Source organism: Paramacrobiotus metropolitanus, unplaced genomic scaffold, assembly GCF_019649055.1.
Source record: "Paramacrobiotus metropolitanus isolate TYO unplaced genomic scaffold, Prichtersi_v1.0 Parri_scaffold0000115, whole genome shotgun sequence".
NCBI classification, from domain to species: Eukaryota; Metazoa; Tardigrada; class Eutardigrada; order Parachela; family Macrobiotidae; genus Paramacrobiotus; species Paramacrobiotus metropolitanus.
Window position 1 is genome coordinate 388,990 of NW_026570335.1, and position 60,948 is coordinate 449,937.

At 43.4% G+C, this 60,948-nt stretch overlaps 2 protein-coding genes across 2 annotated transcripts; one reads left to right on the forward strand and one right to left on the reverse strand.

Moving 5' to 3' along the window:
- Positions 1 to 29,907: 29,907 nt before the first annotated feature.
- Positions 29,908 to 44,089, reverse strand: LOC129598137 (alpha-1-antiproteinase F-like). The gene is made up of 6 exons (XM_055495901.1): positions 43,553 to 44,089; positions 42,606 to 43,361; positions 36,265 to 36,383; positions 32,146 to 32,319; positions 30,729 to 30,887; positions 29,908 to 30,081 (listed from the first exon to the last, which is right to left on the reverse strand). The coding sequence occupies exons 1-6, from the start codon at positions 43,926 to 43,928 to the stop codon at positions 29,908 to 29,910; spliced, it is 1,758 nt and encodes a 585-aa protein (XP_055351876.1). The 5' UTR covers positions 43,929 to 44,089.
- A 10,184-nt stretch (positions 44,090 to 54,273) lies between these two features.
- On the forward strand, positions 54,274 to 59,570 carry LOC129598138 (kelch-like protein 2). Its single transcript, XM_055495902.1, has 4 exons — positions 54,274 to 54,552; positions 54,742 to 54,892; positions 58,023 to 58,305; positions 58,942 to 59,570. The coding sequence occupies exons 1-4, from the start codon at positions 54,311 to 54,313 to the stop codon at positions 59,568 to 59,570; spliced, it is 1,305 nt and encodes a 434-aa protein (XP_055351877.1). The 5' UTR covers positions 54,274 to 54,310.
- The last annotated feature ends 1,378 nt before the right edge of the window (positions 59,571 to 60,948 follow it).

Here is a 60,948-nt window from a genome sequence, read left to right on the forward strand (position 1 = left end):
AGGATTGTGGGCTTTTGCGCTCAGTCCGCTGGATTAAATGATATTTAGACAAACTGTTCCAGATAGATATGCATCCGTTGTTTCCTTCCAATAGCCGGCGTATTAGTCAATCAAAGGAGCTCAAGCGGAATCGACGGCAGATGCCGCGGAAGAACCAAAAGGGACGCATTCCTTGGATACTAATTGGTCGTACTGCTGGACACGATCCGTTCAACATGACCAGAAGCGAAAGTCTCTGTAACACTGGAGAAATACGGTCGAGGTGTGAAAAATGTCGTCTTATGTGCGTAGTTAAACAATTATATCGGTGAAATTTTCGCAGACTTACTAACGATCACACAACGCCTGGGTAAAGTACTGAGCCCTTTTTCATGCACATTTCTACGTGTGGACTACACGTAGACTTGGTCTGCGCCTGTGAACCTTTGTTTTACCGTATAATGGATAATTCTTAATACGTATCAAGCTTTCGTTCTGCCGACAGCTTTAAGCCGAACGCGGCATGTATCTACACGCCCTACGCCGGTAAGCGTATACTTACTGCTTAAGTAAATTAAGCTCCTGATTAATTTGTTTGTCAGCATCCTCAAGCACACCCCGCCGGCCAGCCGCACCGTTCGAATCCGACACCGATATCCTTTCGCTCGAAAATATGATCGCTGCCGACGAGGTGAAGTTTACGAAGCTCGCCTCGGTAGACGCCGGCATCCGCATCCACCGTCTGATCTACCCAGGACGTTTATTAGGAATGATTCGAATTGTCCGATCGGGTGTCGTGCTGTGACCAGGTGCTTCTAGAAGGTTATGTTCTCACACTGGATAGCATGAGTGATGTGCTTTTTGAACTGCGCATTCCCGTTGCCGTCCTTAGACCGGGATACGTGGAGAAAGCACACATGGCGAGACTCTAGGAGAGGCTTCTGTAGTGAGAGGGGCAGCCGATGAATGCGCAGCGCACTGACATTTTCGCTGGCAATCGGATCGACTGCTGAGTGAAGGACAGGAAGGAGATCCAGGTATTGAGGCAACACTAACGACAACATGTCTATTTCTATCGCCAGCAGCAGGCGGTCGTGAGACAATTTGCCATCCACAGTTGAGAAAGGACTAGTGGTAGTGAGATAGCTAACGGCAGGATACTTGGCCATACCGGGCTGTATAGATATTTTTACGAGGATAACTCGTTTTTGTGGCAAATGGCATAAACTAGACTATCAAACAAACGTCCACTTTGCAATTCACAATTTCGGCACTTGCACGGTTTTTTTGCCGGAATAGCTTAACGTACGAATTGACTATGGTTTCCTGCAGTTGACTGTCAATCATGGGCGGTGTTCGAACAACAAGTAACTCGTTTCCGCTTTATCAGTTCAAATATGCGACCTTTTTCCACAGAACCTACCGCACAGTTCGTATCAAGACGCCTGGCTATCTTTCACTAAATCCAAAGCGTAAAGCACGTAAATGCGTGACAGCGAGCGGACCGACGATGTGGTTAATGTTAGGTGCTACCGTGCTACTATTTCCGACTGACTGTTACGCAACAGCTGGTCAGGTCATCCAGCTGTGCACTGCGCAGTTGCATTGTGCTCAGTGCGTCTGCCGAAGCGATTGCTCATTGCCCAGTGTGACAGGAATCATATGCACAACAAATCCTGCAGTTCACCAGTTTTTTTTGTGATTTCAAAAACAGAACAACAACTTGCAACTTTCGAAATTCAAATCAGACATCGTAATTCTCTTAATCAATTCCAGCTTTTCCAGCTCGAAAAACAAACAAAATGGCCAAAATCCGCTCGAAAACAGAAGATACAGCTCGTTGCCCACACTTCGCATCATAAGGCGCGCATAACGCCAACAACAACACGAAAACAATTAACAGAAGAGGCCAAATTTATCAGTTTTCTTTCTAGAAAACGAAAAGGATACTGGCAAAAGTATACTACAACGATACTTCAAACGATACTCACAATACTACAAAAATACCTTCGACACAACAGAGGTGCTCAAACGTTTCGGTGGTCCTTCATTCGGGGACAGTCTTTCAAACTCTTGTCCTTCCGGCGACAAAACCTTCCAATTATTTTGTTCCGATGGAGTCCTGCAATCATACAAAACACCATGAAATTTGTGTTGGAAAAAAAAGAATAATTGAATATAACCTTCCACCTAGCAAAAGGATGCACCTGAATGTACATTTTATCAGAAAAATTCGAAACATAACTGTATGCAGTGTTGTTCGCCAGATAAAATCAAGAAAATAATCAATACAGGAAAATGACATTGGACATGCTCATACTGCATACCCGTATTTCTGATAGAAGTCGTTCACCGCAAGCCGGAAGCTGGTAAACGTATAACCTTTTGTCCACCTGCAGTCCTTGATAGGGACGCCCCGACACTTCACGAGGAACTGGAGCTGCTTGTCCTCTCCCATTCTCGCTCCCACTACACGCTCCATAATGTTCGGCTTTTCTGGGACGGCTTTGTCCGCGTCCTTCGCCACGTTGTTCCCAGGCTTGGAGGTAGATGCCGACTCTTCAAAATAGGAATATAAATCTTCGTCAACAAATTTCCAGAAATAGTTGAATTTAAAATACCTTTCTTTGCAGACGCTGTTGTTTTCTTCGGCGGTGGCGGTAAGGAGGGCACTTGACCAGCTCGCCCTTTGGGCTCTTCCTCCCCGGTTTCCTCATCTACGACACAATGCGGGTGATTCGCACTATTGCGGTCGCTACTTTTGACGTACCCGAATCCTTCATCTGGCTTGAGCAAATGGATGTTCCGCTGCGCTTAGGAGACGGTGCTTTGCCAACTAGAGCCTTTATGCTGCTTGATGCAGTGGGCGCATTAGTTCCTAGCAGCATTGGAAAGAAGCTTGAATTCGACGTAAATACATACACGTGAGAATAAGCTCATGTTGAACCAATTACGATTTTAAACAGTTCATTTATAGTGAAACACAACTCCCGTTCTAGTAAGGCAGGTGGACAAAGGTGGAGAAAAACTCCGATAACGTATTAGTATACCAGAGAGTTAGGCTAACGGTTAGTAAACAGCGGTTGCAGATACCGTACATGTATTCGTATTTTCAATTTTGATATAACGAATGTACCGGTAGATTTTCTTGAGCGCAAGAACAGCTGCTTTGACAAATTTGAAACTGTAGGAGCTGCTTTTGCTCGTTTAGGTCCGCTACGATCATCATCAGATGCAGACGGGCTACGTCGGCTGCTTCGTGGAACTTTCTCTTTATCTGCTTTCCCTACAAACAAACACTCACTCGAACAACTCAGAGAGAAACTCCAACTATACCCGATCGCAAGCACAGCGACTAATACTACAACAGTGTTATCGTACCATCCGATTCCGGACACTCCAATAATGCAGGAAGTCGTTTAACGGGAAGTGCAGCTTTCCCCGCTTTACCTATTAACAAAATTCAACAACTGCATTTGAGTTCTACGGTTTATTTTTTGAACAGTTCTTTGCGTTTTCTTAATAGTCCTATGCTGGTAACGTCAAAAATCAGAGAAGAGCGGGAATTCAGATTGGAAGTTGGTAGTCCTTTAGAAGTAATTCAATTAGGAGACCATAATTTTTGCGCAAATTTAGCGACCACAGGTCACGCAGGGACGAACCATGCCAAACTCGCGCGTATGGCGGCATGGCAACCATGTTGACTCGAAATGATATTCAATGAACTTCGTTGTAATAATTGGCAATTACAACAACAACGTACAAAGAAAACACTTCGGGACGTTTCTTACGCGGAAACCGTATTACGTAAGTGCGGGAATCGGACTGATTACGAGCAAATGAGGAAACATTTTTTGAAAATATAAATTTGCTTGTTTCTGTGCAGAGGATGTAGGCGTAGGAAAATACGAACGCTCCCTTCGTACGGCTTCCTAGTTGCCCTAGACTGTTGCAATACCGTCTACGAGTACATTTGCGATATCCCGCATCTCTAAGTGATCTCTTCACTTCCATCTTTTTCGTTAGAGGATAGACGGACGCAAAGCCTCAGAACAGACAGTTCTGAAACGGGCTAGTTTTTATTATTTAGGTAGTTAATTATTACTAGTTTAGGCAGCTAATTTTTATTTATGTTTACAGACAGATCTGTACTTCGATTTTCGAGCTAGTGCTAAAACTGATAGTGCGCACATTTAATACATTTAATACCAAACACAAGCTAGTCGACCGGAGCGTAGCGAAGGTCCTCTATATTCAAAACTAATGCATTAATTGATTTCTGTCCGTTACGCAAACCCGTTACGGAAGTTCGTTACGGAAGTTCGTTACGAAAGTCTGTTACGGAAGTGCGTTACGGAATTTGTTTAACGAAGTAACCCTATGAGGTCACGCTGCAGACCATTACGACGTCACTTCCGCCAGTGCCTGTAACGTCACTGCTGGCTTTATACAGCGGTCCTGTATTGCTGGATTTATGCCCGTTACGCTGGCAACACTCGATGCACAAATAAATCCCATGCTACTGCGTAAATGTACACGAGTGAAAGGCAATAATGGCCTCCGGCAAACGTATCCTCTTGGAATATTTTTCTGCATCCCCTCCACCGCCATCGGCAGGATAGTAATGTATTTCTGCAAAAATTAGCCAACGGTTACGTAGCCCGATGGTACGTATCCACTGATGATTATATTTCAGCAAAATCAAAGAACCGGTTTTGGAGCCCGCACTTTTGGTTCGGCGATTGCGTCCAACACGGTTCAGTCAACAACTAAAAGCTCGAAATTTAAATTTTTAGGAGTACATCGGCTCATCGACATCTGAACCGTACTCAACGTAACTGCCGACCCGCAGTCAACCGTTACCACTGGTCTCCAAAACCGGTTCTCTAATTCTGCTGAAATTTGATTATCAACGGCTACATAACAACTGCTCCATTAGTCACCCTTCATAAGCCCCACCAGCGTTAATCAAAAGCGTTACCAAGATAAAAAGCCAAACAGTCACAGTTTCGGCAAACGGTAACCGTGTACAGAAACAATACGAAACTACTACCATCGGAGGTAGTAGATGGCTGTGGTGATTTTTGCCGGTCATGCACGCCAAAACACCTGTTTTCTTATTGCATTCTGTCAACCCCAGTCTACCATGAAACATTTCACTTTTAGCGACACCTTATATACGTTATCTTCGCAAAATTGATCCCACTATAAGACTCGTAGCTTTTTTTGTGAATTCGGAGGTGAAATATGTACAAGTAACTTGGTCTGGTGAGTGTGAAAACTTTATTTTCATCAAAATTATTATTAAAAAAGCGCTTCCATAACTACCTCGCTTTTTCTCATATTCCGGAGATAAGTGAGAGATTGCTGAATGAGATAGCCACTCACTTACTGCGCATGCGTACAACTGAGTGACCGGAAGATGAAACCATACATTCAAAGTGACCGGAATACCTATGAGAAATAACGAAGTGTAAAAGTCGCTGATCGTTTTTGAACAATTCGAACACTAGCTTTTCCGCTCCTCCATCTTCGCAGTTCCCCGTATGCAAATAAAGTATCCCTACCACTACCAGTAGGGTTTAATATTTTACGGTACGTAGCGTACACGTAAATTATGTCTTAACGCGGAATTGATTTCTCTCCCTTTTTGCCCATATCTTTCAGAACGATACTTTTGAGTGAAATGTAATTTGCAACAAATTTTAAAGATAACATTGCAAGAAAATAAACTACTTGTAAGTTGTAGTACACTGTACAGTAACTTTGAAGCATGTATTTATCAGATGTGCTTTTTCCGTCAGCACATTGTGTGGTACATCTTGTGCAAGGGGGGCTATATAGCCACCGCAGCGGGAATTGCGTTCAAGCTTCGCTCCGGTCTGCCAATGCACGCCAATGTGCATTTTTCTAGTAATAATTAACTACCTGAATAATAAAAGCTAGCCCGTTTCAGAAACAGAGAATACTACTGAGCACGCATAAGCCTCGTACGACAGGGTACGAAGTACTTTAAGTACGAAGCAATGCATTGGCTATGGGCTATAACATAGCAAATCTTTAACTTTTAAATTTAAGGGCCTAAGCATGCGCTGAGTACGAATCTGAAGTCGCTTTGCAAAAAAAATTTGACCGTGAAAAGTTATGCAAATGTCACCTTTTTGCTAATTTGAAGCCGGACTTTTTGTTTGGCCACGCCCTACTGACCATAGCAGATGAAACTATTTTCTTAGGCATACCGTTTGGTACTCTGTCATCCTACAAAAAAATGAAATTTTTCTGAGAGGGGAGCCGGTGACGGTGCCCTGGTTAGGTATTCTTCGCTGCTGCTCTTTCTTAGGTTGTTTTTTAGCTTTTCTTGAGAAATAACAAAAAATTAAGAAAACCGAAGAATAACCTAAGAAGCAAACCTAAGAAAACCTAAGAAACAAGTAAGAGGTAAGCCTAAGAAACATCCGAAAACGGAAAAACACATGAGAAAATCAAAAGAATTAAGAAAATTGTGTTTTTACCTTACTACTACCATAGCGGCTAAATTTTGGATTATCTCTCAAGAAAAACTAAGAAATAACCTAAGAAAGAGCAGAAGAAACCATAAAAAACCTAAGAAAACTAATGAAACTAAGTAAAAGAATAACTTAGAAATACCCGGCTTTTTACTTCTTTCTGAATTTTTTAGATGATTTATATAGAGATTATCGCTGTATGCACAACCATCTCATTTCTAGATTCCGGCATTTGCCACGTTTTATCGCTTGCCAGAACGCGAGTGGCAACAGTTGCCAGTGGCAAGTGCCACTGCCACCTTCTATCCCCTGCCGTTTTATTCTTAGGTTTCTGTAGATCGCCTCGTTCATTACTGATGCTAACACCGACGTCGTTTTTCTAGAATCAGTTTTCCGAATTGTGATTTGTCACATTCACTACATGCACTGAGGACATTATGACATATCAAATCTTTCGAGCGAGTCTAGCTTACTGCAAGATCAATGTTACGTATAATGCAGGGCGCTGACTGTGGCTTGTCTTTCACCGGCTTAGCCACGTTAGCATCAGTAAGAACCTGGGAGATCTGCCGGTGTTGTTAACTCGTTACCGCACCTTTCAGTTAAAAACACAAGGAGTATGCATCGTGTAAAAGTGCTGTGTACACTAAGGTTGCCGCACATGACTATATTACTGTACCAAATGCTGTCTGTTTAGGTTCTTCTCAGACAATCTCCGTGTAGCACCGAACCTCAGGTCAAGGTGATTTCAAAAATACTGGGACCAATCACTACAAAATTTGTTTGTTTCACTAACACTCGCAGGCAAAACTTGTGATCTCATTCTTGGTTCAGTATGTAGAAATGTGGTGAAAAATACAGAGCGCTTACTTGACCGCTAGAGAGCGCAGCACCAATAATAATCAATAGTATTCGTCAAATTTTGCTACCTAATAAATCTGTCCACTTATAGCTTTGATACACGTACTTCAAATTTTTAGCATGATTATTATTTTTCTAAGCTTAGTAACTAGGCACTAAGCACTAACTGCCAGCCCGCAACCAATCAGCGGTAACTGCTACATGATGCACGAGTATTACACAAACCTTTCGCACTCTTCGCCACACTCGACGCTATGGACATCTTAGAGGGCCGTTTCGGTGCAACCGGCTTTGGTGTTGGCTCTGCATCAGATTCCGCGCTGTCCGATCCATCCATTGCCGTATAACTCATTACTTTCTTGGCTACAACTTGTGCCTGTCGCTGGGAAGCCGTCAGTTTCTGTGAACGTCTGCGAACGTCCTCGTCTTCCTCTTCAGACTCCAGATTCTCCTCACTTCCACGTCGATCCTTACGTTTACCACGAGCAGACGTCTTCTTCGCTAAAAGAACGAGTTCAGGAGATTTTAGTTATCTGCCCTGCTCGTTTCAGTGCGTCAACTGACCATTTTCGGCTGTCTTCCCCGCTCCTGGTGGGCGACCTCGTCCTCGTTTTACTGCCGCTGGAGCATCTGTCAGATTTACAGCAATGTTTGTGAATTCGGTGAGTATCACTATCTACTGTACAATCTGGATAAATGATGCTAAAAACATGCCTTGTTTTTCCTGCGCTAATTCCTTTCTCACTTTGATTCGAATGATTTCATGCTCTACAAACGAATGCCAGTCTGGGGTGAACCCAGTGCGAAATAACTTGACGAGAGCCGGGCACCATTGTTGCTCTTTCATTTTAGTTTCATCGCAGAATCCGTGCAGCTTGTAAAACGACCCGCTCTCTGTACAGCATCAAGCACCAAAAACTTTGAAAGCCAGACAAATATGCACAAGCAACTATACAGCTTAGGCATCGCTAATAAATCTAGGTTTATACAATCACAGCACTTACCAGTCATCACAAGTAGGTTGGTCACTCTTTCCTTAACTCGCCCTATTATGACTTCCTCGCTGGTTTCAACGTTCAATCCACGTAGACGAGGCAGTTTGTTGTAATCCGTGATTTCAAGGTACCAGTTGCGAATAGCCGCCTTATGCGGAATGTCGCCCTCGATTTTCTCGGAGTTAAATATGGAATAGAAGTCGTATTCATGCTTCGGCATAAACGTCCGTTTTCCTGCACCCGTGAGCCGAGATCTCCGCGATGGCTTAGTGACCTTGCGTGCCGGTTTTCCGCGGTGAACTGCTTTCTCCTCCAATGAGCTTGTTGAGCGGGACACCGATGCACCCGGGTCGCCGTCTTCGTCATCACTGTCCCCAGGGATCGGGGTCATCGGTCGCGGTGGTGGCTTTTCTCCCAGAAACTCTGGCGTAACCATACGCTCGCAAACACTGCTGACGTGGCTGGGCGAGCGCTCTGGTGTAGAATACGTTTCCGGGGACATAGAACGCTGCCGGTTCCTCATCGCACTAAAACAAGGCCCCATGTAGTCCGCTGCCGTACGTCGCACACCTGTGCAACCAAAAAAGGAACGTAGAAAAAGTGACATACAACGCAGCGAAAGATCCTTGATTTGCGCACTGCTTGTCATTGCAATCAAAGTCAGAATTACCCTATATGCGCAATATTTCATACGCAAAGAGTCGGCTGTTGCAATTAATCTGGCAGTCGGACTCAACCAGATCAACTGTATCAACCTTGCATGCAGAAGAGCATAAGGAACCTTCTCATTTCGTCTTCCTGTGTTTGCTTCATACCGCATAGGGTTTCTTATTACTTTTAGTACAAGCACTTTAACTTGATCAAATCTTAGCCTTCACAAATACGTTGAAGCAGCGGCAAAAACTGCCTATTTTGAGAACTCTGTATTTAGTATGCCTCGTAATTCGTTTCTTCATTTGATAGCTTCCTCTGTTTAGGCCTAAAGTCCGGTTTGCCAATCAAAACGTTTGCCTGCTTACGCGCCCTGTTATTTAAAAACCGGTTTTTTCTGCAATTAGATGTTACCGGCCGATTAACGTTTCGCAAATCAGCACGATATGTTTAGCGCTACAAGCGCGATAATTTTGCCGCAATGGATGCACAATGCACTGTAAATACACTCGCTGGATTGAAAACTGATAATTACCTCATAACAAAGCTAACGTTTTCCAAACACCGGCGTAACTGCGAAAGTGTCTGTGCGGAATCTGTTTTGCCGATTAAATCTCTCATCAAATTTGCCGTCCCATTGCAAAAATCAAGTAGTTACGGTATAGGAATTTAATTTACAAATACACAGAATTTCTATGGAATTCCCACAAGTTAGTGCTAATTATGGTTGATACATAACAGACACTAGTCTAATTTCGTTCGAAAAACAATTATTGATCGATTCTAATGTACCACATTTTTTCGTGCTTCCGGAATAGCGTAGCGCGTATTTTTGCCTCCTTAGTCAAAGAGAACCGCTGACAGGGACAACGAGCAGCTGGCTCCGTTTTTCGCTTTTTATCAAAAATTCTTCAGTGGATTCGATTGGCCAGTTTTAACGGCCGTTTATTAACACTGGAAAATTTAGCAGAAAGCAGTGACTGCGGAATGCGCAGGCGGCGTCGTAACTATCCTAGCTTGAACATCATTATGCACATTGTGCTGCACACGTAGAATTTCTAACTGCTAATATAGTTCTTTATTCAGGCAATAGCCAATTAAACGTAACAAAAAGCCTGCGCCGAAAGACACTAATTAAAAAGTTTGAATTTACACATTGAAAAAACAACCAAAGTCATTACTGTCACATCCAACTTTCGGTCGCGCGTTTAATGTACCCAAGACAGCAGCCGCATTTCCTTTTAACAACAGCGAGACTAAAACGTTGTCTAAGGAAAGCCGTAGATCGAGATTCCCCGGTCACATCGCGAATCTTCCTCCCGACAAAACGTATCATCTCAGCAAATTCCGAACCGAAAGTTCCAAGGGTTTCGACTGCGAGGGTGTAGAACAGATACCCCATATCCTCCAAAAATCCGTACTTCCCGCGCTTAAAGTCTTCCGCCAGCCGTGCCACGTTACCTGACTTCTTTGAGCTGGCTTTTACGTGCGAGGTAGCCACGGTGTCCCAGCAGGTGGCGTCCCACACTACCGCCTTTCCGTCACGCACGGGTATCAGTGTCATGCCGTCCGGTCGCTTGTTATCCTTGTCTGACAATCCCGATGGCTCATTCTGACAGGGAAAGCCCGCCGTTTCCCAGCTGCGTTTAGCAATGTTGTTCAGTTCGAGATGCCGGGACCATCGTCCTTTGCTACTGGAACATGACAGCCCGTGGTGGCCGTTAGTTTCCACGTGGCTAGCACAATTGACACAGTCGTGCTCTTCAACCACAGGAAGTCCGAACCGTAATGCGACGCCAATTCTTACTTCATCGTCACGCAAGAATGTATGGAGACTTGGTGCAGGGAGAGCGTTGAGCCATGCCCCGGAATCACGATTCAAGGCGGCTAGCAGTACTGCTTTGTCCGTTTCATTGGTAGCGGCTAAACGCAGTGATGACACCACGTAATCGATTGCCGGACGGTCCCATGCAGTCTGAAACTTTCTGGCGCCGTCAATCGGAGGCTCACTTCTTGTTAGCGTTACCCATTGCTGAACGACAGGTGCTAGGTGTGCTTCGTTCGTTGACGGGTAGATGGAGGAGACCAGGCTGACCACTGAATACGCCGATGCCAGGAAGGCAGGAAAATGCTAATATTGCAGTTCTATCTTTCAGTTTGCCTTTTACCAAAGCAAAGCATGACAAATTGTCGATTTTCAGTAGTTACATCATTGTACGAACAGCTCATCGCCGATTTTAACTGAAAGTAAACCAACGCAGCTGGGCGATGCGATTAAATGCCATCGATCATTAATAGCGGCTAACAACACAACTATCAAAATATCACATAACATAACACAACTGTCGAATTTTTCAAAATGAAAGCAACGCGAAAACATGTATTACACGGGCGCTGTTGGTCGTGGTCAAGGTACCGTCGTGCCATAGACTGGACCGTCACTGGAGCGATGCCAGGCGCGAGCAGACGCAACGCGCATCTACTACTTTGTACTCTGTAGATATTAGCGGCTGTGAGCACCTGTTCATTCGCAGAATCTGTTTCTCCGTGTTACGTGTACAGGTGCGGTAGTGTTGTCACATCGCGCACACACTGCACTCTGTAACTCTCTGCTGGACTAAAAGTTCTCAACGAGCAACTCACGATCATCTGATTCCGCTAGCGGTAGGTGATTACGCTAGATATTGATTACCTTTGCCTAGTTCAGCATTGCTTGCTGACTAAATCGTGGGCGTAGCGAATATTCAACCGTCTGACCACACGCATCACCATAATTATACTGACAGTATCGTTTCCGAGGATATCTATGTACATTCTACACTGACTTACACCCATTTCTTCAGCGTATATGTTTGGTAGAACGCTTTATCCGTTTGCGTATTTAACCAACACAGCGAATGCTATGCCATGCTGAGCAATACTTCTGTCTATGACGACTGTTCAATCAGTCATATACACAAAGTATTCTCGTTACAAACGGCTTCAGACTTTCAGTGTATGAAATTATCAATGTGACCGGTTCGATGACACAACATGCGGAACACTGGAACGGCCTCTACTCTATCGAATCAATCCAAAAGACCTTGGATTGATTCGAGAGTTCTTGTATCGCGTGGCGATTGATTCTTGCATCGCGTGGCGTTCCGCTTTGCGCAACACGCTAGTCTAATTGTCGAGCCCTGAACGAGCCACCTTAAAGCACTTCCTTTCGCCTTCTGTTAGGTCAAGGAACACTGCGCCGCGTCAGAGGTACTTCAAAGGACGCAACCAGACCTCGTTAAATAGTTGCCAAAATCAAATTGTTTCCGGCTTCTCGCTAGTCGCTACTCTCACTCCATTTATTCTCAAAATTTTACGCTCATTACAGATCAAATGCCACAGCAATACTTTCACAATAATACTTAAAGAAATTCACGCTAATGAAATATGTCAAATTAATGAAAAATAGCTAACCATAAAAATATTTGGTGAAAATATTCATTTCAGACAATTTTCAGTAGATAACAGATAAATCTCACCATGCCGAAATAACTAACTAATAGCCAATAAATAAATGTTTGGGCTTTTCAGGATTTACTGAAGTCACTGAGTGCGGAACCGACACTTAGTCATGCAGCTAGTTAACGCAAAAAGTGCGTGAAGAGGTAGCGAAATGCATGCATTTGTGGTTGAAGGTCGCAGCACACAATTAACAAGGTGAACTTTGCTTAACGTCCTTTCTTCAGTCTCTTTTACGAGCTCTACATATAATTACCGAACGTTGGTTTCGCAACCGAGTGGGTGGCTGGCAATCTGGACAGCTCTTTGAATCTTCCTGGACCTTCTTGACGCCCTCCGCCCGGCTGCAGACCGACAGAATTCGAAGGGGCGGCGGGGTCGGAGGTTCCCCGGGCGACGGCGGCTCCGGAATTTTTTTCCGGCGACTCTTCCACTGCGTCAACAGCCGATTCCTCGTCTCCACTCGGGGTACGATCCTTATCGGACGGTTCCGAATGGCTACTGACTTCCACGCTATCGTTTCCAGCGTTTGTTACCGGGACAGGCACTTGTTCCGGAATTTCAGGTGATGGTTCGTGTGCTGGTATTGCGGCTAACGAGAACAAAATCGTTCGTAGTATTTAAACTCGAATAGCAGAAACAAGCATGCTAAATCACACAAGTAAAACAATAAGTACTGTATTCACCTGCTTGTGGACCAGCAATTGCGAACTGCGCCGGTGCCGCTGCAGCATCATCCGGCACATTTGCGGCGGGCGGCGGGGAAACACTGGGTGCAGGTGATCTGAGTTTGTGCCCTTTTGGTATGTATCCCTTTATGCTCCAGAGGCGCAGGTTTTCTTGGTGCCGCTTCCTGTTATCCTTGTAATTCGCTCTTGACTTTTTTTTCATCACGGTCAACCTCCGTCCGTTTGGTATCCACATTTTCTATAAGAAAACCAAGCACACTAGAACCCGAAGTGGTTTAGCCATCTCGAAGGGAGCATTCTGACGTCGCATGATTATATATTTTATGTTTACCAATTCCGCACGTCACCATTACGAGATTACATTTCATTACGATAACGTTACAATAATATCCCTCAATAATCGAGCGCGGTCGCTGTTTTCGCTCATATATCGCGCATAATTAACAGCCACGCACTCCGCGACGACAGCTTCTTGCCTTGTTTTCGTTTAAAGAGAAACGTCAACCGGACACTACTGCCGAGTTTTGTTTTCGTAGCACAAACATCCTTCGTTTTTCTGTAATAACTCAAAATATTTACTAAAGGGTCACGTAAGCCCGACCCTGGAATGGGTTGCACGATTCAATTAAAAGCAACAATCACCATATCCGTTTTTTTGCTGCGGTACAGAACTTAAACTAACGAGATGCACGTTGACGTACACTGGAAAACAGGAGCGAAAAATCTTAACGAAATTTCTGTTACGAATACAGTCCAACCTACATCACACTGGGTTCTCCGAAAATAAAACGTCGTATAAATGCTTCAAGTCAAGCGACAATGACCTTAAACATGTTCTGCACTGCATGTGCAGAGCAGTCAATTACCGTTACCGCTATAAAACAAAGCTTCAATGCGTCATTCTTCACTCTCTATGCATTTCTCTTTAACATACCGAACTTCCCGCTAAACAATTCGAGCACATTTTCTCACCAGAAGTTAAACAAAAAACTAGTAACACGAATTCCCGTCTAAATTTGGGCAGGCACGGACAAGTTATTTTAGTGAACAGGCTTGCATGTTTAAAACAAGCGAAGCAAATTTCATAAGAATTGTTTAAATTTACATACACATACTTATTGTATCAGTTAGATACGATACAGTCAAATCGTGTCCTGTATGACAACATGTGAAATACAGCTAATTAACGTTTTGTTTGGTCGAACAGTGTACTCGTACCACTTGACAGATCTGAGATCCCGCATGGATACAATCGTCAACCATGCAGAGTACACTGAGCAGCCAAACCGAGACTCTTTACATATACGGCTATCAATTATACCTAGCTACCACTCTTTAAGTGTCTGCCACTCTGCTGCCTCGAAATGGGCTCTTGCCCTGAATGTGTGCGGACGCAAACCATTAAACCTTTAATCCCCAATTCGATGTCGCACCAACGGAACGGTGGGACGACCTCGAGCAAAGAGAGTATCACAAACAAGCTAACGCATCTAGCGCTTCTTAATCACGCTCTCCGGATTATGAATCTAGCTTGGGTGAGTGGGCCCGTTAAAAGCCCACCCTTTCGCCTTCTTCACACTCAAAGGTTACTGCGCCGCCCTTCACCGTACTCTGTACACGGCAAACAATCCTCCTCAAATAACTGTCATAAACGGGCTGTTTCAGTTTCTTGGCTACTCCTCTCCAGAGTTGACGTCGAACGCAGAACAAAACCCATTAACAAAAGCCGTAAGACAACCAACGCCACCTTTTAAAATTAGTTTAAACCTTTCATAAAGGTGGCTTTCTGAGATGTTCTCGCCAAACTTTACAATGTTACAGTAAACACTGTAACTACTACAAAACACTGCAGAGCAGCACAATGCTGTACGGCAATTCGACGGCAACTTGTTGGTTAAAACTAGGTCGAACAGAAACGACGAACCCATCACAAACTCAAGCCAGCGTTTTACTAGTCCGGCTTTCGTGTTTCTTAGGTATCATTCGGTTTTTTAGATTTTCTTTGGTTTGTTATGCTTTATTAGGATGTCTCGTGTGCTTTCTTTTTTATTTCCTCGTACATTCACAGTTCGACAGTTCCCCTTAGTTTTCTTAGTCGATGTCTTGTGACAATCGACACCATGCGATCGAGTTTATGGTGGTCGACAAAATAATACTCGACATAATTCGCCAAACCAAACTGCATGCCCGTGCATCTGCACGCTGACGTTGCCTGCGACTGTCGTTGTTGCAGCGGATACATATGGTTCGCAGACCATCAGGAGTGCCACATCGCGGCTAACAAACGGCATGTTTCTCAGTCTCGCTTCTTCTTCTTCAGCTGTCCGTAGTAATCGAGCAGGCTTGCGAGAAGCCGTCGTTAAAAATTTAAAACATTGAACAACAAACCACTGCACGACGATCAAAAAGCCTGCTCGACAGTTAGCGCAGCCGCTTTCGCTGACGCCGACTCTTGTCATTGAGATCCGCTAACTAATACTTACAGGTTAAGTAAATTTAGAAAAAAAAATTATCAAAGCAGTTCAGTTGATGATGCGGGTAGAAAACAGACGCTTCATAAAAATGTGAACAACGATAACTGTTCAGCTTACTCTAGAGATTGCTGGTGTGGAAGTAGTGAGAAGTAGATGGATGATCCAGACGTGACAAGAACTCTACTTGTGATACCGTTCTCTGACAAGAGAAGGCGATAAACCGAAGGTGATCAAACAGAAGAGGATGGGATTGCTGAAGATCCGATGTTCCCGATGACAGTGGGATGTGAAGAGCTGCGCAGATCCAGCTGTCTGTGGGTTGCCGTTTTAGTTATTGCGGATTATTAGGGAGCTGAGAACTAGGGAAGAGAACAAGGCTCCTCGTGCGACGCAGAATCAGAGACCGACGACGTACAAACAGACGGAATATGTGTAGCGGTAAAACTAATAAGATTTCAGCGATCTGCCTAGAGAGCGAGCTGGCACTGATGCGGCTCTTTACGGGGGTCCACTGCGAAACTCAGACGCACTGTTTCGCATGTAACGTTTGCGAATTGCGAGGTGATAATATGCATGCAGGATCGGGTGAGTCACGCGATGATGCAAGGCGGAAACTACACGAGTGGGCAAGCGGACTGGCCAGTTGGTGTAGAGCAGCGCAGTGGCAGTAGTACGTACTACGTACAACTGATAAGCATCAGCAACTGGAAGTACTTACGCTGGAGCAGCTGGCGCACTGTACTGATAGATGCTGGCACAGCTGGATACGAGTGGAGCTGACAATCGCACCGAATAAGGCCGTGGACTACACAGTACACAGTACACGATGATGTAATGCGACTGTACCGTATGTACGGATCACGCAGATTCACGCGGCTTATGTTAGTACAAATATTAAAATTAATATGTATCGACGACGCCCGCACGCTTATGTGAATACCTAATAAAATTCAATAGTATGGAAGTGTCTGTTTCTTTTGCAATTTGTAACTGTAGCAAGAACAATATCGGCATGAATGGAAGCAAAATTCAACGATATTTCTCTCTGTAATACCCACGTGCCGGTATGTTCATCATACATACGAGGGTACGTAAGCAGTAAACAGGGCAGTGGGCACGCTGTTATGCAGGTGGAGCGGTAGTTCTTAATTTTCCACATCCTGCAAGATCTTCTTGATGATGTTCGTGTCCCTGGCACAAATAGCGAACAGAAACAGCGAATAATTTGGCGCGAATAGCGAACGAAACCTCCCGGGTAGACACTGCAGTTTCGTTCGCCCCCAATCCTCCACCCGCTGATCGCCGCGCCGCCGCTCGCATGAACCATAAAGCAATTGGCGCTTCTTGTTAGCAAAGTACGTACTGCACCAGAATCATGTTGAATCATGTGTGCTGTGTGCATCCGACGGCATCATCCGCTAACAACATCCGCCAGGCGATTATGGTTAATCTTATTTATCTACATTACGATTAAGCAGTGTGGCGTGGGGCGCCATAGTATCGAGCAAGAGAATTCGTAATTTTCGCTGCCGGAATGCACCGGCAGCCAAAATCACGAATTCGCAATATTCCCTTTAATTTTGCCCATTAACTGCGTTTTTATGCCCATTGATTTTGTTCATCGGGTTCGGGCTGCCCACCAACGGTTGCATAAGGGTATCAAGTTCCAACCGCGTTGCCAGGCCAAAATGGTCACGCCTTCAAGTATTCCCGACCGGTGCGAAGGGTCGTCGGTTGGCCAGCTCCTCCGTCTCGTCGACGAGCCCCACGGTCGCAAGGCAGTGCAGGTTTTCATAAGTCAGTACGATCGCCGCTGATGCGCCTGGAAAGTGTTCGGCACAGCACCTCCACCTGAGTACCGTACGTTAAGAAATTTAAAAGCGTCAAATTGAATGACCATGAACAGCAGCAGCTGCAAAGTGACAAAGGTATTCACATTTTTTTATGGTTTGTGCAACCCTAATGGAAAAGGTGATGTCTTTCTATCGGTCACCACTACCAAATGCGCATGTACTCTTAGGTATTTGGAGCCGAAAGAAACAAATTAACTCTGTGCTTTGACTTAGCGACCAATTGCTCCGGTGAGTACGAACAGCCAGAAGGTGGTGCAAGGTGGTGGGAACAGCCGAGGCCGTAGCGAGGGGGTTGCGCACGGGCGCACGCACCCACTTCTAGGCTTCTTCTAAAATTATTTTGCGCCCGAAACTGGCGCGCGCGCGCGCAAAATTCATTGGGTTTTTTAAGGGCGCAGCGGGCGAAACTACCAGTGCGTACATGGCGCACGTGCGGTGCCGCGTTAAATTTGTGTGAAATTTTTGTAAATTTGGCAGTTCACCTTGACTTGTTGTCGGTCATAGCGAAGTCCGAGGGATGGGGAGGGGTGTGCAACGGGTGCAGGCCGAACTACAAACGGGCGCAGGTGGCGCAGCCAATTTGCGCATCCCCCATCCGCTGGACCTCACTGCGTGCCAGGAAACAGCCACGCCCTTAAAAGTTACGGCAAAGCGTACTGTAGCAGCTAGATAACTTTACCCCGCTGGGTTTTGTGTGTAACTCAGTGAATGCGGATTTCGCACAGGCTGCTCCATGCTTCGTAACGTACACGATGCTCGGCAAAGGACAGGCAGCAGTCGGGGCTGACAGCGATACAAGGTCATATAGCGCCTATTGTGTGTCGGGAAAACGATTTTTCCCCAGTCTGGTGCAATTAGATTTGCGCCTTGCCCGAGTACTTGTTGTAGAAAACCAATTGAATGTTTGTAGAGCGAACAACGAAAGCCGCCTGGCATTCCAGGGATGCGGAGACCTTCTCGCCATACAAGAGGATAACGTTGAATGCCACTCTGAGAGATGCAAACGATCTCATGTTTGATCGTCAAACTGCAAGAACAAATTATTTCGGAGAATTCACGTTGTCCTTGTCAGTGAAAAGCACCTACAGCATAACATTCGAGATGCCGGGGTTCTTTCCGATTTTTCTGCAAGACTTTCATCGCGGTCTCAAGTTGGACGGCAATGGTACAATGGAACCCTTGTTGTGGATCAGAAAAACCCGGACCAGAAATGGCATAGCCGCGGGATATCTCAGATACATGAGAATTGGTAGCTGTGACGATAATACAAATGCCCCTTTGCTTAGTGTCAACATCCGTTCCGGCCTGAACAATGTTTCCGGGCCAGTGCTCGCGACGACTACAACGAAGCCAAATGGTGTCTGGAGTCGAAATCTTCCAGTGGGATATTACACGGCAACTGTCAATGCGACAGGATACGTGCCGCAATCTTTCCCGGTCGTCGTTTGGGGCGGAAACGGCTTACGCACCGTTCATTCACTTATGCCTGACGTGTCTTACGATGACATTCGGGTAATTCTCTTTAATATCAGATAAGCCCGTATGGAGTTGGTGGTCGAAGGGCCAGTTCAAGACAGCACACAGCGTACACGCGTGGAATGTCGTGGAACGCGATTGAGCGCCGATAATCTGATTGATAACGACTATGCTGGAGCGTATGCCGATAGTACCGTCATCAAGAAACAACTGCCCGGCACATACCGCATCAGTGCATACTATCCGCATGACCGCAAAGGTGAACTGAGCTGGTACTTGGCAGACTCCCAATCTGTTGTCGAACTGTATCGTGGTAAGAATCTGTGGGCAAGATATTTTGTCCCCTTTCGTCCTGGGAACACGTGGAATGTAGCGGAGTTTAACGGAGTAAATCTAACGGCCATCAACGAAATTACGACAGTGCACCACAACGCTTGAGCCAAAGTATGCACAAGGGAAAACCCGATCTCCGCATTCGTAGCTCAGAGAAAAGCTACGAATTTCAGCGACCGTTGTGTTTTGCATTTTGCCAGGCTCCATGCAAGTTCGCTTTGCATCAAGCGTTCCGAATTCACTGCTTTCGTAGTTTGAAGAATCACGTATTTTTGCAAGTACGAGTGCATGAGTATGAACTACTGCAAGTGCCGTATACAGTACTGGCAGTACTCGTACAGATGATTGTAAAATTAATGGCAATTGGCAGTCGATTGCCTCAGCCGCGTATGCCTCCTTGGGCGGCTGGCAAAACTGTCTGCAATGTTATAAAACTGTCGCATCCACACTGACTGCCATCCAAACTACCATCGCTTCATAAGCAGCAATATTTTGATAAGATGGAGGAATACGCAAATAAAGACGGTTAGCCGCAGTTTAATAATAAATAAAGTAACGCATCAAAACTATATCTCGGCATATGCTTCTATGGCTACGGACTACGGTTACAGTTGCGAAGACAATAAGCCGGAATGAGTACCGAATACCGCATTCGGTCAAATTGCACATTCCAAAAGCGTGCTGGCTTGCGGTTATGTACGGTATTATGATCAAAGCTATGCGCAGGAGTTTTGTAATAAGAGGAAACTTCAGTACGTCAAAATTTTGTATTTAGAAAAGTTGTACGAACCCGGACTGCACGTACGACGATCGTACATTATAATATTATTATACTTAGTACGATATAAAATAAACTTTACTTTCGCGCCTCATGTTGAAGTCCTTCATACTATGCCCGGATTGTGTGAAGTACTGCACAGTGTGTATTCATCCACATCTACCTAATACCGAGCATGGTGAAAGGTCAGTACTTTATCTAAAGCACTGCCAATACTTTATACCTCCCGCATGCCGTGAATCGATGAAAAGTTAGTACTTTACATAAAGCCAGTACTTTATGTAAAGTACTGCCAGTACTTTTTGCTTCCCCCATGCCGTGAATCCGTGAATCGGGGAAAAGTCAGCACTTTACATAAAGTCAGTACTTTATGTAAAGTTCTGCTAGTGGCCCAGTACTTTATACCTCCCCCATGCCGTGAATCCGTGAATCGGGGAAAAGTCAGTACTTTACATAAAGCCAGTACTTTATGTAAAGTACTGCCAGTACTTTATACTTCCCTCATGCCGTGAATCCGTGAATCGGGGAAAAGTCAGTACTTTACATAAAGTCAGTACTTTATGTGAAGTACTGCCAGTACTTGTTACGGACATACGGCACATAACCGGACGCAGTCATTGCCGGCAAGATAAACAGCCGGCTTACGGCCGCACATATGGCCAGTGTCCATCATCAGCAGCAATTAACGTTTATATTTAGTAACGTGTATCGAGTAAACAGTGGTCTTGTGCCTTATGGATAATGTGCTGGTAATTATCGTGTTGTCTTATCAATCATAAGCATATGGGCTATTAAGGAAGATGTACGTACTGTCCGTTGTCCACTCTGTGTGTTTGTGCGGCTGCAAAATATGGCAATTATGTACTCGTGCACTTGACCTAGAATATTTAAACGCAGTGTGAGTGTGCATTGGAATTGAATTGGTTTTAGTTTTCTCTTAGTCCGTTTCGGAGTTGTTCGGTACTTTTGAATTAAAGTTAAAATACCAACTTTAGCATTGCCGCTTAGCTGCTGCGTGAAGTCTGCAGCGATACGTAGTAGTGGAGCGTGTTATGTATCATACTTTACACCTCCCCCATGCCGTGAATTGGTGAAAAGTCAATACTTTAAATAAAGTCAGTCTGTTTTTTCATGGACATTTTTATAACCTGTTGAGCGACCCTTGACCGACCCTCAATTGCATTAGCGGAATTATTAAAGAAATTTTAAATGGGATATATATCCAGATTCAGATCTATATTGCCACGAATGGGATACACCAGAGCCGGCAAAACAGAAAAGACTGACCAAAACCAATAATATATTCTGAAAGCCCGTAGCCGAAAACCCGGCCTGATAGTATTCATTTCTTTAAAACCTCTCCCGCTTCAAACGCCGAAGCCGAAGAGTTTTGACTACCTTCACCAAATGCAAGTACAGTCAATTATTATTACAATAATTATCATCGTGGTATTTTTAACCATGCAATGTTGCCACGTAAACCAACTAAGATGTAGTAGAAAAATGAAAGCCTTTTCTACTAATTAAATTACCAGATTGAATTTATTTAGCATACCGTAATTACGACAAGAACGGCTACAAATGTAATGTTGTCATCGAAAACAATTTTTGCACGAGTGCAAAAAGCCCGTTAGCGAACGAGTGACCAAGTTAGCACTGCTGTCCCGTGCACAGACCCCGGTAGGTGAGTCGGTGCCCGAGCTGTCACTATGTTCCGTTATATGAGGAGGTGACCAAGCTACCACTACTGCCGTACATACATCACCGGGCACACACCACTTTCCAGTGAAAGGATCATGTGAAGTGACTGAGTCATCGAACTAATGTAGTGTCTGGTGCACTCGCACTGTTTCAAATTTAATAACACTTTATAGACAGTAAAAATATCTGTGCAGCCGAAAGGAATGCTTCAGTGGTTGATAGAATCAGTTATGTCTGTAATAGTAATATAGATCAAAATCACCCCCCACGGCATCTTCGTCTATCGCTGAAACCAACTTTTTATTAACATTCATAAAATTCTAAGACTTTTGAGCGTATGTTGTAAATATATGTTTTGAGGAAATTCTCGAGATTTATAAAGGTCACTCTGAAACAAGGATTTTGGTGAACGCAGTGAACGAACAACTGAACCACCTGAACCACTAACCTACCTTGTTGGCCAAGTCGAGTTGAGTAAGACCTTCGAGGTTAAAGGTCATCAAAAGGTCACTCGACATAGTTATAAGCAGAAAACGGTCACGTGACCATTGAAACCATGGCACGGAAAGGTCACAGGACCAAAATTCTTCGTTTTTCAGAATCAGCAAGAAAAACTGAATAAAATTGTCCATAAACAATTTGGTAAAATAGCTTGGTTCACTGGGTTCACTTCCAGACCACGTCTACAATCCGGTGAACTTCAATACCATTACCGCAATGTGTTACCATAGTGAAACTGAATCACACAACTGGAAAAAGTATCGAAAAGTCAGAAATAGCAACCACCGTTACCGTAACCACTGATACCAGTCTTACCAAGCGTTACCACTGTTGCCCGGCGTTACCACTGTTACCTAGCGTTACCTAACCGTAAACACCATGGGCGCCACCGCTACCGTTAACCACGCTACCGCTGTTATAGTGGTAGCATGGACTAAAGTACTGCGCCACTGCGCGCACCGTAGTGGGTTACCATTACGGTTTAATTATCTTAGGATTGTCCGTTGTCTTAGCGAGCGAAGCAGCAAGCTAAACGAAATGACTTTTATCAATATGAATTTCATTTTTACTTCTGCCATTTTCACTGCTAGCATAATGTTCACTGTTACCGGTTACCGTAATGGGTTACCATTACGTAATGAGCTACGTAATGGGTTACGTTACCGTAATGGGTTACCATTATGGGTCACCGTAATGAGTTAGCATTACGGGTTACCATTATGGCGTTTCGTAATGGAATACTCTTACGCTCTACTCTAACGGGACCGAAACAAGTGACCGTTACGATCTATATCGAAGGCGGAGCCGAAGGCGACGCCAAGCTGCGGCGCAAGCGAGCGCAGCGAAGCGAGCGTAGCAGCAAGTTAAACGAAACTACTTAACCATAATGGGTAACGATTACGGATTACCGTATCAAATTACCATTACGGGTTACTGTAATGGGTTAACATTACGGGTTACCGTGGGTTAACATTACGGGTTACCGTAATGGGTTAACATTACGGGTTACCAATGGGTTAACATTACGGGTTACCAATGGGTTAACATTACGGGTTACCGTAATAGTTTACCATTACCTACTACTCAAACGGTACCAAAGCAACTGACCTGATCGAAATCGAAAGCGGAGCCGAAGGCAACGCCAAGCTGCGGCGCGAGCGAGCGCAGCGAAGCGAGCGTAGCAGCAAGTAAAACGAAAGGACTTTTTGTTTTTTTCTTCTTTTTTCAGTTTTTGTGTCGTTTTTTTTAAAACAAAAATTAAAAAGTGAAACTCTGGGAAAGAATTAAGAATTGAGCATTGGTTTTAAATTTGAAACAATCTATTGTATTCGACCAGTTTTTCTGATTGTATCTGAAAACATCAAATATCGACAGCTCATTTAAAAAAAATGATGATAGAAGTTTTATGAACACGGATTTGAAAAATAATAATTATTAGTGATTAACAAAAATAATGAAGCAACAATAGATAAAAGCTCTTCTGGAGATCAATGCGAACGGTCTTTACTATTACAGACACCGGTGTTCACCGAAGGTGAATTACGGGGCCTCGCTCTCACGACGCTTGCATGTAATTGGTTTTTATATAAAATACGTGTTTTTGTGTTTTGCTGAAGTACAGATCATTTTTCGACGAAATATAGATGAAAATACATGCAGACGAAATACTAATTATATATATATATATATATATATAGGGGGAAAAATGTGTCTAGCCGAACCAATCCCTTGTACTTCTGATGTAAGCCAACTGGTGGTTTACGTTGTGGCTTGACAGTGTTTTATGTAAAGCGCTGCTATTAAGATTGCAGGTACTGATAACAGGTAAGCTGCAGTCGTACAACTGCAGGTAAACAGGCTAAAACTGTATTATAGCCCGGACCTGCCTCTCGCGCGCTATGAGCATTGACTACGCGCGAGAGTTTTTCTCGGCAAAATAAAGCTACGAACAAAAAGTTCAAGCGACAAAAAACCGCGCGAGAATATCTCAGGGAATATTTCCGACCACTAGTTTTGGCAAAAACTGGAAATTGTACGTTTCCTGCAGTTCAGTTTTCCAACACACGTCCACATATGTCAAATTTATTATTTTCTTGAGATGAAGTGAAGAAACAGAGCCGAAAGTTATTGTTCGCGTTTATTACGCGTCCTCAAACACTTTTGGCTTTCTTATCTCCGGTCTGGTTTTGTTTTGACCAGGATTATGATTCATAACAATCCGAACCGATCTGCTTTTAACTGGTCGAAGGAAAGATACGGCACGTTTTAGAAATACCCGCGTGAACAGCTCCGTTTTGCAAATACGCATCACGGCATCAGGCAGCAAGCATGAAAACAACAGTCTACTACGCACATACACTGATACACATACATGTAATATATCTATATAAGCGTGTACATCAGCAATTAAAAATTCACCTGTTTTCAGACCATTAGGTAATTTATCTACTTACGTTAATTACAATTACAGTTTACACTGCGTTAATTCATAAATGTACTGTGCCATGTCGGCTAACAGCGGTAAACGTTTCCAGTTTCATTCAGCGGCACAAAATGAACTGACACTTAATTAGCAACTGATCTGCTTAATTAGTTAATTGATCTGCTTAATTAATTAATTTTTGACAAAGGCGAAGTCTTCTTTGCAAAAAATATCCCAGCTGCACATTCTGTAGAAGAGCGGTGCAAAACATTTTGATCCATCGCGCTAATTGTATCCCTCTTATACGCGCAATTAGCAACGTACTACGAAGCTTCTCGGTAGAAAATTTAAAGCGACAATTATTTTGTAAGGAAATTATGAGGTTCTTTTAGTCAAAATTCTTGAAGTATCATTTCCTGTTATTTCTTATTCCTTATCCCTTCGCTGCTCTCCGAGTCTCCGGTGCCGCCCATGCAAATCGTCTTACGATAAGTAAATGCATTTTACGGTGATGCATGACTAGTAAGCGTAGCATTCAAACATCGCTCGCATAAGTCCATCGGTATGTGTTGTTATTGGTTATTGCTTATCTCTTTGGACTTCGAACCAAAAAAATTGTTAAAGCAATACCAGGCTGGGAATGATAAAGCTGGATATGCCTGAGGTCTGCTAATATGTGAGCAATATTCGCAGCGCAACTGATCTGTATCCGCTAGGCAAATGCAACCGCCAGCGTGTTTCCACCGTATCTGCTGCTGTTACTGTGCAGCTATGATCTTTCACCGTGATTTTCGTTCGAGGATTACGGCCCGGCGATCTAGGAGGAGGCGGCAATGTACCAGTGGCGCAGTTCGTCATCCCGGGCATAGTGGGCGTTCAGAATCTGCGTGCCCGAAAACCGGTCATACGCAAAGGCAAACGAGTATATTAGGCCTTTATTTCCTCCGGGTGATTGTCCGTAGACCGGGACGTACTAGATAGTCGATGTTAACCTGACTCTTGCTTTCCGGACGGACAAACAGGAAGTTTTACTGCAGTTTCAGCCAGTCTTAGACTCGTTGTATTGATTGTTGGTTATAAATCGAGGTGGCACCCGACTCTCGATCAGTCGCTCCGCGGTGTTCTTTTCCGTTTCGAACAGTCGTCTTCTTTCTGGAAATATTGGGCGACCTTTTCCGTGACCTCATGGTTATGGTCTTCTAAAGCCGGCAGGTGAATGACCTCCATCATGCCATCCACAGGCTTTAAGCGGACCACTGCTTGGTAGTTACTTTTTAGAGTTGTCGTAATGCTTTTCTTTATGGGAACTGAAGCCCACCGGTGCGGGCGGTAAGCGCCAGCTTTCTTGCAGACCAGCTTCACTGTGCTGTAGGCGAGTGTAGGGGAACGTGTCATGAAGCGAGTGCGTCTTTGACGTATTGGCATTGCCGCCAGGATTTATAAAGACTTGATGTGCTCGTTTCCTCCATTGCCCCGCCGCTCTCAAAAACTTCGCGTCCGATTCATATCTATTTCCCACTTTAAGTTCTGACGCCATTACGGCATAGACTTGTGAAAACTCGAATTATTAGAAATTTTAAACGCCGGTACGGTCAGATTTTGTATTTCTTTCACTAAAATGTGACCTTCCCGTAACTATTAGTTGCCATATCGTAATAAACAGATTCAAGCATTTTGTTAGTAATTTTTTGGGCAGGGAAAAACTCTCGCGCGCAGCCAAAACTCATAGCGCGGGAGGCTCTCGCGCGTAGCCATTTCGAAATAAATTATATTTAAATTATAACTATAATAATAATATAGCTATTGGGGAATAATAAATTTAAGTATTGTTTCCTCCGTTTTATTTCGTTTCGGCTGGCATAGATTTGGTTACAGCATTCCATTTTCGCCAAGGTAGACATTTTGACGTAGACATTCAAAACGTAGACATTCTGACCATGGGAAAAAATCCGGCTCACGCTTCGACATGGGCAGTAGCCAAGCAATCAGTGCTGTTTTCGAATTACAATTATATCGTGTTTCTTATGCTGCCTGATGTTTTCTTATGTTCGGATGGTCGAAATGACAGGACGTCGTTTCTTGTTACTTATCGTTATTACTTGTATCTAAGCTGCACGAGGCTTTGGCTGCCTGAATCTTAGGTTGCCCACCGGCCAGCTGCTTGCACATGTATTGTTTAAGAAGTGTAATAATTAACTGCTGAATGCCCCGGACAGGACAGATTGATGGTGCAAATAAATATTGGTGTTAACATCATTTAATCGGGGAGCCAAATTAAAACAGCTTTGCGGTACATCATTTTTTAGCATGGTTCTTTAATAAACGAGTGCACATACTAAGTTTGTAACATTTGTGGTTACTGTAAAATACGGTAAACCTTCGCCTATGTTTTGAGTGAAGATTTTTAAAACTGGTTAAAAAAGTACAATAACGAGGTTCGTTCGAAAACAGAAAATAGTAAAGTAATTTTTCAGTCTTTTGCAAGACCGGTTACGATTTTAAGCAGTGCTCCCCGTCCAAATTTTTTCAAGTACCCACTTTCCCGGAATTCTAAAAGGGCACGTCTCCCATGTCACCCATCCTACATTCAGTTTCCTATATTTTGGTTCAGAGACGAAAAAAAGATGTTGCTTATTCACAACTTTACAGAGAATGAGGATATTAAATTTTCGGCACTGTGCATTCTTTATATACAGAGAGATCCATTCAGTCTGATTCAGGTTTAAAATCAGTCCACAGCCGTAGTACAGCAAACACACTTAGCACAGTGCGCATACAGAGGTACAACCGCACGCTCTGCAGTAAGTCGGAACCAAAAATTCGCCGTTGTATGTTGTAACAGCGGTGACACAATGAGCATACTGTAGCGCCCGCAGGATGAAGTTTTACCACAGAATCTGGTGTGTTACACATAGAAACGCATTCGCATAATTATGATGCAGTAGAAAAATCCCGATTTGGATGCCTCCTACCATTGCATTTAATTTTTGCCCGTGCCAATATTAGCATCAGGTGCGATGGGAGAACCCCCCGGCCCCCAGGGGCCAAATAAATTTCAGGGAAGGTAAAAAAAAACTATACCATGCAAGCAATGCAATCAATTATCGTACGGTTCGTACCTTCTTATCAACGGTCACAGGTTGCTATGTAACGTACGATGCGCAGTACAGCACTGCAGTACGAAACTCCTGCGCATAGCCACTTCGCTACATCGTTTGCTGTAACCGTTTGAAATTAAGACCCGTTTCTTATACGCTTTCTTACGACTGGCCCTACCGTATACGGTAAGACCGCATATATATAATGCGGTCTGCCACCTAGTAGAATACACAGACATCCACTGCCAGGAACACCCCAGGGGTCCGTACAGTACCACCTGCCTGTATATACAGTACCACCTGCCTATAATTAACTTTTTAATTACTTTTAATTAAATTAAACAATAGAGTACAGTAATTTACATTAATTTCATTAAGTTACGTAATTCATTAGTGGAAACAATAGTTAATTTTCATTTTTTCTAATTAACGAGTTAAAAAATACGAGTATAAATGAAAAGATGCGGCGAGTACAGTAATTTTAATGAAAAATTTGCACTCTTTTATCCTTGTCACCAAAAACATGAAAGATGAACCCCGTACCACTTCCGCAATGGATCATATGCAATAACAATGTTCGCTACATGCAACAATTTTATCCCAAAGTAACATCCCCGTGCCACGCATACAACATTTAACCCCGGTACCGCTCGCATAACTAAAACAACAAATCATCCCTGTCACCACGCGCACAACAAAACACATGACATGACCACAACCGATGCATTAACAAATAGCAATGATGAATCCGCATATCCACGCTCCGACCCACGTATGTACCTGCAAATATACGAGTATTATGTACACATAATAAATACAAGTGTGAACAATATTTCTTTAAAGTACATTGCACTACAGCTTGCGTCTGCCACCACGGTTCTTGTTCGGGTGCATATCCACAATCGGACGCTGCACAACGCATCCATTCGGTGCGACAAAGCCACCCAACAGTTGAGGCGCTGGCTGCTGAACAGGACCGACAGCGACATCACGTCCACGCTCCCGCATAAATGCCATATCAGAACTGTGTCCTCCCAGCGCATCCAGCCATGGGGTTGCACTTCGTGGCGCTCAAATACATAAAATCACAGTTATACAGATAAATGTTTGCTAAGTACTGTAGTTGTGTAGTATGTACCAGGAGCTGTTTGGGCAAGTGCGGAAGCCGGCAGGCTCGGATTCACTCCATTAGGACGTCCCAAGCAAATGCGCTTGGCGCCACCCGTGCCACGACGACGAACTAAACAAAGTCCAAAATTTAACGTTATGTACGAGCACACACCATTACAAGAATTGAAAATACAGTACCTGGTTGAACAGAGCGTGCTGGGATGGACTCGGTGACTGCGCACAGGCTGGTGAAGCTGGTCGTGTACTGTGGGATCCACGCATTCCACGTGGTGCTCGACCACGCCGTCCTCCACGTGAGCATACAGCAGTACCTGGTTGAACAGAGCGTGCTGGGGATGGACTCGGTGACTGCGCACGGGCTGGTGGAGCTGGTCGTGTACTGTGGGATCCACGCATTCCACGTGGTGCTCGACCACGCCGTCCTCCACGTGAGCATACAGCAGTTCCCATGTTCGTAAGGGAGACCGAGTGCTCTGCACCTTCATGCCCGACAATTCGCGCGCTTAACCAGTTGCTTTTGGCAGCAACGGAGCCGCGAGCATTTGCCGCTAAACATAAGGACATGTAGAGATGTACATAATTATTGTAAAATACGTTTCTTACCGGTTGGTCCCGATGCTTCTTCAGGTTCAGCAGTCGCTGGTGCCGGTGGAAGCACTCGTACAGGTACGGCAACACGCTTGCCAAGAATAGCGGTCCCGCGGATGGAGCCGGCGCCACGTTTATCTATAACAGTAACTTCAAAATAACATTAGTACTTAATACAAAACAGTACTTACGTTGAGTCGGGGCCGGTGGTGCCTGCATCGGGTGTCACTCTCATCGTCCGAAGACGATTCCATCACCATGGGACGCTTTCCTGCACGTCGAACCACTACGGGCAGTGCAGCCGACAACGCAGAACGCTCGGGACTGGAACCTGACACGGGAATACGTCCCAACAGTAGTTCCTCCAGGTACTCTAGGAACTGGTCCAACGTGCCATGGGGTTAAATTCCTTAATATTCAGCCAGTTTTCACCCCGCGCATACTGTGCCAGAGCCGTGTCTTCACGCCGCAAAGTTTTCCGCTTGGCATGTGCGGCACACGCTGCTCCTTTCGTCAAGCACTCGATTACGAAGCGCTCGGCCACTTCCTGTAGTAGACCAAGTGCTCCAACTTGCATGCGCATTTCTGGATTCCTCGTCCAGGTGAGCACACGCACAACGCGTTGGAATGCTAGCCGCGGCAAAAACTTCTACAGGGTTCATTTGGCGATACTTGTCACGTAATGCAGCACGACCGAGCCGTTTCGTCACAATGCGCGATGGATCCGGGCGGCGAGTGGAGCGGTCGCGTGGGTCGGCACTAGCACCGATCTGCGGAACAGGGTCCGGGTCTGCGCTTGGTTCAACCCGGATGATCCGTGAAGGCGTCCAACTCGTACTCATCATCGTGCGCCTCCGCTCGGCGCGGCTATCTGCCACGTCTGACTGGTGATCAAGGTGCAGTTCTTCTGCCTCTGGCCCAACGTAAATGCACGCACCCATCAGTCTGATTGCAGCCATCTGGGTACTAAAAGATAAAAATTAAGGTAGTTATCAATATTTGCACCAGATACTGTTAACTTTATAGCACATACTCGTGTGAAAATTCAGCAGCATTAAAACCAATTTTAGGAACACGATCACCCGCTGAAAACTCAACGCGATGCACTGGATCAAACGGCAGCGGAGGTGAAGGCGTGCGCACATGCTGCTCGGGAGGCAGCTGTCGGACTGGGGTCGGTGGTCGAATGCTTACGCTCTCTTCATTGGAAGACGAGTCACTCTCTCCGATATCAGACGTCAACGGTTTACCACTCTTACGATAACGCACACGTTCCGGAGACGATGGGGGTGTGGTACGAGGCAGCCCGGTTGAGACGGGAAGCTGCTCCGGGGTCTCCATGGAATCATCCATCTTCAACAAAACAGAGATTAATGCGTCAATAACAAAGAAAATGCGTCGAATACTGCTCTGAAGTATCCTAGATTATAATTTCTATGTATAAATACAGTACATATGAATAACGTAAAATTTCGATTTTAGTATGCAACTTGAGCTACGAACAGAAGACCAGAACGTAATGCCAACCAAAATCGAATTTTTATTATTTCGTAAAAATCCGGACAGTAACAATGTCTTTACACCTCAGAATACGTCGCTATCGCAGTAAAATGCACCGAATACTGCATCCTACATTACAACCTATGTATAAGTACAGTACATATGAATAATGTAAAATTTCGATTTTAGTATGCAACTTGATCTACGAACACAATACCAGAACGTGATGCCAACCAAAATCGAATTTTTATTATTTCGTAAAAATCCGTACAGTAACAATGTCTTTACACCTCAGAATACGTCGCTATCGCAGTAAAATGCACCGAATACTGCATCCTACATTACAACCTATGTATAAGTACAGTACATATGAATAATGTAAAATTTCGATTTTAGTATGCAACTTGATCTACGAACACTAGACCAGAACGTAATGCCAACCAAAATCGAAGTTTTATTATTTCGTAAAAATCTGTACAGTAATTAGTTTTTTACACCGCAGAACGTAACATATCACAAAACAGAAGATCACATTATCAAAATGGAAGAGCAGACATCAAAGATTCAAACTACAGAATCTGTACAGAAACAAGTATGTACAAAATCAGAATTAATTTGTACAAAAGCATATGTACAGTAATTACAGGTCGGTATGCTCATTAACCACCGACATTTCGGTACTCTCGGTACTGATAGCGTGGGCTACAGGAGCCACGGCGCACCGGCGTCGAAAGAACATTACGGCACTTGAAATTGCCGCCGCTGCAACGATTACACCGATAATGGCGTAGACCACGTTGGGGCGTTGACTGCGGAGTCATGATCCTCGGGTGCTGGCGTTGTCAGTAGCATTGAGGCTTATCCGCTGGGCTCGACGCTGTCCCGGTGGGCGATATACCCGTGCCCATGTCCGTGGTGTTCAGCGGAACCTTTGGCGTGGCTGTGAAGGAACACGGCCGCAGTCTGACAAGACCGTAAAGTTAACGGTCGACGGTTCCGTACACTCTAGAACCGGATTGCCACGTGCGTCGAAAAGGCGGAGTCGCGGAAAATACCGGCTGAGTGCAGCATACGGAACACCGTACAGACGGTTGCTCTGAAACAGGATAACCTGCACCCACTGTTCCGGGCTGCGCGGGGTAGGCACTGTAGTCAAATCCCCCCCCCCACAGTTCATCACGCCTTCGATGCGCTCGCACTGACAGTGATTCAGACAGCGCGACCATACACCGTGCGCGCTACTGACCACTGACAGCAAGAGCAATACTTGCAGTAGGCGTTCCATCTGCAACAAAACATTCAGTCAGCAGTAAAGTAACTTTGAATGCACATTCAGACAAAACACACGCACACACACATTGGACTCGGACACACGTTCACTTACCTCCTCACATATACGTACACATACAGTACTTTTGCCGATTTACCGTGCCACTGCGGACACTTTTGCCGTTATTTTCACGCGAGTTTAAAAATGTCTTTAGAAAACGCCGCTAACGCTCTGTTTCCCGTCGGAACTGGGGAACGCATGATGAAGAACGGAGTCGTATACTACAGTACTGTTCAACAGGACGACGTTCTTATGCTACAGGGTGTCTATCGTGATTTGGTGGCACGTTTCGAAGACGCCCAGAAGTACTATCCCGATCTCACAATCGGTGTTAGAGTGCAGTTTGTGAAGGAAACCTGGTTCCATCAACAACCGCTTGAGAAGTAGCATTTGCACTATATCCAAAAGAGGAAAAAGGCACTAATATCGCCTTCCGAGAGAATCCAACAAAATGTACCGAAGAAAATTGGAAAGAATGGCGCCCTATTGTTCGCGATTTGGCACACGGTCGTATGCGAAATTATCTAAAGTACCAAGTGAAAAATGGCGCAAAGCCTGCCTGAGTGCCGGCTACCGCATCCAACAGGTTATTACTTTTGAATGTCCCGACGGAGCGGTGTTAAAGCTTGAATGAAACATGCACTGGTGTATGTGACGCCGATGATGACATCGGACCTCCCGCACCAAAATTTGATTATTTCTAACAACGCGTGGACAAGTTCGAAAAGCTGAAGAAACTGGAACAGGGACGTGTTCCGTTCACTCAACCAGACGACCTGGGGGAAGAAAAACGGGACACTATTGCAGGGTTTACACCACCGGTATATCCGTCTTGGGGCGACGAGTTTGACGGAAAGCCAGCTGACTTACTCATTTTTGACGATGCCAACTGATCCACCACGAGTGGTAAGTTTTTGTTGTGTAAATTCAGTTTGAAATTTCCGGTTTGAAATCAAATTTTTAATTTTGAAATTTTTTGATCCATAGAAACCATGGACCCTGAAACGCCACCACCGATTCCCGTAGAGGAAAAGAACCTCGCGGGGAATACTCATTTGGGCTCTATTTTACGCCATACCGTTTGTGTTTTCTCAACTTTTCCGCTTAGGTGCTGTCATTGTATTAAGAGTTACTGATCGATTTCCTATCCACAACATCATTATGCCTCTGATTTCGTTTGTTTTAAATGAATCACGTCGTTTGCTACTCGGACGTAATAATGGAAGTGCAGTTGAATGATGTGTTTTATCACCCAACTTCTATGTTAATCAGTGGGAATTCTGGTTCTGGTAAAACCACGTTTGTGGCAAATATTCTCCGATTTATTAAACTCTCGCAAGTTCCGGAACGGGTTTATTGGTTTTATAAGCACTATCAGTCCTTATACGATCAACTTGTAAAGGAAGGATTTCCAATTACTTTTATCGAAGGTTTGCCAGAAGAAATTTCAAAGCCGAATTTTTTTGATAAAAAACAAGTTAATGTTTGCCATTCCAATACAACGGTCATCTATCTGACACAAAATCTGTTTTTTAAGCAGAGTTTTGGTCGAGATATACGGCTAAACGCCAAAGTCATTGTTTGTTTTAAAAATCCTCAGGACCGACAGCAACTACAAATCTTAGGACGCCAACTTTTTCCTAATAAACTTAATTATTTCATGGAAGCCGTCACGGCCGCTTTTGAGAAGCCTTTTGGTTATATTGTAATTGATTTGCAACACAATATAAGCGATCGATATCGGCTGAAATCGTCGATCTTCGGAGAGAACTTTCCTGGCTATACCGAAGTTTATCTACCGGCATAATGGAGCGAAGTAAAACCGTTTCCAATATTGATTTATTGTCATCAATAGCTAAGAGCAAGCCGAAACTTGCGAAAGCGATTATTAAAAATTCGGAAGACACTTTGATTGATGCCATTTCTGAATGTGCTCTCCAGATTGTTGAAGGCACGGTTCCCGTTTCTGAATCATCGAAAGCTCAACGAGTTCGACGTTTATTGCCCTATTTAAAGTTATTGTCTAAAAAGTCTGTGTCCAGAAAAACTAAACGAAGTTTTCTGTTAGCAAAAGGCTTTGCTTTATTGTCTTTAATCCTGCCTCCTGTGCTTAATTTTGTTTTGGGAAACGCTTGAAAATGGCACGACGAATGTTTTGTTAAATGAAGAACAGCTACGTGCTGTCAGGAAACTCGAAGCCTGTCTCCGTGCCTGTACAGCCTACACATGCTCATCTGGACTATTATGCGAGTCCATTGACCAAGTCATACCGAGATATGACAAACTCACTGCAGAATCCGACAATGACTAGCAGACAGCGTTTAAATGCCCATAGCGACGCGATGGAATGGTACAACAATTATATAGGACAGGCTACACTGCCTATGCAGCAGCATCCAGCGCAGCATCCTTTCGACGAAACTGATGCTGCAACGCATGGTAGCGATAAGTCCACAGATAGAGTGGTTTTTCTACTACCAGAGAAGCAACAGAACAACGCACGCCATTTGCTAACGCACTTACAAGAGTACGGTCATTTTTCAATTGGGAAAAACCTGGAACTTGCAGTAAACGGGATTTTGAAAAACGGTACGAACGTTGTGGATTTAATCCGTTGGCTAACTACACCTACAAATCCAGGACCTTCACAAACTCCTCCAAATGGAATAGAAGAAGTATTCGAGGCAATGAAAAGTTGCAATGCGCCGGCTACGTTATTGCCGAATATGCAGCGTCGTAGAGCATATTTAGATTTTGAACTTTCCGATTTTTCTTTTAATACGCCAGAACGAAACAGCAGTGGCAAACGAAGAAGCAAAGCCACCCCAGTTACGGTTCGAAAAAACTGGAAACATTTTTGGTTAAATTATCAAAATTTCGATTTTGGTGTGCATCTATGTTAACAAAGCAACTCTGTTGATTGTATTGCCTACCAAAATCGAATTTTTCCGAGATATGCAAACTGTCGTGTGTGTTCAAGTGTTTAAGAGTCAAATAAATTCCGGAACCAAACGACGTTCTTTTCCGCATTTTAATAGATAACCTTATACATAGGCAGAGAATATTGCTGCTTTTTCGGCATATGCTTCAAACATTTTCGAGGGTTTTACACACATGCAATTTCCTCTTAGCAAAAGCATACAGCATTTTATCATTGAATTGCAGTCTTTTGGGGTATTCAAACTTATTTACAATTTCACGTAACGTAAGACCGCGACAAGAGTAATAAAGAAAAATACAGAGAAGAGACCACAAAGTTTAGACCGAGGATGTTGAGTTGGATCCGATTTTCCTGATAATGTCCATTGGTAGCCGGAAAATTTTCCGAGATAAATTTGTCAAACTCCATGCCGTAAAATAAAGAAGACTTACCAAAAGAATCAAAGAAAACGACATTTTTACTGTTCTTAGCAAATATAGCTAGCCAGTGCTGTCCGGGTTCCGCGTGCTTGTCCGAGTTCACAATCAGTGCGAGCGGAAATTTTGGACTGGACACGGTTGGTAGCGTGTCTCGTGAGAACACTCGAGGAATATTCTCTGAAGACAGCTATCGTGCTGCACGATATCTAGAAGCTTGATATTGTTCATGTTTAAGCACGTTTGTATGGGTAATAAACGTTCCGTCGTGCGTCAATTTCTACGAGGGCGTTCTTATTGAAATAGACCAATACGGAAAGAGTGGCAGTCGTTTGAGCCGAAAAGATAAGGACAATCCTAGAACTCCTTTTTCGTAGGATTTATGCACGTGTGGTCTCCAATATCAGGTTCAAGGTTAAAACCGAAAATTGCATAACCTTTGGCCCAATCTTTTTGATCAAACGCCAGTGTTGAGTTCTTGTAAATCATACCAGTTGTTTCCAAGAGGCTCAGGTACCCGTCGCGTGTGTTTGTAGCTGAAACCTCTAAGGCTTTCCCAGGAAACGGTTCGGAATTGACATAAGTGATAATCTGGCTCAGTTCATAGGGCTGAAAATTATACGGGTTGCGAGTTAAGTTTCCTCCAACGGCCTCCGACAAAACTAGAGCAACGAAAAGTTGCTTAGGATGACTCCCGAAATAAGTCGTCGCGAGACCAATGATTGCTTCCAGATGGGATGGTCATCTCGAGAACATGTGACTCCACGTAAGGAATCATTACATTTCGTTTTGAAGCATAATCTCATGAGCCAACAAAACTCAGGGTCCAGCTTGACTTTGCGCAGTTTAAGCGTTGCCCGTTTTATGACAATTTTCAAATCAAGTGGCGCTTGAGGACAAAGCAACGCAAACTTGTCTTTAGATCGTGCCAATACTAATTTCAAGTCCACTTTAGGTGGAATAAGACGTGATTGGTTCGCTAAGTCACTAGGAAATTTCATAAATAAATGCCATGAATTTCCGCCCTCGATCATGCCACGGCGCGTAAGGAACCCATCATTCAAAACTAGATTGTTTGGATTAGCTGCAGGCAGTGTAATATAATTCACGTCAAAGCTTCCGGCAGTGTCCAAAACAAAACCAGAGCTTAACAGCTGTGTTCGACCTTCAGAGCCAAAATTCAATAGGTTTTCGAAGTAGGATGAGTAATGTGATAAGGAAGGAACAGATGAAACAGTCTCACTGTTTAATAAAAGTTCATGTCCGCTAAATAGGCTACGTGTAAAGTTGTTAACGACGCCCCAGTTCAAATCAGCGGCAGGAGCGGCTCCTGCAGTTGTTAAAACAGTTACATCCAGTAAAATAGTGCTGTTTGCTAGATCTATCATTTCCTCTGGGGTTCCCGGAACCTCCCAAGCAATCGTATCCACGTTCAAAGTATTTCCTATTGGATTATAGGAAACATACTTCGCGGATTCGATTGCCGTTTGAGTAGGCGGCAAAGAAAAATGGTCCAATTCCGATTTTAAACACAAAGGTGTATTAGCATCCATTCTCGTGAGAGTTAGCGTAATAATCCCGAAAGCGGAACGCGCATACGCTTCTTCTTGCGCAAACGTTAGTTTGCGATGCGGTTTAGCAGTTTATTATGTGTTGTGTAATATAGGGCAAAGTGCGATGCAATTGACGCAGTATTTGCAACAGAAGAACAGCGTCCTCACCTTGCCGTTCTATCCGCAGAAGATCGTCCACGCTCGCTTTCGCTGGGTCATTCATGCGCCTAACGCTAAGGTACACACACAGGCGCAGTGCGGTGGCTTGAAAAAAATGATTCCGTATGCCCGTTACTGCCCGTTTACACGGTATTTCATATTCTTTGCAAGTTCTTGCATGTTGTCAATATTGTTACAGAAATTGTTTTGTTCTGTAGATATATATGCCGAAAAAAAATGTTTTTTTTCTCACACGAATGTCGCCTCGTTTGCAGAGGATGGTTTTCTGTGAGTTTTCATGCATGTGCCCAGTAACTAGACAATCCATAAACAGCATAGTCTGCGAAAGCGCGCTGTGTAAAAAGTGCCGGGATAAGTATTGGTTTCTATGGGCCGACGATGCCTTCCCGGCGTAGCTTAGGCGTACGGCACCCAACCGCTACATTGCGCCATCCCGGCGAGAAGTAGAATCAACAAGTTGGGGATTGCAACTCTCTGTTGCAGGAGGCAGTGTCCGACGGGTGGCTACCCAAACAAAAGGGAAAACAAAATCAGGTCCCAACGTACCTGACTTTATATTTCCTGTTGTTTTGATAGTCAGCTCCTGGCCTTTGAACTCTGAACGCCCAAAGTAGACCTTCTGGTACGTACCTGTCAACGCTCAGTTAGTGCCCATCACACGGCTGATCGATCACGTGCTAAGCAGTATTCCGATTTGTATTGCGAATTCCGTCTTGCCAGACGGAATATGCAAAACAAGTCGGAATTCCCAAATGGCGAGGTAGTGGGTAAGTCAATACAGGCCGGTACCCTTATAAACTTGGTCTTTGCCAGGTCACCCGCTATTCGATGCTTAGATCCAGTTCGCATCGTCCAGTGGAGCAGTGCCGTCGTTGCAAGAGCGATATGCATAACGCTCTTTCTATATACATATAATTTCTATGCAAGTAAGCCTATGTTGACAGTTGAGTTACGCCAATGAAGCGCCACGATGCCGGCCCTATTAACGACCGCGATAAAAGTAATCACCTACTGATACAAAGAAAGAAATAAAACGAATGCAGCTGCTTGGCAGGAAGTGCCTGTGAGGTTTTATTTTGGAATCATACAGTTGTACGGCGTCCAGGGATCACACAGTCCCGCTGGACTGAAATGCAGGACAGACAATGAAATTCATTCAAGTCAGTAAAATTGTTAAGGCTCCGGCGATCAATATCCGCAAGTGCGCTTGAGGTGTGAAAGGGCAGACGACATCCATGGACCGCTCTGCTGAATCTCTACGGAATTACAGCATGGCAAACACTGCAGAGTGGAAAATTAACGCGATTTGACGTAGTACATCACACTGTTGAATCCCAAACTGACAAACGTTAGAACACATGTTCCTTTGGACAAATACTTGTTTGGCCGACGTCCACAGGTGACTAGTTCTGGCTGCACCTCCAAAAAGGATCACATTAATTTGTCAGAAAAACACTGTAAATTGTCCTTAGCATTCGGAATACGTTTTGCTATTTGGCGGCTACACGGAACCATAACCACTGAAAACAACACACGAACAAACGTTCCAACGGTTGATGACCTTTTATGATCACTGGACTTAAAGGTCACCCGTATGGACATTAACGAGTTAAAATCTGTCTTTGTTAACAATTTTGTGATAATCGGTTCGTGCAGTAGTTTGGTGAGTTTGCGCTCCTGTCCGCTTGCTTTCCCACAGCCAATGTGGACGGTATCCGCGTTGAGAGCTCGCTCAGCATGTCAACAAAACCCTACCCGTTCATATGGGCAGAACCGACAATAATCGATGGCGTCGATTTTGCGCAGAGGGGATCATATTTCTCGCAGTTCTATAGTGTGCTGGATGACGTGCGTTCTTTTCCCTTGGCTGGTGTTGCAGCGCAATGTTTGCGTTTCTAAGTGCTGCCACTTAATCAGAGGAAGCCCATACGCCGCATACGTTGGGAACTCAATCTTGCAGACGGTAAAATCCACGGATCACCGTGTTTGTACCTGCGCAGCCTGCCCCGATGGCAACAACGTGCAGCCATCCATGCTAATGTAGCCGGCAGGAAGTTGGATGATCGACGCTCAATGAAATCGTATCCATCATTCTACCGCTTGTTGACAGTAAGGTACGAGGCAAGCGACAACTCTTTCCCATCGCTTTAGTAAATTTTATCACTTTCCCTGCTGCATCTTACCCGTGTGCAGGCGCTCACGTGATACTTGATTTCAGCCGTTTCACGTCGTTTTGCAGCTATAGTTGATTGTGCAAACTAATAAAGTATAGAAAAGAGCACGGCAGGCGAGATTTTATCGCCGGCTCAGTAAGCGCTGATTACAAAGGATACGATATCAGTATCACGTGAGCGCCTGCACACGGGTAAGATGCACCAGGGAAAGTGATAAAATTTACTAAAGCGATGGGAAAGAGTTGTCGCTTGCCTCGTACTGTACCTAGATGCGATTTTCTTGAATATCAAACCATCTTTTTGAGCGGATCGCGAAGCTGACGAACGATTTCTCCATAACATTCTTAAGAAATTCTATTTACTGTAAAATAGACAATTTATTCGAAATTTTTATTAAGTACACCCTTTAAACTTTTCTCGACAGATGTAAAATCTTTTATTCTAACATATCTGAGATATTAAAAATACACAAACGCATTTAATAATGCACGAAATATGTGACGATACACATTAATTTAACCTCTGTTCTAACAGATAATCAGTACAATTATGAGGACTGAACAGAGATATTTTTCATGTGCTCCTTTTCTTCACGATGCATTTATTAAACTGCGTCGATTGTGCTACGCATTTTAATGGCTTCCTCCGCCACGAACAGAAGGAGCAGAAGCAGCACTACATCCGCTGGATCGACTGAGCGTAAGCCAGAAATAAGGACAGCATGGACACATAATATTATTTTTACATTCATCTGTACTGTCATTACTGTATACTACTCCTGCAGTGCACTTGCAGTAGTTTACTGATGCACTTGTACTTGCATTTACACTCCACATGCCTTTGAATATTATTTTGCATGCGGCAGTTAAACTGCAGACAGTACTTTATCGATTCTTGTGAAACCTTGACTGCAACTCTTTGGTGCACAGCTGATTTAACACGATTCCATGTGATAACATTTGTAATACGTTCCCTATTTGTCAAATAAATGAAACAGTATGTCAGTTTGTGTATTAATCTTGGGAATTTGGAACCATATTAAGACATTATGGCATGTCGTGATGTGTTATTTAGTAACCGTATGCGGTTCTCTTTTGCTCTGTACAAAACAATGTTGGCTCATATTTCCAGCAAAGATAATTTGCTATTATCACCGTTATCTGCCGAATTGGCCGCTATTACGGCACACATTGGAGCGCAGGGAAAAACACGCAGTGAAATAGCGGGAGTATTGAAGCGACGGCGGATTACACACGCGAGGACGATGCGCACTACTAAGCGCGTTCGCCATAAAAAAATTACGTACAGATACTTGTAAGTTTGTGAGATATAAAAAATCTCTACATTTTTTATGCTTTATGCAGTGCTTCTGTCAATAACGTTGTTGACATTCAAACTGATCATAATCTCGACTGATAATACCTCAGTTTTTCAGAGTCGATTAAAAACTTCGAACTGTCATCTCGCTTGGGGATATTTGTTGAAGAAAGTGCTCCTGTGAACGAACATTACGTCGAACGAGCACACAATCTCGTCCAGGCAGCTTGTACACCTGTTCTATTTGCGAGTGATCCTGATAGCGCTTGGGAAAGCGTGAAAAACTTTGTAACGCTCCCAACGAAGGGAAAGGTTCCCGAAATCCCGGGGTTACCCAGAATCCCGTCGCCTATTAATTTAGTATTCGCGACTACTGCTCATTTGCAATCTAACTGGGCGAATCATTTTCCTGGTCACCAGACCGCAAAAAATGGTTTACCCTGGCTACGGGTGCCAAGATCCTGGTGGATGTGCCTCCTTAAACCTGCGGCTATACAGACCATGCAGCCTGTTTCGGAAAAGGTAATGTCGCAATATTCCCACGTGCATCATATCGCCGACGTGAAGCGAAACGAAAAACATTTTATCGCAGATATCGGTGTATTTTGATTACAGTGCGTCGGGACTTAAATCGGCAAAGCTTTTCACCGCTAAAACGTGCACTTCCTGTAGTCAAGTAACGCGGCTGTAACTCAAAGAATCCTTTAACAGCGCATCCTGCATTAAAGCATCGGGCATCATCCAGTGCCGGTTTTTGCGGTGACCACAACATCGAACTAATTGTTTTTGGTAAACTGCTTTAACGCCTTCTTTTCTAAGAAATATCTGGGTAAGGTTCGAGCACTAACAGACGGTCCGGCCGGAAGAAGCAGATTCAGGTAAGAGGGTTACAAACGCGTCCCATAAACAGGATCGTGCTTGATTGTTCATGGCATACGATGAATAAGAACGGCCGATTGGCTATGAACCTCTCTTTATTTCTTGGACTCATGGACATGATTATGCAACGATCCGTAGATGCAGGGTAACAGTCAGTGCCGCTTTCGTCGATCCCTACAACACGTAAGTACGTAACGATGAAACCTTCGGTGCGCATTTGCTTACCCGGTATTTTACAGTGTGTCAGTACTCAACAGAAAATGGCTTTCGGCAGTGCACTGTATCTGTACATAATTATGTTACCACTTATTATGCAGCATTCAGATATTAAGTTACGCAAAAACTCGAAATTTAACCACTTCCTTCCAGCTGACAGACGAGTCAGAAGTGGCAAATTCTTCCACTTCCTCATTCCACTGCAATTTTTTTCCATCTTCTTTATTCTATGTACCAATCATCATTTCTTTCCTTAAAAAAAGACTGATAAAATTTTTTAAAGTGTTTTGTTTGCAGTTAGTAAATTTTGACGGTTACAGGTACCTGTAAAGGTGTGCAGAACTCGCCTACATTCTAGAGTACCCAATGGTCAACTGCCACACGCACGGTCAGGATTCCTTCGACTTCCCCCAAAAGAATCGAGACAAGGATTTCACGAATAAAAGTTAATGTTTGACTAAGCAAAGCATTTTTACAAAAATTCGTTAAAATTTTGGAAAACAATTTTGTCAACAAAATTCCTGTAAGAACCCCGGAAATCTAGGAAACTGTGACCATGGCTCACCGTAAACGGCTGTCTGCACCATGGTCGAAATCTTTAAAGGTGACAGTGTGCTTATTCCGGACAAGTCAGCCTCGTCGGAAAACACGGTCGGCATTCCCATTTCCGCGAGAACTTTGTCGACCGCCATGGTGCACTTCAAGGAGAATTTCGGGATCTCCACTGTTACGACATGGGCTAGCTCCATTTTCTCGATTTCCCGGAGTAAGATTTCGGGTGTCAACAATTTTTCCACATGGCGTAGCCTGTTTTTGCGCAGTGGACAGGAGAACCAGTGTCTCTTGCCAGGGAGGATGAAATAGGCGGTGCAATGATCTCCCACGTACGGCAGTTCCAGAATTTTGGCGCCGTGCAGCTTCCAGCTTTTGCGATATCGGCATAATCGAGTGAACCTTCCGTGCATAGTGTCCACCAGGATCTTGGCACCCGTAGCCAGGGTAAACCATTTCTTGGTGGTCTGGTGGCCAGGAAAATGATTCGCCCAGTTAGATTGCAAATGAGCAGTAGTCGCGAATGCTAAATTAAAAGCCGACGGGATTCTGGGTAACCCCGGGATTTCGGGAACCCTTCCTTTCGTTGGGAACGTTACAAAGTTTTTCACGCTTTCCCAAGCGCTATCAGGATCACTCGCAAATGGAACAGGTGTACAAGCTGCCTGGACGAGATTGTGTGCTCGTTCGACGTAATGTTCGTTCACAGGAGCACTTTCTTCAACAAATATCCCCAAGCGAGATGACAGTTCGAAGTTTTTAATCGACTCTGAAAAACTGAGGTATTATCAGTCGAGATTATGATCAGTTTGAATGTCAACAACGTTATTGACAGAAGCACTGCATAAAGCATAAAAAATGTAGAGATTTTTTATATCTCACAAACTTACAAGTATCTGTACGTAATTTTTTATGGCGAACGCGCGCTTAGTAGTGCGCGCTTTCGCTGTCGCATCTTACTTTCTGGTTTGAACGTGATTTCCGTGATATCATCGCAGACGAGCGAGATCTCTTCAGCGTCATCGAGGATGTACATGAACCCTCTGCCTTCAATTTCATCGCAGAGAAACGTGATTCCCCGGGCTTCATCGCGGCTAATTTGCGTTAAACAGCCAGCAACGTCCTCGACTGTGTAATCCGCCGTCAAGCCTAATACTCCCGCTATTTCACTGCGTGTTTTTCCCTGCGCTCCAATGTGTGCCGTAATAGCGGCCAATTCGGCCGATAACGGTGATAATAGCAAATTATCTTTGCGGGAAATATGGGCCAACATTGTTTTGTACAGAGCAAGTGAGAAGCGCAGACGATTATTAAGTAACAGATCTTGGCATGCCATAATGTTTTAATATCGTTCCAAAATTTACAAAATTAATACGTATGCAAACTGATAAGTTATTTTATTTATGTGACAAACAGAGGAACTTATCACATGAGAATCTGATATGATGGGATCGTGTGAAATCAGCTGCACCCTAAAGAGCTGCAGTAAAGGTTTCACAAAAATCGATAAAGTACTGTATGATGTTTTCCTGCCGCATGCAAATATTCAAGGCATGTGGAGCATAAATGCAAGTACAGTAAGAGTGCATCAGTAAACTATTGCAAATGCAATATATCTGTACAGTGCAGATGAATGAAAAATTAATAATATGTGTGTCTATGCTGTCTTTATTTTAAACTTACGCTCAGTCGATCCAGCGGATGTAGTGCTGCTTCCGCTCCTTCTTCTTAGATTCGTGGCGAAGAATGCCATAAAAATGCGTAGCACAATCGACGTAGCTTAATAAATGCATCATGAAAAAAAGGAGCACATGAAAAATAGCTCTGTTCAGTCCTCATAGTTGTATTGATTATCTGTAGAACAGAGGTTAAAATAATGTTTATCGTCGCATAATTCGTGCATTATTAAATGCGTTTTTGTATTTTTAACTTCCCGAAGGTGTTCAGAATAAAATATTTTACATCCGTCGAGAAAGGTTTAGAGGTGTGTACTTAATAAAAATTTCGAATAAATTGTCTATTTTAAGTAGAATTTCTTAAGAATGTTATGGAGAAATCGCTTCGCGCTCCGCGCAAAAAGATGGTTACATATTCAAAGAAATCGCATCTAGGTACTTTCTGTGGACCTGCGGCAGAATAATGGGTACGATTTCATTGAAAGTCCATCATCCAGCTTCCTGCCGGCTACATTAGCATGGATGGCTGCACGTTGTTGCCATCGGGGCAGGCTGCGCAGGTACAAACACGGTGATCCGTGGATTTTACCGTCTGCAAGATTGAATTTGCCAACGTATGAGGCGCATGGGCTTCCTCTGATTAAGTGGCAGCACTTCAAAATGCAAATATTGCGCTGCAACACCAGCCAAGGGAAAAGAACGCACGTTATCCAGCAAACTATAGAACTGCGAGAAATATAATCCCCTCTGCGCAGAATCGACGCCATCGATCATTTTCGGTTCTGCCCAGATGAACGGGTAGGGTTTTGTTGACATGCTGAGCGAGCTCCCAACGCGGATACCGTCCACATTGGCTGTTGGAAAGCAAGCGGACAAGAGCGCAAACTCACTAAACTACTGCACGAACCGATTATCCCAAAATTCTTAACAAAGGCAGATTTTAGCTCGTTAATGTCCATACGTGTGACCTCTAAGTCCAGTGATCATAAAAGGTCATCAACCGTTGGAACGTTTGTTCGTGTGTTGTTTTCAGTGGTTACGGTTCCGTGTAGCCGCCAAATAGTAAACGGTATTCCGAATGCTAAGGCCAATTTTACAGTGTTTTTCCGACAACTGTGAACCTTTTTGGAGGTGCAGCCAGAACTAGTCACCTTTTGGAAGTCGGCCAAACAAGTATCTGCCCAAAAGAACATATGTTCTAACGTTTGTCAGTTTGGGATTCAACAGTGTGATGTACTACGTCAAATCGCGTTAATTTTCCACTCTACAGTGTTTGCCATGTTGTTATTCCGTAGAGATTCAGCAGAGTGGTTCATGGATGTCGTCTGCCCTTTCACACCTCAAGCGCACTTGCGGATATTGATCGCCGGAGCCTTAATAATTTTACTGGCTTGAATGAATTTCATTATCTGTCCTGCATTTCAATCCAGCGGAACTATTTGAACCCTGGACGCCGTACAACTGTATGATTCCAAAATAAAACCTCACAGGCACTTCCTGCCAAGCAGCTGCATTCGATTTATCTCTATCTTTATATCAGTAGGCGACTACTTTTATTGCGGTCGCAAATAGGGCCGGCATCATGGCGCTTCATTGGCTTAACTCAACATGGGCTTACTTGGATAGAAATTATATATACATAGAAAGAGCGTTACGCATACTTGAAGTATCGCTCTTGCAACGATGGCACTGCTCCACTGGGCGACGGGAACTGGATCTGAGCATTGAATAGCGGGTGACCTGGTAAAGACTAGGTTTATAAGGGTACCGGCCTGTATTGACTTACCCACTACCTGGCCACTTGGGAATTCTGACTTGTTTTGCATATTCCGTCTGGCAAGACGGAATTCGCAATACAAATCGGAATACTGCTTAGCACGTGATCGATCAGCCGTGTGATGGGCACTAATTGAGCGTTGACAGGTACCAGAAGGTCTACTTTGGGCGTTCAGCGTTCAAAGGTTTGGAGTTGACTATCAAAACAACAGGAAATATGAAATCAGGTACGCGGAATCTCCTTTTGTTCTCCCTTTTGTTTGGGTAGCCACCCGTCGTACACTGCCTCCAACAACAGAGAGTACAATCCTTACTGGTTGATTCGACTTCTCTCCAGGATGGCGCCCTGTAGCGGTTGGGTGCCGTGACTGGCTTACAAACAGTTCTGTCTGCTATCATAAGCTGAAGTCTATGTTAATTTATTCATCCTGCGTTCAAACTTTTTTGCCACTGCCATCGATTCATACGCCGTGATGTTCTCGTAGGCCCGTAAAAACAAGTGCTTTTCCCGGCATTTTTTTCACAGCGCGCGTTCGCAGACTTTGTTGTTTGTTAATTGGCTAGACACATGAAAACAGAAAAACATTCTCTGCAAACGAGGCAAAATATTTACAGTATCCTTAAATTAAGCGGCAGTGCTTTGACCACGGTATTACACCACCACGCATATGACAGCACACACGAGCAGAAACAGAGCGAATGCGTTGTTCTCTTGTTGTCGCACCGTAAAATCCCTGTTTGTTGGTGACGTCGGAAGGGCAACTGCTATTTTGCAATTCCGGTGAGAATAGTGCATTGGCGCTTCTCGAAAGTTACGCCAGTTGTTTAAAAAATCTATCTGGATTCTGGCCAATCGGATAGCTCTGAACCATTGAGAGGATCCTTATGTTTGAGCCACTTGATTGCAACTTCTTAAAATAATACTCGTAGCCTATTTAGCTACTACAGAAATTGTACGCCTTTTATAAAATTGCTTTGAGTTCCTTCTTTTGTGATGATTATATTAAACTTTGTGCATTAACTGAAGCGGTTCTCCTTCGCTCAAATATTATTAAATTAAAAGGAACGGTAAATTACTTATAAATAAACAGGAAAATTATTAATCATAACCAAATTTTTCATCCAAAATAAATTCAACAAAGTAAAACAAATCAACAACAATCAACAAAACCCAAATCAACAAAACCAAATTTTTTAATCAACAAAATAAAAAGAAATTTGAAATTTTTTTAGCGGCATATACCTACAGAAGAAAACAATTTCTGTAAGACTGTAACAATATTGACAATATGCAAGAACTTGCAAAGAATGTGGAATACTGTGTATACGGGCAATAACGGGCATATGGAATCATTTTTTTCAAGCCACCGCACTACGCCTGTGTGTACCATAGCGTTAGGCGCATGAATGACCCAGCGATAGCGCTCTTGCGCGTGGACGATCTTCTGCGGATAGAACGGCGAGGTGAGGATCGACGCCGCTCTCCTGTTGCAAATACTGCGTCAATTGCGTCGCACTTTGCCCTATATTACACAACACATAAACTACTAAACCGCATCGCGCACTACCACATTTCCGGCGAAATAACATTATTTAAAATAAATTGATGCAGAATAGCCTAGAAATATGGAAAAAAGAAAGAATATAATAGAAGTCAACGTCGAATACGCAAATTATTTAAAATAAAAAAAATACGCCAAACAATAATACAGAAAATAAAATAATAAAAAATACAACAATAAATTCAACAATATAAAACAAATGCTATGAGAATTAATAATAGTACTCGTATAAAATATACAGAATAAATGTTAGAATAAAATAATATGGGGTGTCTTTATTTACAGATATACAGCCTGGCACCGCCAAGTTCGGACAGTTTTTTTCAGAAAATTACTGCCAGGGATGAGGGATCCGTCAACATATACGACCCTATTTAATATTTTCTTGGTTTCCTGATGTGTCTCGCATCTTTTGCAGTCGAACTTTTTAGAATAAGATCGCGCTTTGAATTTTGGGGAGCGATAATCCAAACCAGACTAGTCTAAAAAAGCGGCCCGACCCATCTACCGCGGTAGTCTTGGTCTCATTTAAAATTTTAAAAATTCTGTTGATGCTATAGTCCAAAAGCAGTTATTCTATGATGTTGGCCATTTAATGCTCTTCAGGAATATCCTAGACCCTTACCGATTTCGATCAAGCCTATGTGACCTTTGCAGTGCGACTGCGGTACTATCGAATCAGAGGACTGCTTTCATTTGCACACTCGCCGCGCAGCCACGAGGTGTCGGAAATAGCCACTTTTAGAATGATCTTGTTCAGAAGACACTGATCGTCATTTTAAGCTACTTCATTCACAGGATAAGCTCGTTACGTTCACCCTCCTCGTTACGTTCTTTACGTTCACCCTCCGCTGCTGTTCGAAGGAGGGTAGGTACAAAGTGGTCCAAATCTAATTTTAAAACTATTAAAACTAATAAAACCAAGCGTTTTAATTAATAAATACATCGGATCGACAGTGATTTCTCAAAAAGCGGTTTTAAGGTTTTAATGGTTTTTACTAATATATAGTTTTGATAGTGATTTTTCGGAAAGCGGTTTTAAGGTTTTAGCAGTTTTATTACTAAATTACAGTTTTATCAGTGATTTCTCAGAAAGCGGTTTTAAGGTTTTAGTGGTATTATTACCATTATACAGTTTTAGCAGTGATTTTTCAAAAAGCGGTTTTAAGGTTTTAGCAGTTTTTACTGACATTTAGTTTTGATAGTGATTTTCTGGAAAGCGGTTTTAAGGTTTTAGCAGTTTTTACTACAGTTTTATCAGTGATTTTTAAAAAAGAGGTTTTAAGGTGTAAGTGGTTTATTACTATTATACAGTTTTAGCAGCGATTTTTCAAAAAACGGTTTTAAGGTTTTAGTAGTTTTATTACTAAACAACAGTTTTATCAGTGATTTCTCAGAAAACGGTTTTAAGGTTTTAGTGGTTTTATTACTATTATACAGTTTTAGCAGTGATTTCTCAGAAGGCAGTTTTAAGGTTTTAGTGGTTTTATTACTATTATACAGTTTTAGCAGTGATTTCTCAGAAAACGGTTTTAAGGTTTTAGAGGTTTTGTTACTATTTACAGTTTTAGCAGTGATCTTTCTAAAGCGGTTTTAAGGTTTTAACGGTTTTATTACTAATACACAGTTTTGATAGTGATTTTTCGGAAAGCGGTTTTAAGGTTTTAGCAGTTTTATTACTAAATTACTGTTTTATCAGTGATTTTTAAGAAGGAGGTTTTAAGGTTTTTGCAATTTTTACTGATATTTAGTTTTGATAGTAATTTTTAAGAAAGAGGTTTTAAGGTTTCAGCGGTTTTTAATGATTTTTTGTTTTGATGGTGTTCTGAAGCCGGTTTTTAGGCGTTGACAGTTTTATTTCTGAGGTTTGTAAGGTTTTACAGGTCTCAACCAATATAGTAGTTTTGACAGTAATTATTCAGGAAACAGTATTAAGCCCTTAGAAGTATTATCATTAGGTAGATATTCGGAGGTTATTAAAATGATCTATTGACAGTAAGACCTCAGTTCACCGTAATTTTGTTACTGAGTTCTGACAATGAGAGCGGGTTTAAGGTTTTTAGACTTTTAGTATTACTAAATGTTTGCAGGTATCACGGTTTCTTTGATTTCGCACGTATGGAGGGTTTTAACAATAAAATTCCTTTTAATTACTTACTATTGCATGTGTTTTCCAAAACCCATATAAACTTTTTACATTGTAACTATTGTTGTTGCCACAGTCTGCGGCAGCAACAACAGTTACGCATAACGACTGGGTTCTATTTGGCACCGGTTGATGGAAGACACTAGCACCGGAACATGGGTCACCGGTGCAACCGGGCCGCCGTCCTTGCTAAAGGATCCCCCAACGCCTCATCCAAGAGGGTAGGCGGAAGATAAGAACGACTTGTTATACTATGTAAACCATCAGATGCTGTTATGTTGAAGTAAATATAAACTTTACCTTCTATTGAGATACTTATTATATATACTTATTATATATACTTATTACTTCAACATAACAGCAACTGAAATTCACTAAACAGACACACCATCGCTACACATGCCATATTCACGATCAGTGATGGTTTGCTTCTCCAGCATCGTTATGTACATGAACTTGTACATCCCAAAAGACACATCCTAATGCCTTTCTAAGTCGTCCTGCCTAACAATCACCTCTGCTGTGTTAACCGGAATTAGCTCTGCTAATTCTGTTTTTGTGTACTGACGACAGGCAGGTAACATACACAGTAACTTAGTTACGAATATTTTGCAAAAGCGCAATAATGATCTCAACAGAGTCTCGATCAATAGCTATATTAAAGCTATATTAAACCTTAGAGAAAGATGCTATTGACATAAGTAAGAAAAATATTTGCAAAGGTCAGGAAACCATGTCCCAGCACTAATTTGCCGATTATAAATTCCTGTTAAATAAGTTAAAGGTTGCAGTCCCATATACAGTTACATACTGCTATTAAAGTGCAGTACTCGTACAGACACAGAAGGGTACAGTACTGTACTTACCGGCGGGTGGCTAAACGAAATGGTCGTCTCCGATTTCGAGTTTTGTTTTCTCGCCAACCATTTACCGCATCGTACAGTATTTAAGACTCGTTCAAAGGAAAATTTCAAAGACTACTAAAAACAACAAACTTTGTTTTGGGAAAGAAGACACCTTCCTTAACAAGAGAACCAAATTAAGCTCTGAAAAGGTTCACTATGTCCCACGCACAACTGAAAACCTTGCGACATTTTCTTTCCGTACGAACTTTTTTCATTTTTCCAATGGTTTTATCTAGAGAATGGTTTCGGTTTTCATTCGAAAACAATTTTGTTGACATGGTAATTTGTGCCGAATGAATTAAATAGGTTATCTATTTTTGCTCTTTTCGAAAAAGTAAAGATTTATTATCCGATTTTTTTTGAACGAATTTGACCTAGAAAAAGACTCCACGCGTTAAAAACGAAATGATTTTTAAGATCTCTACTTGCCCAATTTACCAGAATTTCGTGTACGTTGTCTATGCTTTCTTGTTTTGTTTCCTGGCCGAACGCGGTCTCACACAACACGAAGTTTTTAACACTATTTGTAAAAACATAAGAAACAACCTCTGCGACACACAGCAGTGTGCTCGGGTGAATAACAGGAGTTTCTATTCTAGAAACAGGGAAATCCGAATTTTTGTTTCGTGGACATCCTGAAGCTCCACCTAGTTTGGCAAAATATTTTACTATAAACCATACCTTGGCATAAGGTCTATTGAGCATAATATTTGTACGTTGTAAAGATTGCTCTTTCAAATGGAACTAACGCACTGTCGATCAAAATTAAAGCGCACATTGATAATCAGACGGCCTTTTGTTTGGCCACCCGGTATCTCTGTACTGTTCTAGGAAACAGTTCAAAATCAAAGCACGTATACAGTGGCTCTACGATTTTTAGCCATTAAAAATTTTAAACATTTATTATTGATTTATTCTTCAAAAAGCTTTTCCTCGGATTTATCTTACAGTGTACATATCAGGAAATGTCTCCCAAATTTCTGAAAGTGTTCAACTCTCAAATTTGTAGGGTAGACATGAGACATAATTTACAGTTAAGTTGGTGTTTGGTGAGTAGACGGATCCGCGACTAATGCAACACAAGTACAACGGGTTTGCTGTGTAAACTTTGCTGCTAAGACACATGGCCATATAGTCAGAAATCAGCCAATTTCAGGTTTCTAGCACTTTCCATAATTTTAAAATGAAATCCAAAATTTTTGAAATTCATATTAAAATCGAAAAAAATGCTATGGATCTGATATTGGTTTAATTTGCCTATTTCCACTTTGTGGCATGTGTCTTGTATAGCAAAGTTTCAAAAAGATCGGATAATTACCAGACTTTTGGTACACAACAATGCATTTAAACTATTCGCCCATTTTAGTTCGCCATATCTCGGCAACCGGATGTTGCGCGCGCAAAAGGTTTTTAGAACAATGTATACAAATCATTTAGCTTTAGAATGGCGCAAAGTATTACAAAAAAGTGATTCGGAGTGCGCGAAAGCGAACTTTTTAGTGTATGTATCCCATTTTCGACCGGGCCTGGCCATTGTCCTTAAGCTGTCTTAGCCGCCTGTCTGAGGAGGGACAATTTTTCATGCTGGCATCTTACTGGTGGTTTATTGTTTTTTAAATAAAGTTCTTTAAATAAATAAAGGGGGGTCAGCTTTGCAGGAGATCGTTCTGATAACCGGCACCCGCGCACCCGCTCGTGGGCATTCGCTAATGCTTTACAAAAGATCGAGCGCACAGGATGTGCTTGCAACCTCCGTCAAATCGGTATCAGAACCAGATTTCAGTAAAAACTGCTAAAACTTTAAAACCGCTTTCTGAAAATCCACTGGTAAAACGATATATTAGTAATTAATCCGTTAAAACTTAAAAACCGCTTTCTGAAAAATCACTGTTAAAACTTGAAACTTTATGCTGTTAACAAAACCGTTAAAACCTTAAAACCGCTTTCTGAAAAATCCCTATCAAAACTGTGTATTAGTAATAAAACCGCTAAAACCTTAAAACCGCTTTCTGAAAAATCACTATCAAAACTGTGTATTAGTAATAAAACCGTTAAAACCTTAAAACCGCTTTCTGAAAAATCACTATAAAAACTGTGTATTAGTAATAAAACCGTTAAAACCTTAAAACCGCTTTCTGAAAAATCGCTGTCCATACTATATATTGTTATTTTTATTACTAAAAACTGTTAAAACCGTAAAACCAGTTTTTTGAATATCACTCATCTCATATAGTAATTTATTTTTTTTTTAATTTTAAGAGTTTTAGAAGTTTTAGTAGTTTTAAAGCTTTTAAGAGTTTTAAGAGTTTTAAAGGTTTTAAAGGTTTTAAAGGTTTCAAGGGTTTTAAGGGTTTTAAGGGTTTTAAGGACTTGGACCACTTTGTACCTACAGTGGAGGAAATTTTCGTGGACTCATCGATGAGCAGCGCGTCGGCCTCCTGGCGGTTGCGAGCCGGTCGTCTGTCGGCGACCTGCAGCTACACGCCCAATATCGCCCACACCCCCAACGAACTCCCGCACCTACCCCAACAGCACCATGCCCCGCACCAGCCCGTCCAGCTCCCGCACGTGACTCTGCAGCGAACGGTAGCGTTCCTTCAGCCCGGACACCGCCGCCCCCGTGACCTTTACCTCGGAAACCGTTTCCGTGACCCTCTGGACCTTTAGCTGGGTGTCAGACCCAGTGACTTTTAGCGGGGGATCCGCCCAGGTGACCTTTACTTCGTGATCCGTCTCGGTGACCTTTCCCTGAATGTCCGGCGTTGTGACCTTTGCCTGGGGACCCGTTCCGATGGCCTTCAGCTCCTGGTTGACACTCCGGAAGCCCAGTTTGACCTCGTACATCACACTCAGGATGTAGAAACTCGGGAAGGTCTCCGCGCTCAAGACGAAGAACAGCCACACCCCGATCAACGCCGGGAAGAAGAAATGCGGGAGGGGCGGGGGCGCCACGTGCAGATACTGCAGCAGCGCCGCCACCACGGTACGGTTGAACATGCCGGCAATCGGAGCAAACGCGCGGGCGAAGGACGCCAGACGCGGCGGTAAAGGTCACCGCCCACGCCACCACCAGGACGTGGAAGCCACGTCTCCGGGGGACCGGCGCCAGGGTGCGCTGGAGACGGGCGGCTAGCCCCGGCATCCGTCGGCAGCTGCGGATGAAGAGGAGCCCCATGAGGGGACCCTGAAGGTAGATGAGCATCTTGAAGGCGAAGGAGACGATGACGAAGAACTCCAGGTGCGCCAGCTGCTCCTTGTAGACGAGGTAGAGCCCGATGGACCACGGGAGGAAGTAGGCGGCCTACCCGGCCTGGATGAGGACGGACCACAGGGCGGCCGCGCAGTGGGGGCGCCGGGGGGCAGGGCGAAGGGGAAGAGGCCGCAGAGCTGGGCCAGGCGATAGAAGAGCAGCGGGAGGTGGGGCGCCGAGCGGCTGGGGACGGCGGGGGTGGACCGTGTCATCGGGGCTTTTTTCCTGCCGGTTAATATTCGACCTGTACTCGCACGTCTGCAGCGCAGTACAAGCGGCTTTTAATTCTACGTTATATCGAGGCATTACGTAACACGTCTGCCTGCTGTTGAGCCATGGCGATGCAACGTCGAACCGTGCCGCGGATCATCCTGCTCCTACCCAGCAGCATCCGCATGATTGCATGGAGGTGGACGGGTTTCTCCGCGGATTGCGTGAACTGCAGGCGACGGGGACGCTATGCGACGTGGTCCTGTACGGCAGCGACGCGGATGAAGGATCCGCGCTGGCCAACGGCATTCCCTGTCATCGCGGTGTCCTCAGCGTGCACAGTGCCTACTTTCGGGCCGTCTTCACGCACGACTGGAAGGACTCCCGGGATCCCGTCTTCCAGCTGCACAACGTTGACACTGCTACGATGAACGCGTGAGTATTTCGAAGTAGCTGTGTGCAGTGTGATCACATGCTGTTCTTGTAATTGTACTGAAAGCAGTTGCGTGGTTGTAAACTTGTGCGCATCCTACATTAATGATTAGGCATTGATCAGAAACTAGCGCCATTAATCTAACAATTACTGTATTCGTTTATCGTTCTTGGACTTGGTGCACGTGATAGGTTGGTCCAGTACGCGTACAGCATGGAGATCGGTCTGAACGCCGACAACGTGGCGTCCCTGGTGGTGGCGGCGGAGTTCCTGCAGATGGACCGCGTGGCTGGCAAGTGCTGGGCGTACGTGCAGCAGCATTTTCTTAGAAGTATTTTCTTAGTAAACAGGTACTGTATTATTAGTGGTTTTCTTTTCCTGCTGTGGGCAGCTTATTCAGCAGGCCAGGGTCAAAAGGAGGGAGGGAAAATTAAAGGGAGGGATTTTCTTTGGTCAAAAAGAGGAAGGGAAAACTAAAGGGAGGGAGTTTGAGCAGTCGAAAGGAGGGAGGGAAAACTAAAGGAAGGGATTTTGAGTGGTCAGAAAAGGAAGGGAATTTGGGCGATTCTAAAATTTGAAGAAGTTCAGAGCGAGCAAAACAAACTTCCCAACCTCTACTGCCGGAAGCTGTTGTAAGATTTAGATATAGTGGTAATCTTCCCCTTAACAAAAAATTTTCTCAGCATGTTTGAGATTGGATGCTATATTGCTATATGGAATCGTTGGAACGTTTTTATGTTCAAACTACATTTAGTTCATCTTGTAATCAAGCACGCGAGCAAAGCGAGCTTTTTTTATCAAGAGGACGAGCGAAGCGAACGCACGTTTCTTATTGACGACATTTGATAACTGAGAGTACCCGTAACCTTTGGGTCGCGGAGCAACTTTTGGGTGGCTGACTATTTTCTTTGTGATTCTTTTACGACGCAGCATGGTGAGTCGAACTGAAATACCCGGTGACCTAAAACATGGGTCCCCGAGATCGCCGTCAGAGCTTCCGATACCATACTAACATACCTAAATATTTCTAAATATTTCTAAATATTTCTAAATATTTCTAAATATTTCTAAATATTTCTAAATATTTCTAAATATTTCTAAATATTTCTAAATATTTCTAAATATTTCTAAATATTTCTAAATATTTCTAAATATTTCTAAATATTTCTAAATATTTCTAAATATTATCCTAGGAAAATGCTCCGCTTTAGACTAGCACTAGAAGACCGAAGCGAAGCTAGACATTAAATTAATTCAAGAACGTTGCAGTCAGGTTTATCGCACAATTACGAGTTTTAATGTGTTCAGTTAAGAGTTGCAAAAATGTAATGAATTTGAATAGTCGGAAACACACAGCATGGCTAGCTGTGTTTTAGGACATGCGTTTTAGCTGCTCTAATTCAGGTTTTCTCTCCTGAGTCGTCTTCTGTTTTCCTGACTGCAATAGAAGAAATGGAAATACTGGTTCAATGGCCAAACCGGTCCAAATTTTAATGCGTAAAAATCCGGCGTAAATTTGGAATTTGATTGCGAAACTAAGATAATATCTCGAGAATTAGGGTGCAAATCAGGAAATTAATTTTGCGTTTAAAACATGGAAAATACATATATAACTTGGATACACAATTTAATCGAAAAAACAATACAAAAATCTGGTTCTGATTTAAAAACTAATTGAATGGTTAAATAATGAAGTAAGAAGATTTCTTTTAAGAATTTTTCAGAAAGTAAAATCTTGCATTTTAGAAAAACTTAAAGCAAACAAACTCTTTCTTATAACCAAGAGGAATCTTAGTAATTAAGGATGCAAGTAACCAATGTTTAAGAATTTTGGTTTTAGGTAGGAATGATTCAAAAACGATTTTTGTATCAAATAAAAAGTTGCGAGAAGTAATTCAAAGTTCATTTAACAATTGGAATTATTTTGTAATTTAAGATTTGGAAGGGAGAAAAATTGAAAAACTTGGGCAATTTTCTATTATTATTTATTTTGATGCGCGCGTATTGCATTTTATCTTAATTTTGGCATTCTATACCGGGAGATAAAATTTGATAAAATTCCTTTTTTTCAGAATTGGGTTTCTGATGTACAAGATTTAAAAAATTTATAAAAAAATCAAAGCCATTAAAACCCATGTGCCAGTGGTTTTGCGCGAAATTTTTGAAAAATAACTCAATCACTCAAAAATATCCGTTAGTGCAAATAACTTTATATTGAGAGTTTGACTGTTATTTTAGGATTTAGGTATGTTATGAGTACTTCTGTTCGACTTAGCACATCAAACTGCATAACGTGCGTATATACTGTGGTAGCCCTGGCTGCGACCTCGGGGACCGAGGTTTGAGGTCACCGGGTATTTCGGTTCGACTCACCATGCTGCGTCGTACAGAAATCACAAAGAAAATAGTCAGCCACCCAGTTGCTCCGCGCGACCCAAAGGTTACGGGTACTCTCAGTTACAGATCAAATGTCATCAATAAAAAACGTGCGTTCGCTTCGCTCGTCCTCTTGATAAAAAAAGCTCGCTTTGCTCGCGTGCTTGATTGCAAGATGAACTAAATGTAGTTTGAACATAAAAACGTTCCAACGATTCCATATAGCATCCAATCTCAAACATGCTGAGAAAATTTTTTATTAAGTGGAAGATTACCACTATATCTAAATCTTACAACAGCTTCCGGAGGTAGAGGTTTAGAAAGTTTGTTTTGCTCGCTCTGAACTTCTTCAAATTTTAAAATCGCCCAAATTCCCTTCCTTTTCTGACCACTCAAAATCTCTTCCTTTAGTTTTTCCTCCCTCCTTTCGACTGCTCAAAATCCCTCCCTTTAGTTTTCCCTTCCTCTTTTTGACCAAAGAAAATCCCTCCCTTTAATTTTCCCTCCCTCTTTTTGACCCTGGCCTATTCAGCATGATGACTGATCATGAAGATATCTTACCGGGCTACTGGAAACGTTTTCCGTTACATTTTGCACATTTTATTCTGTGCTCCCCGCGTTAGACTGTCCTGCGCCGTCTTTCAAAAATAAAATAATCAGATTCATTTTGAAGCGAATTTTACAATAATTATAAAACCAATGAATTTTCACAATTATTTTCAAATATTTCGCTGTAAAGTATTCGATGAAATATCAGTATTTAATGAAACAGCGGTAAAAAAATGAGCAAGCATTCGATCCAATTCTAAATCTACAGTAATACAGTTATTTAAATATTAATAAAAGTTATTAGTTTTGCAGACGGAAATGCATTTAAAATGAAATTTCCAGCTTAAAAGTTATTTTTTTTAAAATTTGATTTCTCAGTATTTTTTCAGTAGTAAACAAAGACACCAAATGAAATAAATATTAATAATATGTGAAACAGCGTTTATCGGCAGCAACAATCTTTGACATGCGTTACTTAATAAAATGGTATTTAATTGTACAGAATTTCCCACCTGGAATGATTGAACTGGTAATGTGTGTGTTGCAGTTGGTGGAGGTGTTAGCCTCGGATGATGTCGCGGTGTTCAGTGAGGATCAAGTGCTGCAGGCGTTGCTGCGCTGGCTGGATCACGACCGCGACAGACGCCTCGCGCAGCTCCACACCGTCCTGCAGGTGGTCCGCGTTCCCTTCCTCAGCGAGCCGGCCGCGATGGAGTACGCGCTGGCTCTGGCCAGTGCGCCGGCGCCGAGTGAATGCCAGTCGGGAATGGTCGGGCGGATTACACTGGCCGGCGGGACAGCGCGCCACGCCACACCTCGCGATTCGTACGGTAAGCGGCACGTGTGCTGTATTATTTCTCCTTTTTTTTGGTTTCCTTTTTCAATATTTTCCTTTGCAGTAGTATTGCCTTATTAATTTTTATAATAATTTTCCTTTTCAATTTTCCTTTGTACTAATTTTCCTTTAATAATTTTCCTTTTTATTAGTTTTCCTTTAATTAATTTCCCTTCGTATTTATTTTCCTATGGAATTTCGATTAAGTTTTAAGCAGCGGAATCAAGTTCCAGTTTTTTACACGATTTAAGTGAATAGAGTTAAGTGTGAAGGAAACTAAATTACTCGTATTTTCTAATTATGTAATGGACTTTTAGTTAAGATTTAAATACCGGCATCTAGATTAAGTTTTACTTAGTCAGGTAATGGACATTGAATTGAGATTTAGGTAATGGAAGTTACTCAATTTAATTTACATTTGTAATTGAATTTAATTAAAGTAAAATGTTGTTTGTAATGGAATTAATTGACAGAGCAATGGAATTTTATTTTAGTTTCATTTTATAGAATTCATTTTCTCAATCAGCTGAATGTCTTTCGGCCGATATCGGCTTTGTGTGGCAGGCTTGTACGTAGCTGTGCTCTCAAGCATTAATTTTTGGTAGAGAATTTAATTGTTGATGGGTGTCAGGAGCGCGGGACGTGATCCTTTGTATCGGCGGTCACTTTGATGGAGATCTGGACGAGGTGGGCGTGTCCGACACCGTCGAGGTGTTCTGCCCATCGATGCCGTCGGTGTGGCGTCTGCCGGCGCTGCCGGGGTTCGTCAACGGCTGCCAGGCCGTGATGCTGGACGCCAGCGGCATGCTGGTCGCCGGCCATAGCGGCGTTAATCGTCTTCAGCGGGACCGCCACTACCTGGGCCTGCGGGACGAATGGGAAGCGTTGGCCGTCATGCGGATGCCGCGCTGTAACGCGGGGCTGGCGGTCCTCCAGGGGCGCGTGTACGCGGCCGGCGGCTGCAGTCGGGCGGACCGTCTGGAGGTGCTGGCGTCCGTGGAGGTGTACGACGCCCAGAAAGACTCGTGGAGCACCGCGGCCCCGCTCCCGGTGGCGCTGGAGGGGATGGGGATGGTTGCCTGGGGGGAGCGACTGTTCGTGTTTGGCGGAAAGGACGAGGAGGAGGGCATTGTGCCGTGGGCCTTTTCCTACGATCCCCAGGCGAATGCCTGGACCCGGCTGCCCGATATGCCCACGCCGCGCTACGGCTGTGCTGTCTGCGTGGCGCCCAGTGGACTGGTCTTCGTTTTCGGTACGTGACACTGACGCTCTCTAGGACATAATAATTTTATTTGCATATATAAATATTGGTTAATTAATAATTACGAGTAAATTAATCTAAATAATAAGTTAAAAGGAAATTAAATAAATCTAAATAATTATTAATATGTAATATCTGTATTAATATTAGTGAGAGCAGTAAGGACAGCATTTATCATTGTGATTATTATTATTATTACTGCTAGTTTTACTGCGAGCAGTTCGGACAGCATGCCATGGTAACGGTCAAATGGCCAGATCAGGAAACACGGCTCGTTAGCGTTCGGATAACTCCCGCATGCGTCCGACGTGCAGACTTGCGTGCCCACTGAATAACCGCGATACGTGTGCATTGTGCAGGGGGGGATCTGGCGGGCCAGTACGGATCGGTGTGTGTGGAGGCCTACGACCCCGACCGCCAGCTGTGGCAGCGAAAAGGTGGGTGGGCTTCCCGTATGTTCAGAGTGGTCGGCACATATACGTTCAGTAACGGTTGTGTCTCGCCGCAGGATTTCTGTGCCGCGAGCGCGCTCACTGCGGATGCGCCGGTGTCGATAGTCAGTTGTTTGTGCTCGGTGGAATGCCCGGCGCCGCGGGGCAGGTGCACGACAGCATCGAATTCTACGACGCTGATGCGGATCGTTGGGAGCTGCATGAATGCCGGCTGCCGCAAGCCAAGCATTCCTTCGGCTGTGTGGTGGGGAAACTGAAGCCAGCCTGAAGAATTGATTAGCTGAACTGGTTTGCGTTGCGCGCAGTGGTAAAGTTGTATTTGACAGTTGACCATTTTGTATTGCCGGTTTGATTTTTGATCTGGTTTGGATTTAGATTTTATAGGCGGCGTGTGTCGCTCTCCGAAATGCTCCTATGGTTCCCGGGTAGAGTTTACAATATGTGTCAATATACAGAGGGTTATTCAGCCAAGTGTGGTCACTTTTTGGAAAATTTCTGCTTAGCCGCTGCAGGCTCATTTTACTTTTTTAAAAATTTTATCAAATAGCCACAACATTCAATCACATTTTGAATTCAACCGAGCCAAGATTTCGTTATCCTGTAGCCCAGGAAAAATTCAGTTTATCCCCACCATGTTGGCAACAGTTGACCAGTTCAGCTATAGGAAATGGATTCCTTTACTCAAAATTAATTTAAAATTTGGTTTTCGCCATAATCGACTGGAAACCTGTCATGGGTTTCGAACAAACCTTTTCAGAAGGAATTACCAGTTTTTTTCGATCAGGAAGCAACATCCTTGTTTTTCTCAGCAGTGCTCCCGGGAGCACATCTCTGGTTCTGGATGACTTCTTCCTCTCTGCCAGGCTTAATCCGTGGAGCGTCTTTTTCGACCAATGAACATTGTAAATTGTGAAGGAAGACCTGC

Excerpts from the sequence above, each read along its gene's own strand:
- LOC129598138 (XM_055495902.1), top strand. The coding sequence starts at position 54,311 with ATGGAGGTGGACGGGTTTCTCCGCGGATTGCGTGAACTGCAGGCGACG. Across the intron at positions 54,553-54,741 it reads GACACTGCTACGATGAACGC|GTTGGTCCAGTACGCGTACA; the intron begins GTGAGTATTTCG and ends TGCACGTGATAG. Across the intron at positions 58,306-58,941 it reads CACACCTCGCGATTCGTACG|GAGCGCGGGACGTGATCCTT; the intron begins GTAAGCGGCACG and ends GATGGGTGTCAG.
- LOC129598137 (XM_055495901.1), bottom strand. The coding sequence starts at position 43,928 with ATGGCATGCCAAGATCTGTTACTTAATAATCGTCTGCGCTTCTCACTT. Across the intron at positions 32,320-36,264 it reads TTCCTGGGAAAGCCTTAGAG|ATGGAACGCCTACTGCAAGT; the intron begins GTTTCAGCTACA and ends GTTTTGTTGCAG. Across the intron at positions 30,888-32,145 it reads GCCCGGAACAGTGGGTGCAG|ATGGATGATTCCATGGAGAC; the intron begins GTTATCCTGTTT and ends GTTTTGTTGAAG.